Source organism: Passer montanus, unplaced genomic scaffold, assembly GCF_014805655.1.
Source record: "Passer montanus isolate IOZ18808 unplaced genomic scaffold, ASM1480565v1 scaffold35, whole genome shotgun sequence".
Lineage (NCBI taxonomy): Eukaryota > Metazoa > Chordata > Aves > Passeriformes > Passeridae > Passer > Passer montanus.
In genome coordinates this window covers 518,977-589,901 of record NW_024368263.1, presented here as the reverse complement: position 1 = coordinate 589,901, position 70,925 = coordinate 518,977, and the positions used below count along the sequence as shown (strand labels likewise).

The window sequence follows — 70,925 nt, the reverse complement described above, 5'->3', positions numbered from 1 at the left end:
CACTACTGACACACTTTAGAATATGTTGCTAAATGAACATCATTTTACTGGCTCGCAGTCAGAAATGCAAATGGAACAGATATGAAGAGACTTCACACTTTTTGTGGATTAAGCTGGGTGCTGTTGGAGCTGGAAGTGATGGAAACTACTACGTGACAACGGTGCTGTGATCTCAACACACATCCACAGGCACCCACACATTTCACATTTATTTCTCAAGAAACTCTCCAAGTCTTTCACAACTGCCCCAGCAGCACTGCCAGTGTGAGGACAAGGAACTACCCTCAGTTAAAGCCATGAGATCTGAGACGTAGCAACGGAGGAAATGTCCTCTGTAATCTGGCTGTGCCCTCTTCCACTGAAAATAAAAAGCCTTTGGTTTCTAGATCTAAAAATATGTCATATTTCATGGGCATAAAAACTAGTACTTGTGAAATGAGAAAATTCTAAGGAAAAGGAAAAAAGGGAAGTACCCACTCTCATAGAATGCATTAGCATTGACACTGGCTTTAAAACACACCACCTGGATTTAAATTTTGGGTTAGTACTTCTCCCACTTGCAGCATAAAGATCTGTTCTATTTACATACAAAAGGATGGGTTGTTTTGTGAAAAGTCAGTAACTTTGCTATTCTGCCTTGAACTGTTAGGAGAGATTCCTTTCAAAATTATATTATTTCCTGTTCAAAATTAAATCCTTTCTAGACAGTGATTTTACAGTTTATAGAAAATATAGCACAATTTTTATTCCCTAAATTTAGGCCCCTGAGGTTTCTCCCTATATTCTTTTCCATGTTGGTGCCATATTTCCCCCCTTTTAAAGAATCAGTCCTTTTGAGATTCTGGTTAAAGCTAACACAGCCTATTTCTTCTCTGAGTATTTCCAAATAAACTTAATCAGGCAAACATAACTCAAAGGAGCCCTGAATTCCTACAGACACCCTTTTGACAGTTCCTCAAACTGAAATAATTCTGATTTTCCTATTAAAGCACAAACCCTCAATATTGAATTTCCAACCACTTTCGCATTAAAACTTCCCTTCAAGTCAACAGAAACAAAAAATATATTAGTGTTTAAATATCTACAGCTTGAAGAGTTGATTGACCTTGCTATAAAGGTGCCCCTATAGTTTTATCAAAACAATGCATGATAAAAAAAGTTTCAGAAGTAGGTCCAACTATTTAATACAATTCAAGGTTAAAGATAAAACAAAATAATAATAAAACTGACTCCTATCACACATAAGTTTATAAAAGATGGGAGGACTATGTTGTCAAAAGCATTTTCCTGTATTTTGCATTTAGGATATGTTTAGTAATAAACATGACAGCTGTTCCTGATTTTCAAAGCCAATAGAGCAAAAACCTCTTCTGATTTCCCATGACTTCAAAACTACAATAATATTATTTACCACCTCATCCACTTTATCAACAGAGCACCAGAATTCCAGTATCAAGCCAGTCTTCCCATAAAACCTTTACCCTACTTCCCACAAGAAGAACCATAATCCTATTTCTTTACTCCAAATGCAGAGCTGATTTTTGTAAATTAAAACCTGCTTTTCATATAAGCAATAGCAGATATATTTTAACTGAACTGTGTTCACTCCTTTACAAGCTGCTAAAGAGCCTTAGATGTTTTCTTGCTAAATATCCAAAGGAAGGGGGGAAAAATAGGGAAAAAGGGGAAAAAGGGGGAAGAAAAGGAAAAAAAGGGGGGGGGGAAGGGGGGGAAAGGGGAAAAAGGGGGGAAAAAGGGGGGGAAAAGGGATAAAAAAGGGGAAAATCCACCAAAAATGCAGGAATTTCAATGCTCAGAACAATGTTGCCCTCATCTTTTACAAGAGACATTTGCTCTTGTGCTAAAAGATCTCTCTGCTCACGATCCCACACAACAGAGAGAACTCTCACATTCTCAAAGATGAAAAATAATATACTCGATTTAAAAAGGTTAAATCAGCATGGAAAGCATTCAAACCAAATCAAAATAACCTATGCACCAAAGAGGTCGATGTCATGTTTTCATAACCACCCAGTTTGGCAGGAATGGCCCCGTTCCCCTAAGAAAACACTGGGTCAGTTTGATGCTGTTGGCAAAACTCACAGATCTGGGGCTTAGGCTATCAGAGAGCATCAGCACTCTGTAAACTCCAGCTAAAGAGGGGGCACTAGAACCACAAAAAACTTCTAAATGCCTCTTTTTATTAATACAGCTTTGTTCTCTAATGCTGGAAAACTCTATGAACTCTTACCCTGGATGACCTTTATTTCTTTTAATAATTCTGTCTCATTTTTTTATTAGCAGCTTTACACACACTCTGCACTGCTGGATGGTTCTGAGTTCATGGAAAAAGAAAGAAATATGGGGGGAAAAAAGAATATAATAGTTTAGGACATAATCTCAAATAGTATAATAATGAGTAATATAATAATACTATATTTAGTATGTACTAATGCTACATACAATACTAATGAGTAATATAATAATGAGCATAAAATATAAATCACACCCCAGACAGAAATGAGATGCAACCATCAATCAGCTTCTTTGGATTCAGGTTGGTACCAGCAAAGTAACTGCAAAATCCAGCTTTGACAGATTCCTCACTATGTGTGCCTGGAAAGGTGACCTTGCATTCATAAATGCATTTATAGGGAAATAACCTTAGGATGGATTTAGGATTGATATTTAAAAACCAAAATAAATCCGAACGAGTAAAACCAAAGCGATTGCACCACAAATTAAGAGCACCTTAAAAAAATTATGGAATTTTAACAACTTTAGTATAAAATAAATAAGGTGGTAAAATACTTTACCCAACAGTACATGATGAACCACAAATTTTCTATCAAAGCTGTTGCATTATGATATTGAATCCAGCAAATGTGTTACCAGACTTCAGTTTCTACAGCAGAGTTTGATCTTTTTTTTTTCTGGTTTAACACTGAGAACAAAACCTCAGTAATCAGGCAAACACTTTCCAAATTATTTTTCACTCATTTCAGACAGGAAAAAGAGAGCCTATACAAAAAGGGAAGTATATTTAGTTTGTTTCTGTTTCCTAGGTGAGAGTAGGGAAGATAACAATAGTAGCAGTGACTTACATTGAAAAATAATTTTAAGAAAACAGAAGTTTACAATAAAATCCAGTTTTCTCTGTTCACATGGAAGTCTCTAATGATTGTCCTCTAGTAGATATACAGGATGAAGAGAAATTTCTTCCATGGAAAGAATAGACAAAAGAAAAGAAATTTAAAATAAATGCTAAATAAATGCATGCCTTTCTTAATCTTGGAATATAAAAGCTGGCCTCTTCAGCCAGGCTGTGTGGATCACATTGGGCTCCTGAGTGGTAACTTCATCATCTTCCCTTAAAAATTGGTGCTTCTACACTTGAGAAAGTAAGACAAATACATAATTCAGTGCACAATACACATCTACTTTTTGCAACCAAGGGCAAGTTCACAGAAAACAAAACATTACAGGTCAGTATTGAGGTGCTTCCTTAAGCTGACATTACAGACTCAGCATGTCATTTTGGACTTTTCCAAAGTTCTTCATATTGGGCTTCTCAAAATGAAAAAAAAGGATTGGGAGTTGATACACTCCACTCCCATAACAACAGCACCTTCTTCCCATTACAGCTGTTAAATTCAAAATACAACCAGCAGCAACAGCGGGAGGAATGCTTCACTCACTGAGCAACAATATGGCATCTCCAAAATCTTTCAATTCATCAAACGGTCCATTCATTTATCCTGCACCTGCTCAGACTGGAGGGAAAATCTTTCTTTGCTATTGTTCAGTTCAGCTCCTCGAAGCAGGAAAGTGAAATGCCTGGGACCTCCAGAAACGGGCCTGTCAACAGCTCTGCTGAAGGAAATAGCCTGATCCCAGCAATTCTCCAGGGGCTGGTGTTTGAACAGCCCCACACTATCAAACTCATTGGGGCCAGGCACACAAATGGCACCCACAAATCACCTGAGACTAATCATCCGTCAGTACGTGCAAGATCGTAAGAAAAAAATGCTACTTTTCTGTTTCTGCTCCCAAATTAAACTGAGAAAGAAGGGGACAACAAAGAAACCATTTCAAATTTAAGAAGCTGACTGCATTGAGCACCTCCTTTTTTTTGAGCATAGCAACAAACAGGTCTACATGGAAAGATCTATGTGGTGCTCTTATGAGCCTGACAATCTTTTTAATGGAATCTTTTAATTAAGCATCACTATTAGTTAGTCGGGAAACTTTTGCTGTAGAAGCAGCTCCCACCTCAGTGCATTTATTCAACACATGCAGACACATGCCTTTCCATATCTTGCTTTTCTGTGCTCACTGGAGATCACCTTTGATTATTTTGTCACAGTTAGATCACTGAAAAAAAGTATGTGTTTGCAGCCAAGTGAAGCAGGCAACTCACAGGGTGTTCAGCAGCAAAGCCAGTAAACCCAGACAAGAGTAAAAGCTTCACCAGTGATTCCAAATGCCCTCTAACTACTGAATAGATGAAGACACATGTAGGGAGAGGTTATGGCAACCAAATTGTGAAGGTTTGCTTATTTAACATTTCATACCAGAGAGAGGCATTTAATCTGGTTTAAATACAAGCACATCTTTACAAAACAATGATAGGGATGATGCCTTCAAGCATTCATATTTTGACTTTTTGGGGCTCATTAGTGCTTAGGAAACATGGACAACTTTTCTGGTAATGGAGTTCACCACTACATCCACACCTGCTCTTTGTGTAACAGCTTATTTCAGTTTTTAAATCAGGGGATAAGTTCCCAAGGAACAGTATGTTAAACAACAACAGAAAGGAAATACATGAACTCTGATCACATCTTCACTTCCTAAGAAATACAGACTAATCTGAAAGAAAGGAGGAATATTTTAGAAGTTTATTAGTGCCTGTAATGCATAATGGCAACGCAAGGAACAGTATGTTAAACAACAACAGAAAGGAAATACATGAACTCTGATCACATCTTCACTTCCTAAGAAATAGACTAATTTGAAAGAAAGGAGGAATATTTCAGAAGTTTATTAGTGCCTGTAATGTATAATGGCAACTAAGAGGAAATCCATGCTTCCAAACCGAGGAAGTTACAGAGGCTGGAAAAACAATCTGTTTATAACTGAGTGTGCCTGACACATCTGGCTAGAGAAGGTCCAACCACCTTCCTCCAAGGCCTTTAGCAACAACCCCTCAACGAGGTGGGTTTCAACTTGAACCTCAAGAAACACATGCAATTTGAAATAAGGCAATTATGCACACAGCAATTAAGAATTACAAACTTAAACCATGCAAACAAATCTCCCACACCAAAAGGCACAGGTCAATTCCATCACAAGAATGACAAATCTGCTGTGGTTCACCCTCGTTTTTGGTGAATAAAACTTACCTGTGTCCCCACGGCATTTTTGACTATTAGCAACTGACACTATGGCAAAATGGTTTAAAGTCATGTCTTTGAACTGCCTGAGAATCTCTGAAATTGTGATATGTTGCCAACAGAGCCTTTCAAAAGATTAAAACAGGCATGTTAAGTTCTCAAGTGATTATAACTTGAGACACTGCAGGTCAAAAAAGGACACATTTTATGTTTCTTCTTTAACAGAAAGGAACTCTCCAACAACACACTGAATAAACCTGAAATAATTGGAAACTACACAGATTATTAGGATGAAATGGAAGTATGATCCATTTTAAAGAAATACAGTTTCAGACAAGTAGAGGCACGTTTATGTGCATGTCAATGAAAACAGCAGTTCAAAGCAGAATTTTTAGTGTAAGAGTTCTGCTGTGCTGCAAGTGGGTAAATGCTTCTAACAAAGATGGCACCACCCCAGAGAAGTGACAAACTACAGCTACAGTACAATGAAACTTGCAGATAAAGTCAGAACTGCAGACAATTTGAAGAAGAAAAGTTAACAGTGAAATATATTTGCAAAATTAGCCCTCATTTTCCCATATTATAAATGTTATATATGAAAAAATCGTTAAGTAGCTTCAATTTTTCTACTTGTTTTCCCAGAGGGGAAAAAATGCCTCAGTAGCTTGGAGGTGAAATCTGTAACAACAACCACAGTAAAAAAACTCCACAATAGCTGTTAGTCCAACAGCTGCCACTTCATACTAGAAAAGGCTGATCAAATTCTGACAGTTCTGAGACCTGTAACCTTTTTTTTTCCACATTTCTTCCCAGTTTGTTGTCCTCAGAAATCTGTGTTGAGAGACATAACACGAGCAGCTTGGCTCCAGCTGGAATGGCAAGCAGAAACAGCCTTGCTGGAGCCAGCATTTCCAAAGATGCTCCCAAATATGCTCATCCACTCATTTCACTTCACAGAGAAAACAAAGAATGCATAAAAAGCCAGGAATGCATTTCCCCACCTATTTGTAATGTGCACAAACAGCCCCAGCTCCATTCCTCTCCACATCCACCTGTGGCAAACCTGAAATTGTGGCTGCACTTCTGAAGGTCAATTCCTTGGCATTACTGCAGCACATTCCAACTGGCTGATATCAACATTCCTTCCTAGAGAGCTGGATGCTGCACTGGTGACTGAAATGAAGAAGGTAGGTGCTGTGTGGAAGCAGAGTTGTTAAACAGCTGGCAACATCTGGGTCCCAGCTACTATCACACAAAGTTTACTAACTACAGCCAAAACACTGAGCAATTCTTGGACTTGCAGCAGTTTCCACATCCATTTTATTTGCTCTGATCTGTTTTCAGCAAAACATGGTAGGCACAAGGGGAGACAATAGAAAATACATTTAAGTAATGGCAGGTATTTAATATTTCTTTTGTAACAAGGCTTCTGGTAGTCCAGAATGCCTCTGATTTGAAGAAGCAATAGAAATGCATAGAACAGAAAATCTTGGTAACTTCTCCTAAGCTTATCCACACTATAAACCATAAAATCCTCAAATCACTTCAAGTAATTCTTGATAATATCAAATATAAACTTCTGCTAATGACAGTATTGCAGAAATACAGTATCATTACCAGTTATATCCCATAATAATTGCAATTTGCTTCCCTGATGTTTTGTTTTCCTGCAATAGTCAGCCAACAGAAACAACACAGCAGCAGGAAGATTTTAATATATGGTAAATAACAAACTGTGAATTCTATAGAATCACTATAAAAATATGAATTAACTTCATTTGGAGAATTTGATTTTCCAGTTTACTGCTAGTGATTGTCAAACAACTAGATCAGTCTGGATGGAAAAGAAAGACTAACCCATCATTTACTTCAGTACATCATGCTATACTTATTTGAGACAGAAGATATGAAGCTTCACAGGACAAGAGTAGATTAATTTCTTATTCATCTACTCAGATAACTTCAGCCAGGTCAGGTACACACATTGCTCATCCTACAGACTCCCTGGAATGCCCTGTGCAATGTAATGCAAGCCTAGGATACCCAAACTTTGCAAATCATAAGTTCCCTTGGGTTTTTTTTTTTTTCATTTTAGACATGTAAACAGCCTCACTGACAAAAATCACAAAAATCACAACATTTTAGCATATGAACAAAAAAAAAATTTCTTCCATCAAGTTGATAACGAAGGTGGAGTTTGCAGACTGAAGGATTTCCCTAATTAAAACCTGAGAATGGCTGTAGAGTTCACACACCTGCTCTCAGAACACTTTTTAACAAGCACAGACAATCACAATATTCAGTTGACTTGTAGCTGAAAACCAACCCCGTCAGCAGCCAGTTCATCCTGTACCACCCTAACCCATAGCTCAGTTCCAATTCAGAGGGAAAAAAAAAAATCAATCTTCAGGTGAAATTACAGGAGATCAGTGAGCCTTGAAGGTCCTGCTCTTCTTGCCTGCTCCCAGCACTCGGCCCCACTCCTGTGCTCAGCTGGGCACCTCTGTGAAACCATTCCTGCATATTCAGCTGCTCCAAGTGAGATCCTTATCTGGGGGTTACCGAGCTGAATGGCTTCACAGAAGATATCCAACAAAGGACAGGGGGAAAAAATTCAGCTTGGAAGGTGAGACTTCTCCTATTTTACATCAAAAAGCCAGTAGATTAGCTCTTAGTTTCTCATCAATACAATTTTCTGAAGAATGTGGGAAAGAAAAATCCTCAAAACACCTAAATAGCAACCTTGCCCAGCCCTGTTCACAGCAGCTTGTGAAATCTGATATAATCAAAGAATGATGTAAGGCTTTCTACAGGTTGGAATACAACTTTACAGCCATAAATAGCAACCAGCACATTAAACAAACTCCTTTAAGCAGGTTGTCCTCCAGCAAATCAGCAACTCCATTAAAAAGGAAAGGATTATACTGACAAAACCAAGTTAGACAAAAAGCATTAACTTACTGAATCCAGAAAGCAGAGATAGGTTCCTGAGCTCTGAATTATTGCTTGATTTTTAGCAAATCCAACTGTTGAGAAAGCAAAGATAAAAATACGGAGGAGTTTTTACTGTTGCATCTTTTAAAATCTTAATAAAGTGAGGAACAAATGCAAGAAAATACAAAAATCAATATCACATAAAGTACCAGATTTTTCCATATTTAAAGCAAGGTAATTTGTGAATATTGAAATAGGAGCCCTATGTCAGTCATGCTCTCTGAGTGACTACCAGAATTCTACAATCAAGTAGAATAAGAGTTCTTTTGCCAGCCATCCCCAAAGATATAATATGTAATGTGTATCTTAAAAAGGAAACAGATTTAACTGGGCTCAAAGGTTCCCTTAGTTGTAATGCACGTGCTCCTTGGCTATTTTGCTGAGCTGTCCAAGTACAGAAAAAGACTTATGACTGCATTTCTTACTGCCTCAAGGAACATTATGTCACCTACCACCAGAACAGGACTAATAAAGGCTCTTCCTTAGAACCGTGTTATTTTTTCTCATGTACTTTAATCCTCACCTCAACTTCTCTTCACCGTGGGTTTTCTGGATTTATTATTTTACAGGATGTTTACATTCTACCTTTTACAGACCTATGAATATGGAATCTCATCCACACAGTAACTCTCAGTCTCCTTCCCACTGGCAGTAAAAAAGCAGCTGGCAGGGACGGGAGCTGCCCCAGCAGCAGAGCTGGCTCCTGGCACCAGCAGTGGGAGTGGGAAACAAGTGATGCAAGTCAGCAGGCCTGGGCACGCCAAAGCAGCAGCCCCATCCTTTACTCACCCCTAGTAAAGCAGGAGATAAAAGAACAGCACAAAAATGATGGCAGAATTAAGTTTGCCCGACTTTAAACACTTCAGTACTAGCAGAAGGCACAGCAGCTGTAAAGCAGCCTGGACTTACATTTCAGTGCTGTCATTAACACACACAAATATTTCAACAACTTTCAGTGGATAATAATGAATTACAAGGAATCAAAAATGTAAGAAAAGAGTGAAGGAGGCTTCAAAGCAGCTAGAAGATCGAAATTATATTACTCTATGAACTTCCTGAAGTATTTCAGATTGCATTTTCAAATAAACCACTTTAAATAAAATCACGAAATATCTAGTATTTGTTATGAGAAGGAGTTGGAAAATATTTCTTGCTATGTTTAAGACAGAAACATCCTGAAGTTTTTCATAGCAGATACCTTTTGGAGGAAAGAGAGAGAAGAAAATACACATATTTTTTTAATTATTAAGAAGATAAATATAACTCCTCATAGAAGAAACTAGGTATTAAAAAATCTTTCACCACAACAAATTCTGTGTTTGGCATGAGTAAAAAAAAATTCTTTAATATTACTCTACTGAACAAAATGAAATGTTTGTGCCAGGTCTCTGAGTTTTGTAAGGCCTGCTTACTTGGTGAAAAGAGCCTGTTACCATGGTTACAGCCGTAAAAACTTAAGCCTCAGTGAGATATTAACATTCCTTACTCTTGGAAAGAAAAAGGTTTCCTTTTTTTAGGCAAGTGACCCTTTCTTTTTTTCCAAGGTTCCCCCCCTTTCTTTTACATGTTAGAAAAGAATCAGAAATAAATCCTAATCTTGTGTAAATAGTTGAAGATGTGAAGCCTGACTAGTACATTGTTTCTGTACCAAAGCATCTTCTTTTAAAGGCAAGACTCCTTCCAGTTGTACCTAGTCCTTAACAAAATGAAAGTAAATCACCAAAAGCAAACAAATCCTATGGATGTCAAGTAACCTGCTTCTAAAATTTAACAAGCATGAAGCAAAGATGTCCTTGTTTTAATGGTGACCTGAGAGTGTCCCTCACATGGATAAGCCTGGGTTTGTTTTTTAGCAGAACTATGCATTTCACACTATTATTTAAATTATGTATTTAAATAGTGCACAGCCCCTCCCACGCCCAATTTATTGAAAGATCTGTTCAGTCTCCAGCTACCCCAACACTGAGAAATGCATGCTAAACCAAAAAAGAATCTGACATATCCCTACTGGCACAATGGAATTCACAGCTGGAACTCAGTTTTAGGTTCAGTTTCCTGAAGTGCAAAGGTGAACAGACATCAGAATTCTAAAATTAAAAAAAAAAAACACACCAAAAAAACAAAACAAAAAAACCCCATCCTGCTTGTGTGTCCTGGCAAACTAAAACCTAGTTTATACACAATTAATACAACACTCTAGTAGCAACAAGACTTTAGACATAGCAAATGTTTATAAAAATGGCAAATATGTTACACAACACGATGGTACTAGCAGAAACATTACTATCTTAAGTATCAGAATTAACAACCTCTGGGATTATTCTTTGATTTAAGAAATTGTAACCTACGTAGTTTCTTGATCAGTAAAAGGAGTCAGTTTTGAAAAGAAACTGATCACCCAATAGCAGAGGGGGGAGAAAAAGAAGAAAAAGTTACAGGATTATGTGTAATTCTTGACATTGCTCAACTCCAGCTGTATCAGTTGCCCAAAAGAGAAAAATTCCCTCTAAAAACCTTGTCTGCCTTTTGTCATTACCAGCCCAATAGCTCTAATATTACAAGCTGCACTGTCAAAACAACACCAGTTCATGCTAAAGGTATTAAAATACTAAAAATATTTATAGTAAGGGTTATGCTGTGTAACTTCAGTATTGTTATGTCTGACAACTATTTAAAAACAGATGTAAAGCCTACAGTCAGGAGAAATGGCAGTAAATAAACCAGGGGCCTCGACCAGGTTGCAGATGAATTCAGTGCACAAACTCCCAATTTATTTGCATGTTTCAACAGGGGATGAAAAGCAAACTTTCTGAAACAGAAGTGGGCTTTTGCATAAGCAGATCATTTGAGGAGACTCTAATGAGCCTAAGTTTCTTTACACTTCAAACAGAACATGCCGTGAAAAAAACAGAAACTGTCCAAATTCTGTGTTACAGTGTTTCCAAAATGTGACTTTTAAGAGACGACTTCAAAGACACAAACTTGGAAGCAACAGTTCCTACCTGTCTATTCATTAAAACAAAGTCCAGAATGACAGAAACATTGGTTACACAGCCCCAGCACAAAATGTGAGCACACTGCTCTTCCTTTGTGATCTTCCAATTTTACTGTCACTCAACAACAGCTTCTCCAAAAACCAACTGACTTTTATTTCTGTTTTACATTTTAGGAAGATTTTGTGCTAAAACTCCCCCAAGCATAAACCAACCAAAGCAAGCAAAAGAAAATCTGTCTAAAGAGATTTGTAATCTTCTGCAGTGGGAGATAATTCATATTAGCATGCAAATGAATAGGGGATCACATCATACACCTGTCTGACAGCTCACTAAACATATTGGTTTAGCCCTTTGAGTGAACACTTGGGACTTCAGTGAGAGTTTTTAGCTCACATCAAAACTTCTGAAACCTCTGTTTTGATTTGATCATCGAAGCAATATCAAAAATATATTTGTTTTCTATTTCAGGGTCTATTTTACTGGACTGAAAGATATGCATTTACTTTTAAAGTCCTTATGCAAGGAATTTTTAATGTATTTTTTATTTTAGAACCCATCTCCTGAAGATAAATCAGATATCAGAAAGCCACAGTAAAATTGTAAGCATTAACAACATTGTGTATCCTACAATTAAACAAAATTCTTTTGCTTTTGCAGAGTAGAGCACACAAGTGCTAAGCCAAGTTCTTCTTTCCTTGAACACATAAACAAATTCTACAGAGCCCAAAGCAACAGGGCCAAATTCAAATTGGAATGAGTTTTCAAACAGAGCTCTAGAAAACAATGTGGGTTTTTTCCATTGCAGTGGAAATGGCTACAAAGACACTTTTCAAACTAAAAATCAGAAGGTGCCTGCAATAAGAACCAAACTTTCACAAAATGAAGCTACATACCGCCTCGAGGCTGAGAGGAATTGTTGGTTCCAACGATTACTGAAACACCAACTTCTTCCAACTTGATCTTCCATTTTTCAATTATTTCAGCTGAACCATCCTAGAAAAAATAATGACACAGATGCAGCTATTTTAATTTGTGTGTTGAAGTGAGCCAATAATTCTTGTCAGACAGTATTTACTTGGACAGTATTTTAAAGAAGGTCTGAAACACACCTTACTGGCATCATTAAAAATTGACAGCTCCATGGTTCCTTTAAAATCTTGTTCCCAAACTGACTTCAGGCATTCATCTAACCAGCATTCACTGTTGTGAACAGGCACAATGATAGACTACAAAAAAAAACAAACAGAAATCCACATGCATGTCAGGAAGCATATTTTTGTTTACTCACTGTATATTTAGTAAAAAGGAGAAGTAGCAGATCCTTCTGAAACTAACTTTCACCAAAGAATGCATCTTAATATAAAAGTGGGCAAAGAACCTTTATTTTCATTACAAATATATCATTTGCTTTCTTCTCTATCAAGCTTATTTTTAAATTAAATTAAACAAGATGGTTTTTGGTAGAAGTCCAAGGAAATAAGACAGATCCCTGAAGCAAACCCACAAATGAAACATCTACAACACCACCCTGACCTGTTTCTTGTATTCCTGCATTTCTTAAGACACTCCTCACTTTTGTCCTCCATTAATACATCTTACTCATCAATTTCTCTTCAAGCCTAATTGGAGATGCTCATATATGCAGCAAGATTTTAAAAATTGTTCCACCTCCAACTGCTCTAAAGCACATTGGAAGTTGATCTGTGATGTAGCTCCACACTCTGCCATCCCAGCTTTCCTCCTACAGCCCCTTGGTTCAGAGGTGCACACACAGCAGGAAAACATACCTGAAAGATTTGAAAATTGGTTAGAAAGCAGAGAGGAGGGCTTTATCTGTTCAAGTTTAGTTACTCATCACTGAGCTAATTATCCCTAAAAAGCCAACAAACCCCAAAATTCTTTCAGTGTCTCAAAGGAGAACACATTTCCTTCACAACGTGCAAAGGCCTGAGAAATCAGCTGGTGGTACACTGGCTGTGTTTGCAAAGGGAGAGCCAAGGCTGTACCTCCTAAAATTACTTTTAGATGGGGAACTTAAGGGCCTAAGTAACTCCTAAAAAGTCTCATGGGACATTTCAAGAAGTCCCTAGAAACACAACTTAAACTCCTCATTATGTGGGGTAACCACAAACGCATGGCTGGAAGAAAGAGAGGATTTGTTCCTATTGTGAGCAGGAGAGAATCCTGAGAAACAAAACGCTGGGATACTGAAATGGAATTATTCACAATTTAGTGCCATGTGAACACATGTACATTGTGCAAACACAGGTGCAGCCATCAGAAGGCAGATTTTTGGACACTGAGGGATGTGCACACAGGTACAACCCAGTCCTCTGTAGGGTACAGTGATTAACATTTCACAAACAAATAAAATAGCCAACACCTGAAATGAATGAACCTTCTGATTTTTGGCAGGATGATGGAACAGTTCTTAAAAGAAGTGGGACAAAAGCTCTCTAAACTTTTAAGTAAAGTAGGCCTTTGATTTGTGTTTTAGAGAGATAAATAAAATAGGGAGAAAAAAAAATTAAACTGATTACCCAATAATTACAACATATAGACAAAAAAGATTACTTCAAAACTGTCTCAGATAAGTACTTTGAGACTAAAATAAAAGAAAAATTCTGCAAATCTGAAGGACTATATTCAACTTACTCAAGATTTTAATATTTTTTATGTGGACATGGCAATTAAGTATGACCCTACACATTCATACCAATCAATCTAACATATTCATTAAAGAAAAAAGGGTTCCACAATTCTTCCAATGACAATATAAACTTGTGCACTTTTGCACATCAAGAAAAATCAGTTATTTTTCAATTTGTTTTCTGATTCACTTAGTAAAAATTTGACTAAGCCATCACCAACTAGCTCGCCATTGGTTTGAAAACTGGAACTTCTTTGCTTTTTTTCCATGGTGCACTCCTGTTTTAAGTCAGGGCAGCAGTGCAAAATAGCAAGATGATGTTTGACCTCCCTGTTTAGTTTGAACTGAAAGCAGAAAAAAGTACTTTGAGGGCAGCACATATAAAACAACCCATAAATACCTGATGGCACTGAGGTGCTCTGAACTGAACTGCTCGTAATATATTAAAATGCTCCTAAATACATTACTGTGAGCAAATTCTACTTCCACAGAACCACAACCACCATGCAGAACTGGACATCTGCCAAACTAAGGCCCAGAGCTGATGATACTTCTGTGTAAAACCTGAAAAATCAACAAATCCACACAAATAACTGTACTTAGCAATAGGATTAACACTTCAGAGTATTCCTGATGATGTTTACTAGAGTTTTCTTAGGTTCCACCATTGCTGTTCAGCTCACTGGTGTTCTGTGTTTAGTTTTAGATTGAGGAGAAATCAACAATCTAGACTTTCATTTCTCCCTCGTTCATTACCAGATTTTTACCCTGGGTTAAGAGCTGCAATTGGACAGTCATAAATTGGCTTTTAATGTTGTGTGACTGTACCAGAATAACTCAATCTCCTTGGACCATTTAAAGAGGGGGGAAACATGAACCAGGGCACTCTTTCACTTACAGGTACAGTCTCATAGCAAAAATACCAGCTGGTACTAACCTCCAGAGACTGTGTCTGCTTCTTCTGTCCCAAAACAAGATCAACCACGCTGCTGACAAACCCTCTCTCCAGGGTCAAACACCAACCTTGCTAAGGCATCCACTAAAAGCAGGCATAAGGAAACCCAGAATGGTTTTCCCAGTGTTCTTTTGCTACAGTTTATGCCAACTCCTACTTCCCAATCCCAGCACAGATGGTTAATTCTAGTTCTCCTTGCAGCAGCCCTTCCTGTGTTTGAAGACTGCTACCAAAACAGTGAACCATGGAGAGTGTAAATCTCTTAAAGTAATTTTGAGTATTGGAGGCATACAATATGCTTTTGGCATTACAAATCATCTGAGTGACAATCTGAGTGATCTGAGTCACAATTACCATTTCATTAGCTGAGGCTGATTTATTTACAGCAGCATCCAACAGAGGAGTTTCATGGCCTGTGAGCCAAATATGACTCTTGAAACAGAGCCGTGAATCAAACCTGGGCTTGAGCATTGCGACACGACCTGTTTTTCCCTGAACTCCACACATTCTAGACAAATATTACGTATATTTCTGTATTTTTATATTTCTATTTATATAGCTACATAGGAGCAGATAGAGATAGACGTCGTATATTTAACTTTATTTATGTGTTTAATTTATAGATAAGTGCGCACATAGAAAAAAAAATTATGTATATATATATAAATTTTATATATATATATGTGTATACAGTGTGTGTGTATATATATATATATATATACACACACACTGTATGCACATATATATGCATGTGTATATATATATGTATATATATGTATATATGTATATAGGTACGGGAAGTAAGAAAAACAGGAAGTGTTGCAGGAAGATTTTACGGCTTTGGTTGCCAGCCCCGTGTACCCGAACCTGCCGGCACCGAGCCCTCCGGGAGAGCTCTCCCGGGCCAGCCCCGGCCCCGCCCGAGCTGCCGTGTCCGCCCCGGGCACACCCGGCCCGGAGCACCCCGGCCCGGCCCGCCGGTCACGTACCACCTGCACGGGGGGCTCGGGGCTCCCGCCGGCTCTCCCCGGCTCCGCCATCGCCGCCGCCCCGCAGGGAGGAGCGGGAGGAACAACCATAGAGACGGAGGCTGGAGCGGCCGGAAGAGGCTCTGCGGGCGGCGGCTGCCGAGCCCCGGCCCCGGCCCGTGAGGGCACCCCGGCCCCGGCCCCGGCCCGTGAGGGTACCCCATCCCCGGCCCCGGAGACGGCCCGTGAGGGTGCCCCATCCCCGGCCCCGGAGAGAGTCATACGGAAAATCACGCTATGAAAAATCATTGTCCAGAAAAGAGACAGAGTGCTGCAACTTTATTCGAATAAAGGGAGAGGCCACACGCCCTTTTCTCTCTCGAGGATCTCCCTTTTATCCCACACTCCCGGCCGCTCGTTGCCCTCGTCCTTTCCCAGTGCTGAGGTGCTGGGATGGTGCAGCCTTCCCGAGCCGCTTGGCACGCGTTCCCTCCCATAAACATGTCATTTTCCCCCGGTGCTCAGAAGGTCAGGCTTGTGCCGACCCTCATCAATTTCAGCTCTGCAGCAAACCTGCTGCTTGTTAATAGAGACATTGAGATCCATTTCAAAGGCCTTAACACCCATGCCTTCACTCATCGAATTGTTTGTTAAGACATTAGCACACATCTCTCTCACACCGATTCCTCAACTGATGCTGACCGCAAGCACTTGCCCACCTGTTCTCTAAGCTAAATCCTGTACATTTTCAGCAGTGTTACTATGCTTTTTCAAAGTTGTTTCCCCCACCCGTATGGCCTGCTTGAACTGAAATTTGTGGAAATTGAAACAAATTTTTCGCTTTGGAGTTGTTCATCATGCATACTCCTGGAGAATGATAATGGTAGTGCCAATGTTCTCTAATCTCTCCAGTCTGTGCTTTTCTTGGTCTGAAGTACTGCAGTGTTCAGTGCTTTTTTAATTTAAAAAAGTTTCTAATAACTGGTGGTAGTGGTGCCATTGTCACAGAGTCATGGAATGTTAAGGTGTTGGAATGGAATGGACCTTAAAGATCATCCAGTGCCACCCCCTGCCACGGGCAGGGACACCTTCCACTGTCCCAGGTGGCTCCAAGCCCTGTCCAAGCTGGTCTTGAACACTTCTGTGGATGTGACAGCCACAGCTTCTCTGAGCAACCTGTGCCAGGGCCTCCCCACCCTCACAGTAAAATATTTGTTCCTGGTATCTAACCTGAATTTCCCCTCTTTCAACTTGTACCCATTACTCCTTGTCCTGTCACTGCAGTTCCTGACAAACAGTTCCTCTCCAGCTTCCTTGTAGGCCCTTTCAGATACTGGAAGGCATTTCAAAATATACTGAAAAGTATTATTGATCATTTATTAACTGAAATTATGGTTGTGCAACCACTTACTGCTTTGAAAGTATTCACAGCTAAAAGGGATTGCAGCACCAGGCCCTGTACAACAACCTATTCAGAATTTTTTAAAATTTGCACAAAGCAATCTTTGTTAAGCAAAATCCCGAGATTATCCCTTGTTTATTTGAAGAGCCTGTTAAACAGCCAGACAATTCAAGGAGCAAACAGAGCAGAGTTATCTTAAAATGTTGGTTGGCACACAAATCTGAGAACTGAGGTGAGGAGAACAGCCAAGCAGTAATTCACCCTCGGAATCTATTTCAAATTATCTGCACAGCTTCTCACCGTCCAGCCTGAGTTTAATCTCTCCATGAACAGCGCTGTTAAATATGATCATTCCTGTTTCTGGCGACAAAGGCTGCTGGCACTGTTATGTTGCCTGCGTGCCTTGCTTTATCTAGGAAAGTGTAGCAGAGTATTGCTTTACTCACCCTAAACCAAACAAAAGTCCTAGTCAGGGACAGCGCCTCATTAAGCGAGGCAAAATGCAGACAAAGCCCTTGCTGCCTTCCCTGAGGAAAATACAGAACCAGTCAAACCCACCAGAAATGTTTTCTAAGTTATATTATGTAGCTGACCACAGAAAGTAATTAAATACAAACTTCTGCTTAGAATGTGATTTTTGTTTGGGGTGGGTTTGGAAAGACATTTAAAGGCTCACGAGCATGTGGAACCTATTCAGCGGGATTGTCAGGGCAACCTAGGCAGCTAAACCCATTGTGAGGGTTCTTACCTACTGGCTTTTGAAATTCCAGCAGGCATTTCTGTGTCCTTGGGCAACTTGGGAAATGAAAGTTTCCAAAGTACAGTCAACTGTTTCACTGCCCATTCCACTTTGATGTGGGGCAGAATGGAAAGAGATCTCCCAACACTGTCACAACAAACTCATTAAGAAGCAAGCAAAGATGGTTTGGTCCCAGTTCTACTTCCAATTGCTCTGCATTAAAGATTTTTCACAGTGGTGGGGGGCAGCTCACAAAGCAGTCCTCACAGCTGAAAGTATTGCAACCTCAGACATTTCTTATCAAATTATTGTTTAGTTTTTATTTCTGACAAAATAATATTTTGAGGAGTATTACTGTGAACTAAGATTTGCAATTTCTGGAGGCTTTAGCTGTCAAATAGAAATTTTCCTCATCTTAATGGAAAAGCATAATATCTAGAAAGTTAGTTATGGTTTTTTTCACATGTAACTGTCATTTCTAAAATGACACAGACTCACATTATGAACAACATGGACATATTGACTTGTGAGGGCAGATCTGAGCTGATCTCACTGGAGTTTAAAAGGAGATACAGCAGGACTGCTTGTGTAGGCTATCAGTGGGGTTATTGAGGCTGAGTAGCCTTGGGTTTCGTTTCTTTTTGCAAAGCTCAGCTAGTAACTGGGGTGGTAAAAATGCATCTGTACAAACAAAACTGTTGTGTTGTGGAGCATGTGAGCCACTTAATTTGGTTGTACCTTTATTGGAAAGACAGAAAGAGTGAGTATAGAGTGTTCTTTTAACACATTTGTCACTGAAGTTAGAAGCTCTAGTACTGAAGTATTTCCAGAACTCACTATGTTGAAAGGATCATTCAACGGAGTAGGTAAAAAATTCAGCTCAGAGCAAGTTTTGAAACCACTTCTATTCAAAGAATGCTTTGAGCTTCCAAAAACGCTCTGTTATTTTCATAAAATGTCACAGTTGAGTGGCAAGAGAAGAGGGGGGCAATATTTCTCATTACAGTACAAAACAGCAGAAGGGGACATGAGAAGCTCCATCGAGACAGGCTCAACTCACAAACACCTACTGCTCTTCATAACAGCCTCAGCCACTTCACTGCAGTCCTTGCTCTCTTTGCCCATAGAAAGAATTTCTTAATATCCAGTTTAGATATTGCAGCACTTTCTAAGCCCCCTGAAATTTGGCTGGCTAAGATCTTTTCCCTCTGGCTAGAAGATGCAGACTTCTGTGATCTCCCCAGTTTTAGAGCTGTTGAGGCTGAGCCCACAGCATAACTTATCCCTTTTATACAGAAGCTTTCTGCTTTCTCTCTCTCCCCCTCCATAGTGTTCAGCTTCCAAGGTACAGCTCTTCACTTTGAATCCTCTTAGTAACAGTATCTTAATATTTAACCTTCGGCAAGAATTATCCTACTTTGCTCCTACCTTAGAAGCTTTGGCACTTTGTCTGCATTTTAGACCAGATGTGAAAAGCTTTGCTGGGCTATTAAAAAGAAAACAAGACCCTTACCACTCTACCCTGCTTTTTTGCAGGCCTAAAAAGGGTTTTTATAATCAAACACCCTGACTAAATACAAGGAGGCCAGTAACATGCCCAAAGATAAGACTAGAATCTCTCAGAATGGAGACAGGCCCCCATCCCTCCGGCCTGCATCCCCACCCCAAGAGGCTGCTCAGCCCCCTCCTCCAGGGTCCCCTGATAGCCCTCTCCAGTGGCTTTATCCCCTGCAGCTGTGTGCCTTCTCAGCTGCTTTCTTGCTAATGCCTATGTTAACCCTTTCTCTGCCTGAGGAGGCTTACAAATTCCATCACAAATCCTTTATCCTTCCCCAGCCTGCAAGCCCTTTATGAATTTATGATTTTATGAATTTGAAAATTGTTGTTGAGTTTCCCTCCCATCCCACGCTCCTGTTGAGGTTGTGGACATCTGATTTGTTCAGTGATGTTTCAGACCTTTGTTTATTCTCCTGGCTCTGTTCTGGATGCTCTCTGGGCACTTTGCATCTCCGCTGGAGAATAAGCCCCAGCACCAGTCCTGGTGCTCCTGCTGGGGCTGGACCAGAGCAGGATTACTTCTCATGTCTTGCAAGCCATGCTCCTGTTTGCACAGCTTAGTGCAGTGTTTGCCTTTTTCACAATGGCTTGACACTGTTAACTCCTAATCAGCTTGTGATCTATTATATCCCCTAGATCTTTTTCTGCATGAGGGAAACAGTATTTTAGCAGTTTTATTCCAGTCAGCCACATGAGAAGAAAATGACTGAAGTAGTGTGAGTGAGATTATCTGCTTTGGGCTTCAATGCCAGGATTGTTTACTGGTTTCCAATTAGTTACATGTGTACGCCCTGTTAGGGTGGTTGCACAAGGGCTGCTAATGCCTTCCTTTGGCCTTCAGAGCATTTATTACTAGCAGGGGCTAGTACCTAATAGTTATTTGGGCCAATTTCCCTGTGTACTCAAGACTTCAAATGCTCAGCTGAAATTACAGGCCTAATTGCTCTTACAATTTAGACATATTGAGTTTGGGTAACCTCACTGAAAAATGCTGCTGCCCCTTCGAGAAGAAACGTTGTGTGATACATTTCTTTCTCTGAAACTTTAGCTGTCCTTAGAAAGGATGTTGCTTGTTTCTTCTCTCTTCTTTTCAAATGAGTCAACCTGAAGAAGCTGGTGGTTGTTTTGATGAGGCAGTAAATACCACAAATATTCTGTTAGCTGGAGTAGCTACTCGGGTACCTTTGTGGGTGAACTAGAAAGATCCCATTCATTTCAGTACCAGCCCACACCTCCAAACATTACACTCTCGTTGACCACCAGTCATCCCACCCTGTGTGCTTCCACATCCTCCCCTCACACTGCTGGGCCACAGCAGTGTGATCTTGTGCAGGTTCTCTGTTCTGCAGGTTCCCTTTTCTGCTCAAGCCATTCTCCTCGCTGCCCCAGCTCAGGCTTTTGAGTGTACCTTTATATTTAGTACGATTTTGTGGCATTGAGACTGCAGGAAATGAGGCAGTGACAAGTGAGAGGCACAGTTCTTCCAAAGAACTGAAGAGATAAGTGCAGGTTTTTCTTTGCCAAGGGCTTTAATATTTGAGCAACATTATGCAAAGTTAGACTTTAATTTGGGAATCTTTTCCTAAAGGAATGGTTCTAAATAATGCATTTAAAAAATAGAGTAAAAGAAGCAAATTTACTTTTTAGCTTGTGAAATCTCCTGGAGGATCCAGTGATAGGCATGTGATTATGGTCTTACCACCTCAGTTAATATAGTTGGGGTTTGCTATTAACAAACCAATGTGAGACTCAGTAAAGTAATAAAGGCATTTTCCTTACATACTTCAAAAAAAAAAAGCTTTATAAGTAAGTTATTTGGAGGGAAAAGGTTCTTATTTACAGAAGATAGCAAGATTTAGATAATGTAAAGAGATAAAGGGTGGCCTTGAATTCCCATTTTCCTGTGTGCCACCACTGATAACCCTGGAGAATCAATGCTTCTACTTGAAGAAGAGCAAACCTTTCACCTTTCCGGCGTTCAGTTTAGGTCCTTTGTTTTTGAAAACATGTCTCTGATCTTCTTGATGACTGAGCTGTTTAACACTTGCAAAATCAAGTTTTTCTGAAGAGCTGAGGAAAGTAGGTGGAAGTGTGTATTTCCCAAAGTTTCCCTGGTAAGTTCATACTATCCACAGACAGAATTTTGTTGAACTTCTGTACCTTTGGGAGCTTAAGCTTCTTTGTATGTAAGTACAGGAAGCATCTGACATTTTAAGATGGGAAAGTGCTTAAAGAAATAAATCATATCCCTCCAAAGGAATGTATACATAACAGGAACTGGGATTTGTATAATATAAGAGATCCACAGACAATATATTGGATGCACATCTTTATATGACACACAGGAAGAGAAATGAGTAACATTTTGAATTATGAATTAGCCAAAGGCATCTAAAGAAAAGATAGAAGAATTGTATAGCTCTAGAGAGTACAGCAACATTTACTTAATATGTCTTCATTAAAAACAGAATTCAGTAGGTTCTTTAAATCTTTATACTGCTTCATAAAAGACATTTTATTATGTCTTATTATATCTTTTAATATCATCCTTCAAATGTTAACTTACTCTGAAAAATGGGTCTTAAATTACAGTTTATTGTGACTAATTCTGTTTCAGTTTTGTTTAATTTTCAAGCCAAGACTGTTCTGCATTTTCCTGTAAATGCCAGTTCATCACACTCACCCTGAGTTATGAAAGTAAAAGTTTTCAGGTTCATGCATCTTCAGTAATACAGATTTAACAGCTTCATTAAAGCTAACAATAGTGCTGATAATACAAAGGGCAGTAGAGAGAGCAGCTCGCTCCCTTACAGCTGTCCTGGCTGTGTGTTGTAAAAGAGTAGCAAACATGTAATTGTTGTCAGAAAATTGACCAGATGTGAGCAGAGCAGACAGGAAACTCTTCCGTTTCAGTGAAAAACTGTTACTCTGTCTTTACATTCTTTCTCTGCTGAATGTAACCCTTCTCAAGGCCAGGAGAGCCTTTAACAGAGAAATGTGGAGCTAACCTGAGGACGTGCAGCTCTCTGAGGAAAGGAGCTGTGCATGTCCCTGTGATGGTTTGTGATGATCTTATCCAGCAGCTCCGGGGCGCTGGGAAGGGCAGGGACACAGCCCGGGCTGGCATCATCTGTCACACGGGGTGCAGTGGGGACAGGCTGGTGTTGGAGCTCTGAGCCCAGCTGGGGAGGGCTGGGAGGCAGCGGCTCCCCCAGGCCCTTGGGACTGTGCTGTTGGCTGGATGGGACTGCTGGGGAACACATCTCGAGCTGTTTATTTACCAGCATCAGCCTCATTACATGCTTGTGACAGTGGGAAGATGCCAGCAGCTCACATCCCCAGCAGCAGATGAAGAACTCAGTGTTGTAACTCACTTAAAAGTTTTTTGACCAATCACACAAAGCAAAAACATATTGCCAGTCGTTCCATCCAACCACTACAAGCACATGTACCTTTTGTTAAAACAATGCTTGATTATTTCAGATATAATACCTGCTTGTAAGCCTTCAAACACAATGCACAGAGCTCCATTATTAAGCTTAGAACTTCCTAATATCTCACTAGATAGACTTTTCTGCAGCTTAGGGAGTTATTCTGGACAAGTGTTAATACACACACCATTGTTCTATTTGTCCTTACTTTTCTACTTATATAACCTTTCTGCTGACAAATCCTATGGCTACTGCTTAGCTCTAATTGCAGTTCTGCTATCTCTGAGGCCTGTCTTTTGCAGTTTTCCCAAAACCCCTCTAATTTTAAGGGTTCCAACAGGACTGCTCATCTCTTCTTCTTCTCCCTGGGTTGAGGGAAGCTGAGGAGGAGCCACAGCTTTGTGCAGCATTAGGGACTGATGGGGGCTGCCAGCAGTGGGACCTGGGAGTGAAAGTAAAGGACTTGAGCAAATCTGTCTGTACAGTGATCTTTTCAAAGGATCACAATAATTTTGTGTGAATAAACTGACAATTGTGTCAAGTTTAGAGTTTTTTGAGGTAAGGTTATGACATCTGTGACATTACAGATTGAATTTGGCTATCAAAAACATTTTAGGAGCAGGTCTGTGGACATTATATTGCTGTGCTAGCAGGATATAAGAGGTGACAGTAAATTATTTCATTGTGTAGAGGCTCCCTGGTAACGTCATCCTGATGCCATTAGAGCCTGCAATAAACCACCATGCACAAAGGACTCTGCATCTCCCTCCCTGGGACAAAATCCTTACTCATCTACTTCTTACTCTTTCCATAATGAACCCAGATACTAAACTTCCATCTAAACTTTCCCTTCCCAAATAAGGTACTATTTTCATTTTTTTTTTTTTTTAACCACAAGAGAAAGAAATTTAATTTCACCAGCTGGGAAATCAAGATCCTCATTTTGACTTCAAGTGAAAACAACTAAAAATACCTTTTTGCTAACATTGCTGCTTTTGCTTTGCCCAGGACTGTGCCTGTTAAGACAGAGCTCGAGGACAGCCAAGTGTCCAACTCCACTGAGAGCCCTGGCCTAGAAGCAAACCCTGCAGGTATTTAAATACTGGGATATCTCTACATGCAAATTGGAAGTTTCATTTTGTTTTAGAACCTCCAACTGTAGAAAGTTGTGTTGGTCAGTGTTGTCATCTTGGGTTCTCAGATTATTTATGCAGCTGACAGCCCATGTGACCGTTGTGGTTATTGTGCACGTAAACTTGAACTTTGACATTTCATCCTGCTGCAGAGCCTTGGTATGTGCATTCCTTTATCTTCCCACCATCCCTGCAGTTGCTGTTCATTATTGTCAGTGCTTATTAGTTAGAAAAGTCCATTCCATTTTGTTTGGGCCAATTAACTGGTGGAGAGAGCAGCTCTTCGAGGGTGCCCACTAACTGTGTATCACCAGCTATCATCCACTGATGGATTAAATAAACCTGAGCTCTGCTGCACTTTTCAAAGAAGGAAATTCTTGTTTCTCAGTTGACCAACTTATAAAAACTCTTCAGACTTTTGAATATTTCACTCTTTTATGACAAAGGGAAAAACAGACATTGTGTAGCAAATTAAATGGGAGCTGTTGTAGTGTTTATTCTCATAACTACTTTATATTCTTTTTCATGTGTTTAGGATAGTGTCTTCCTAAAAAAACAGAGAAGAATAATAGCAGGAGAGGAAACAGTCCTTGTGCTTCTTCAATATTGTGACCTGCAGCCTGTCTGAAAACATAACAAAGCCTTGATTGTGCAAGTGCCCAGCTGATCCAACAAGCAATGAATGAGTGAGCAATGGTCAACAAGGAGGAGTGGATATCACACAGGGCAATTCAAAAAGGTTGTAGTGCTGTGAAGTGAGAGAGGCATGAAATGAAAGAGAACCAGAGATAAATAGATCATCAACCATGTGGGTTAGTTCTACTTTTTTTTTCCTTTTTTTTAACTTGAAATGGTCCAGCGTAGAGAAAAATGTGACTATAAATTGAAAAGAGATATGTCCTCCAGTATGGAAGAAAATAATCTGATTCTTTCAGTGTAAATGACTGATAATTTCAAACCAGAATCTGATCTAAACATGAATGAGATCTCCAGGAATCTGCTTGGAATCTGTTGTGTTAGAGAAGTACAGACTGTCAGATTTTTATGTTCGTTCAAGCATTTGGGCCCACATAAGGCCCAACCAGACATGCCAGCATGAGAGAGGATGAGAAATCTGACATGTTACAAGAGACCTCCTCCAGTTCTTCTTGGGAGCACAAGATTCAGCAGCAGGGAGGATTCCCTTGCCTTCAAAGACTTACACTGGTCATTTTACTCTTGAGTGGATTCAATTCAAGTCAGAATTCTGCATGAGAAAGAAGAAGATACATAGACAAATATATGGCAAACATAACGGAATCCAGATTTGATACTTGGGTACTGCTTCAAGGACTTCTTTTAAAAGCATTAAAAAAAAAAAAAAAGAGTTTGGGCAACCATGGCATCTTCTAAAATATTTGACTCTATTCTGGCTTGGTGGTGTTTCTGAGTAAAATCACTTCCTGATTTACTAGTCCTTACTGTTAGTTTTGTTAGATCATTTTAGTTCTCTTGCCACACCTTCAGCCTTTCATGTTGTTTTGTTTTTGTCACTGATCTCACAACAATAAATTGGCAGAGTACCATGAATTTGTGTCAATGGATTTTCAAAGCTCCTCATCAACTAAATTCAGCATCATAATACAGAAAATTATTTTCAGCAGGCCGTGCAAGGAATAGAGAGAGGACTTTGACAGAGAACCTAATTTTCCTTTTCCTCAGTCCACTACTTTAATCAGGGGAGCATCTCTGGTCAGATTTGTTGGCACCTAAATGAGAGTGTAATCTGACCTAATAAAGCCATGATAGTCAACACATGCTTTGAACCAAAGAAAAAGGAAATAAATTAGAATCTCTTTCAGCAGAGTTTGCAAAATTGCCAGTCTCATTTGAGCTTTGGGTTTCTTTTGAGGAGTTTTCTTGCTTGTGGTGCTAAGAGGGAGGAGGTGAAGCAGGGTCCTTTATCCCCTGCAGATACATCTGCCCTGCAAATACTGCCTCAAAGCAGCTCAAAGGACCCTGCTTTGTGGAGCAGCACAGATCTCATTTCACTGTCGGATCCATTGTTTTTCCTTAAGCAAATATGTAATAATGTCAGAATTTATGGATTAGTTATACAATCCCTGATCTGCTTTAACCAGAGTTAGTGCTGCTCCTCCCAGACTGCTGCTGTCGGTGCAGACAGACAGACAGACAGACAGGGTACCTACACGGAGCTCTTTGCATTTTTTTCTCTGTTAATGCTGCAATATTTGATAAGATGTCACTCATTTGTGGGTGATTGAATTTAAGAAGGAATTAAAATGCTTTTGCTGTTCATCACAAGTGGACAAACCTCGCTGCCCTTTCCTACAAAAACTGTCATTGAATTTAGAGTGAAATTTGGCTTGCAAAAACTATTCCATGGACCAAATCTGTCCCATGGGAGCTTGTCAGCTCTAAAAAAATCCCTGACATCAAATCTGAGGTGGATCTGGTCTCTGAAAAGACCTGCTGTTGAAAATTAAGTGTGAAATTTGAAAATTATTAAGTTGAATTATTTACCTTGCTACTTCATCATGTCTGCAAAAATATTCTCTCTCCTTCTGGTAACCTAGCAATGAATGCCCAGTGCACAGTTATTTTTTCACAATTTGTAGGGGAGTTGCATTAAAATGCATGTCAGTGTCTATTTCCTGACAGGCATGTAGCAAGCAACACTGCAGAAATGTTTGTTTATCCTGGCAGGGGCTACATTTGTTTAGTGTAACTTGCACCAGTTTTGTCCAAGTTCTGAAGTAGAAAGGAAAATATATTCTTGTTTTCTGATCAGTGTTACAAATATTCTCTTTAGCTTTGTTTTTTTTAAGAGAAGTGACTGCTAATGGATTTGGACCTGTGTCCTCTGCTGTCATATTCTCCATCCATGTACTGGAAATTGTTGAATGCTTTTGAAAAACTGATTGCACAGGCTGAGCCTACAGGTTGCAGAGTGGAGACAGGCTGGAGGAGCTGAAGAAAATGAAAAATTAAGCCAGCCAAGAGATACGTATCATGATTAATATCAGCTTCAGCAGTGGCATAAATTATGTTTTCTGAAACAGGAAATTAATGTTTATTAAGTGGTAGAAATAAACAACTGGTCCTCTTGAAGAGTCCTCAGACTAAATGCTGTTTTCTGAGTACTTCTTGGCAGACATTTTAAATACCTAGGTTATTGTGAAATGAAAAGAAAACACTGATGCTTGTGGATGAAATGCACAGGACTATCCCCAAAACAACAATATGCTGAGGCCTCTTCGGAGGTTTTTGGTTTTGGTTTCAGCTTTATCCAGACTCAGGCATGCAAGCAGGAGTTACTGCCTGCACCCAGAGGGGTCTCGGGCTTAGGCACTAAATCCTCTGCCTGGGTCCCCAGTCCCGAGACAGCCTTGCAGTGTGGGATGGGAACGAGCTGTTTCTGAGCCATCTTTTGTTCTTTGTGTTACCTTTTTGATCCTCTCAATAGGCTGCTTGGGTCCAGACTTTGAGTTTGATGTGCAAAGAGTAAAATGCAAATTCCTGTCTGCACAGGCTGGGTTGCTTAACAGTTCAAGGTGTTGGGAGTGGGGAAATGCTGAGAGAAAAGCACCAAACCCATTGCTACCATGATGCTGTGGCCCGTGGCTTGATCCAAACCAAGCTGTGTGGTTTGGGAGACTGGTTCTTAATATCACAAAGCCTGGGTTTAGCACTATCCCAAAGCGTAGGTTTAATCTTTACTCCACCTTAGACCTCTTGGCCAAAATCTGCCTCACTCAGCCTCCCCAGTCGATGTATTTTACCTGGCTGAGGTGTGTAAACCAGGAGCAGTGTAGCCAGGAGTGCAGTGTTGCTCTGCAGCCAGCACGGAGAGGCAGGGATGGCCTGGGCTGGGCTCAGTTACCCCATCCTGCACAGGGCTCTGGCCTGGGGACGGGGCAGGACAGCACACCTGACCTCCCTGCTCAAAGCTGGTGCTAGTGCTGTGTCTTACCCTGCTTCATACCTGTGAGACCAAAATAAAGGCCTTGAAGAGAAAGGGAAATTTATTATTTTGTTTATAAACAGAAGTTACACGTTGGGCACTCTACTGATTTGCCTCAAATGTTGAAGTGTTCTTGGGAAGTGAACCCTCCCTGCAGTGTTCATCCCTGTTTGCACAGTGCTGTGCAGAGAGGGCCCATAGGTGTAACTCTAGGTACACCTACTGGTTTGGCCACATCACAAGTCTGGGCATCTCTTTTCCTGGGCCTTTTTTTTTTTTTTTTAATTTATTTTGCTGTTGCATCGTATAATGATTTTTTTTGTTTTTATTCCCAAAGTTGTTTTTTTTTTGTTTACCTGACAATTAAGTACCTGCCAATAATTAAGTAGGTATCTGACAATAAAGGATCTCTGTTTCATGCCTCCAGCAAACCCATTGATTTGGGTGGGAGCTGGTTGGGATCCCAATGCAAACACGCAGCGGCGGAAGCGGGCTGTGCGTGCAGCAGGAGCTGCCAGTTCAGTGGGAGCTGTTTGTGTCAGAGCTGCCTGTGTGTGTCCAAGGCAGAGGGGCAGCCCTGCTCCCCGCCCCCTCTCCCAGCTCTTCTTTAATGCTGCCTCACTCTTAAATATGCAATCTTTAAATTAACGCGGTTTCACCAGAAATACTGCTGTCCTGCATGCCCTAACACCAGCTTCTTTCAGGAAATATTTACTTATTTTTCTCTTTAAATGTCTGTTGTTTTCGGTTGCATTCCAAAGGCCAAAACTTTTCCCATCGAAACAAAACAAGAAAAGCAAGATGTGATGTAGTGGTTTAGGCTGAGTAGGAATTGTGCTCGGATATTAATGCTACAGAAGCAGGCAGGAATGAGCAGGAGGGTACAATTATGGATGAGTGTATTTTCTTCACTGATTTTAATTTCATGAGAGCAAGTAACACGGTCCCCCCTCACCACACACAAAGGTTTCCCACTGTCCATTCAGCTGCTGAACCTCTCCCTGTTTTGTTACTCTGCTCACTCCTGTCTGTCCACTGGATTTACCTTACAAATTCTATTTATTTCCTATTGCTCCTGTATTCATTGTCTATTGTCCTCTCTGTGGCTTGTTGGAATTCTTAGACCACTCTTTCCCTCCTGCTTTGCCATGCATGCTATTTAGCTATGGCTTTGCCTTTCCAGAAAATACCCTGCTTCTCCTCCTTCCCCCTCCTCCTTCAAAGTCTCAGATTTCCCTTGCTGGCAGGCAGCGAGGGGCTGCACACCAGGCACCAGCCCTTGGGTCTGCTCTGTAACCGCAGGACCCGATTCCCCTCCTGCAAACTGAGGAGCGTGACAATAAATCAGCTGAGAGGGGGCTGCCTGCAAGTTGCAAAACAGGGACACATAGTGAAACCAACACATGGCTGGGCAGTGACCAGCACAGCTCACAGGAGTTCCCAGCTCTCCCATATATATTCCCTTGGGGACAGCAAGGCTGAGTGAGACCTTTCAACAGATTAGCTCTGCCACACTGTTTAAAGCAGCTTTGAATGTTCAGCTGAGGTGTGCTTAACCCCAAATCCAGCATCTGAAAGCGCCCTTCCTGTGCCTTCCAGGGTCCCAACTTGGCAGGGGGGTTTGTCCCTAATAATGTAAACACAGCCATGCTTTGAAGAAAATTTGAATCCAGACCTGAGCTTGAGTCCATCTGTAATCACTACTTGATTTTGCTTTCCTCAAATCTGTACTTTTGAGTACTGAGGAAAATGAGTCATCTCTCCTTTAATAGGTTCTCCTCCTGCAGCCGCCTGCTCTTTAAAATCCTTAAAAGTCCTTTACAATTGCTGCTGTTTGTGCCTGGGTCGATAGCTGTGGCAAGCAAATATTTAAAGTGAATTTAGAAGGAAGTGTCTGAAGTGACCGTGTAGAGTCTCATCTTTGAGTTGCTCCTTGAAGAAGGCAGTGGAGCTTTATTGGGGTTCAAGTGTTTGAGTGTAGGGAGCTGCTTCCAGAACCTGTATCTCCAGTCCTGCCACATTAGGTCAGAGTAGTTACTCAGTGACTTCTGTTTTCAGAGGAGTGTGAAGCCTTTGCTGCAGAAGATTTATTTTTCCATTCGACATTGTACAATATTTTCCTCCCAAGATTTCAGCGAAGTTCTGCTCTTTCTGAATCGTAAATGCGAAAGAAAAAAAAAAATTACTGTTCAGAATGTTCTCTCTTGAAAAGATGTTTGCTTTTCACAGCTCAAACAGAAAACAGCTCAGTGCATCCAAAAGCTGCCTCACCCTTTGAGCGTGTTCCCAGATCTCAGCCAAGAGCACTACTATGGAATAGCTGTGAGTAGCCGGAAGAGCATTGTAGGGATTGAGATGCAAATGAGCAAACCAAGCAGCCCCCTTCGCTGCAGAGGTTCCCTATCTCCTGCTGCCCCTCACTTTTGAACTGGGGGAGGTTTAACCTGGGCTTTGCTCCCCAGCCACGATCCCTGGCTCTGCACCCACAGCCCTTGGCTCTGCAGCCACCGGCCCGGGCTGTGCTCACTTGTGAGGCTCAGCAGCCTGGGGAGGATGAAAACTGTGTCAGCATCGGGAAGGCGTGGAGGACAGGAGGGGCTTTCAAAGTCCCCATGTTGCCATTGCTTTTCTGGGTCCCAAGAACTAAATGCCACCGCTTTTTCCGAGTTAAAAGGAGGGGGGAATAAAAGCCAGAGGTAGTAGCCACTGCAAAATAGCACACTCTGTTCCCTATCTTAAAAGTTCACAGTTTTCAGGCAGTTTCAAAAGTTCCAGAGAGTAATGTGAGCTGCCTGGGCACTTGTTTGTTTTATCAAATGCAGGGAGTTCGAATATTGCAAAGGAAATCAGATACAGTAGGTTGGGGGGCGTGCAGAGGGTTGCACATATAAACACTCTGAGGAATAAAGCAATACGGTGTTTTCTCTGTATGCTTTTCTTTCCTGTGTGAGGGAAGGAAGCAAAACATTCTAACAAAACCTCCTTCTAAAGAAATAATCAAGGCACTGAGCTCTAAAGCCTCTTCTCCCACTGCACATGACTGGGAGAAAAAGGCATTTTGCATTATTGCATGTTGTCATCACTTTGCTGAGTGTTGTCCCTCCGTGCTAATTACATGTTTACATGCATTGCATCATTGGGCAGAATTACTGTAATTATGTTAATACTTCATAATCAACAGAACACAGTACCTGTAATTTACCAAACAAAAAGGACATGAAAAGCTAAACCCACAAATGGAAAGGGATAGGATTTAATCCTCGGCGCAGCAGCAGGCAGGAAGCTTTCAGAGCTGGAATATCCTGTTTCAGCCACTGGATGCTCTCAGACGGCACCAGGGCACTTTGTAAGGTGTTTTAACAGGTACTAAGGAGGCTAACACACCAAACTGTGAACAGCGTGTAAACGTTTAATGCTAATTCATGAACTCACCTAGCAAAATCAGAACCCTTCGTAAAGCTGCATGGCAGACTCTTGAAAGAGCAACAGGAGACTAAGAAAATCACTGATCTGGAAATATTTTAACCCTTCTCCTATCTGTGGATGTACAATACCAATCTCAACCCCCTTGTTGCTTCTTTAAAAGAAGTTATGTGGCACCTGGCACATCAGGGCACAGTATGTGTGCCGCTGGATCATTTTCCTCCTACCTCCATCCGTGTTTTTTTTTTTTTTCCCTATTTATCTTGGCCCGGGTAGTTTGGGTTTTAGGCTGATTCACCCCTGCACTTCCCTCACATCCTGGAAGGCTTCTAAGGGTCTCTGTCACTAAGGGTTAAGTATCTGAAGTCAACAGTGGAATAACTCGGGACATTAAACAACACAAGGAGCTATCCCGAGTGGTCATTAAGTGGTGAAGAGTAATACAAATAAGATCGAGTCCCAAGTGCTTCCCGGTAAGTGGAGACACAAGAAAGTTGCGGCAAAATCGTCAGCCTTCATCTAGCAGGAGCCGCGCCTTGGTGGAGATCCTGCTGCGAGCTGAGTCACCTGCTGCAGCGAGGGGCAGGGCGGGCACCAGGGGCTGCACCCGGGGACAGACTGAGGGCACCGGGGCTGCACCGCGGGGACAGACTGCGGGCACCCCTGGGGACAGAGTGAGGGCACCCTGGAGACAGACTGAGGGTCACTGCGGGCACCCAGGGATGCACCCCTGGGGACAGGCTGCAGGTACCCCTAGGGACAGGCTGCGGGTCACCGCGGGCCGCCCCAGCGCAGAGAGCGCTTCTCAGAAATTTTCCCGTCCAAACGAAACCTTTCGCTCCCGCCCATCATCACCCCTTCCGTGCACAGGGCAGCTTGGGGGAGCCCAGGCAGGGCGGGGCAGGAGCGGAGCTCTCCCCCCGGGCCGGGACATCCGCCAAGGGGGCTCGGGCCAGCCCGGGACGGGCCGTAGCCGCGGGCGGCCGCTGCTCCCGATCCGGCGCCGCGTTTTGCCGGCGCAGCCAGCGCCGGCCGTGGCGGAGGAGGAGCGGCGGGAGGGGGAAGGGGGAGGAGGAGGCGGCCCTCGGCCGAGCCGCTCCCGCCCCTCAGCTGGGAGCCCGCAGCCCGCGGGTGCGAGCGGCAGAGCCGAGCGGCGCCGCGCCGAGCCGGGATGCGGGAGCCGGGCGTGGGGTAGCCGCCCTGCCGCGCTCCCCGCCATGTAGGCGAGCCCCGGGCGCCGCGCACATCGCTCCCCGCCGCCTGCTCCGCGTTCGCACCGCGCCGGGGGACCATGCGGAGCGCCCCGCTCTCCGGGCTGCTGCCGCTGCTCCTGGGGCTGCGGCTGCTGCTGGGCGGCGGCGCCGCGGCTCAGTACTCCAGCGACCTGTGCAACTGGAAGGGGAGGTGAGGGGCATCCTGCCCGGGCACGGGGGAGCGGGGACTGCCACCTCCATGGCCGTCCCGCCGGGGGAAGATGCTGATGCAGAGCACAAAAGGGAGAATTTTCCCGCTGTGGTGCCCAGCCCGCGAACGGGGCGGCGGAGAGCCGGGGGCGGATCTGCCTCCCTCCCTCCCGGCGGGCTCACCGCGGGCAGCGGCCCCGGGCGGGGAGGGATGGAGGGGCCGGGGCGAGCGGGGCTCCCCTCGGCGGGGCTGGGCTCCCCTCGGCGCTGCTCGGGGGGCTGGGAGAGGGAGGGCGGTGCCGACTCCTCCGCCGCGGAGAAGTTTCTCCCCGCGACCATCTTCGCCGCGGCCCCGGCGCTCCGCGGAGGCGGCGTCCGGGGGAGCAGCGGGGCGGCCGCGGCTCGGAGCGGCGCTGGATGCGCTGCACCTGCGGAGCGCTCCAGCCGCAGCCAGCGCCTCCCTCCCCGGGGCTCTTGCTGGCTCTTGCTGGCTCCTGTCTGCTCCCTTCCCTTCCCTTCCCTTCCCTTCCCTCCGTGCGGTCCCGCACTTGGCGCTCAGCCCCGGGGTCGCTCCCTGCTCCTTCGTCCCGCGGAGGTGATGATGATGATGATGGTGATGAGCTCCCGGAGCGGGGGCTGGCACGGCGGCCGCGCTGCTGATTTATTCTAATTGCACCGGTTGAGAAACCTCTCCAGTTCTCAAGTGTTTATCTCCCAAATTATCTTTGCTTTAATTGCTTGTAATATGTTTAACGCGTGTGGTTGGGTCTGTGACCTTCTCCCCTCTTTATAGGTTTAAAAAAGCAGCTCTGCTCAACCAGAAGTGTTGCTGGGTCAGACTCACTTGGAGAGTAAAGCAATTTCAAACTCTGATGCACTCTTCAGATCCGACTTTCTCTAACATAAAAGTGTGGCCAGCCTATATCAGTAGGGTGTTTGGAGTAGAGAGAATTCAAAGTGGGGAAACAATTGGATTGACTTTCAGCATCATGATTTCTTATCTTTTACTATCTGAAACGATCTGGTGCTTTGTATTTACTTGTTTTGTTTTGTTTTTTTCTTTTTTTTTTTTTTCCTAATTGATGCATGGTTAATAGCAGTGAATTCGCTTGAGGATGAGTCTGCTTGATAGGGATCAAGCCTCTGGCAAACTCCTAATTTGTCATTTTTCTTTAAACACAGAAAAACCCCAAAACCAACTCAAAACCAGACAACTCCCCCCCTCCCCCCCCCAAACAAACAAACAAACAAGCAAGCTTGAAAATGCAGTACCAAAGCATTCCCAAGGCTCCCAGCTGCTCTGCTCACCTGGACCCTACCACCTGGTACTGCAGCAAGTATTTTAAAAGACAAACCCCTGCAATTCTGTCCTGTTTTGCTGTTATTTTTGTCCTGTTTTCTTAGAGCAAGCAGTGACCCCTCATGTCACCTGAGCAGGGTTGGAATAAGCAATGCCTCGAGTTTCAGCTAAGGGGGTGATGCTTGGGGTGGGGGAAGTGAAATCTTGTAACTGAGTTTGGGGTTGGCCTGGAGGTGCCAGCTTGGATTTACTCACCTGTTGTTGTTCTGGTGAGCTGACGTGGTGACAGCTTTGTGATGAAGCTGTTGGATGAGCAGGGAGGGAAGAGCAGAGTTTAGTCTGGGTGGTTTTACTTGTGGGAGAGCTTTGGAGTTCAGGTTGGGTTGGAGTTTTGGGAGGGGATAAAGTAACCCAGGCTGACTTAGGCCTTCCTGGTGGCAAACAGGTGTCATCAGAAATGCTAGCAGTCTTAAGGCCAATATCATCTGACTTGTCCTAAAAACACAGCACTTGAGAAGGAAAGAAAATAATTTGATGTACCAGTAAATATATTTCACTGTGGATACTAAGAGTTATATGAGTTATAAAGAACTTTTGTTTTTAATGCAAAATATAATATTTTGAAGTGATGTGATGATTTTTACCCTGACTGTTAGGAAAAGTTGTGAACTTCAATGTCAGACATAGTCTTTCTTCCCACAGTGAAGTCATAGGCTGGCTTGTGCTGATGGATTTGGGAGTCATGTCATCTTCTGTAGTAAACCTGAAGGTGTTTTCTCACCTTTATATACATGTCTATGTTAAAAGCAACAGCCTTAAAACCAAAACATTCTGGATATGGGTTTTTTTTTCCCCTATTAGCTTGTGGAGAAGTGATGAGCTTATACCCCTGAGCAGGATGAAGAGCTTCACTAGGATTCCTCTGGATATCCCTGATGCTTCCAGGGAAATCTGATGCAATGCACAGCTTGACACCTGCAATTTAAGTACAAGCCATAATAGCATCTTAATAAACAGCTTGTCAGAGAGCTTCCAGGAAACCTTTGTCCAGGAGAAAGCAGAAACTTCACTATGATGTGTCCAGTTATTACTTTTACTGTAACTTAAGGTTTTTGTGCTGCAATGACCTTATGATGCTTTGGGCAAAAGTGCTTCAGTGACAGGCTGAGAGAATATGCTGGCCTGGCATGTGTGATTGTAGGATAGAGAATTCAACTCTTATGTGGCTGCTTTTGTCCATCAGTCTTGCTTTTGGTATGGTGGATGCTCTGAGGAATTCTTAATGTTTTCTAGACTGTCATCTGTTATTAAATTTAGGAGCAAAAGTTCCCTGTGTTCATTGCAGGGTGCAGGGAGGACATGGATGCTTGTAGGGCTCTTCAGCACATCTATAATGGAATGAATAAATAAATAACTGAAGTAGATAATGTGAACATTCTTTAAATAACACCTGTTCCACATTGCAGCATGACAGCTCACTGCAGTGATATTGCAACAGGTTTTTCAGGGCAAACATAAGGGGATGGCTGAGGCCAGAAAGGGAGAAGAGCAAGGAGACAGATGCAGTGATTCAGGATTGGTATGAGGAAGTAGCTGTAGAAGTAGATTGTTACAGAAGTAAGTCCCAATAAACAGCTCGCATTTGAAATGGGTGGATGGCTCATCCCTCACTGCAACCATGAAACACCTGCCCCATGTCCTTGCCATATAATCAAAAAACCAAAACTCCAGTGAGTTTGGAGAATAAAAGGGCTCCTGGGTCTCGAGTGCTGTGTGGACCTGGTGTGTCTGATGGGTGAGAGCTGAACCTGGTGTTAAACAGTCTCGGTGTGAGGACAAGTCATTCTGACTGCGAGCAAAGCGACAGGTTTTACTGGATGGTGGTGGTTGCTGTTAAATAATGTGAACATGTATTTTGAAATCTGCTTAACTTTTGAGTCATCCTTTATTATAAGGCTTAATGTGTGCAGGTACTCGTGCTTGATGTATCTGTCTAATGGCATCACTCTTGCCTGTGGGATGTAATTGGCTTTCAGAAGATAATTTCAGAGTCCACCCTGTTTTCGTTTGAACACCATGAATGTTTGAACAAAATTAATGTAGCTTTTTTTTTTTTTTTTCCTCTGGCAGAAATTCACTGCCTCAGTGTTGTTGGGATCACTTGCAACAGAAGTTTCACTGCATGAGTTCAGAGTTTTGCCCCTGGTGTCTTCCTTCTGTTTAAGCACTCAGGCTGGAATGTGCCAGTATAAGTCCTTGTTTTGATGTCTTGAGTAGGGACAAGTGATGTGTGAGGACAACTTTCTGCCCCTTTGCTGAAGGATAACTTTTACACTGCTTAATTTTGTTTATTTGCAGCTTGCACATAAACAGACTTCTGTGTTTTCTGTTGAGTGGCATCATGTGTGTGTGGTGGTGAAAACTGATTTTGTGGACCAGATGTGGATTTACAGTCAACTTGAAATATCCCTTTGCGAGTAAAGTTTCCTGAATGTGTTAAGTACTACTGAATTTGAGGGCAAGAGTCTAAAGGTTAAAAGCTTGTCCCTCTTTCCTCCTCATCTGTGTTCTTGATGTGGCTTTCAAGATTCTTCAAAAGCACATGTTTGCAGGCTCTATTGTTATTAAATATGACTTTTTTCTTTCTGAGCTTCCTCGTGTAACCTCTATCAAGTAGGTCACACCGACACTCACAATAATGAGTCACGTCAACAGTAAATGCAAACCATATGGTTTGGGTTTTTTCCCTTTTACACATTGCTTGTAGTTACTTTCTAAGTGCTGACTTGAATTTAGACCCTGTTCAGTACCCAAATATGTCTTTGGGATGGGGAACTGTGTATTTGGAGGTTTCTGCTGAGGAACCAGGACTTGATGTCATCACTTGCACTGCACTAAAATATGTTTTTGCCACAGATTTCCTGTGTAACCTCACACTTAATCCTTTAAAATTATTTTTTTCCCCTGTTTTGATTCATCTGCCTACAAGTGGGAATGTTGTGAATCTTCCCTAAAATCCTGCAAAGTAGCCCCATGAGGTGACAAAAAATCTGGTTTTAGTAGTCCTCTACAAGCACAGGGTAACAGAAAGATGCTTGTGTTTGGGAACAAGCTGCTCAGAGCACAGGAGGAGCAGGAACAAGCTTGATGCTGAAGTGATTTGCTCATACTCGCTTGGGAGGTTTGTGACAGGACAGAGACTGGGACCAAAGGATTTTCCCCTAACAGCCCAAATCCTGCAGCCAATAAATCAGGCTTCCCACAGCTTGTTCTTCCAGCTGCAGTGTTGTTTTAGGGCTTTGAGTCACTCTGGTAGAGAGCATCAGTGATGGGCAGCAGGGGTTGTTCAGAGCTGCCCTCACCTTAGGCTGTGGGCAAACCAGCCATGGGGATTTACTACTCATCCTGCTTAGCAGCTGGCCCTGGGACCCTGTTGTGCCCTCCTATCCCATCCCTGTGGTCCCTGTGAAAAGGTTCTTGGGGTGTTCATTTCTGGCCATGGTGAATGGCCACGTGTTCTCTTTCTTGCTAAGCACAGCTCTGTGTCTGCTTGTAGCCCATCAGTGAAAATGATAAACTGAGCTTAAACCTCATCCTGGGTAGCAGAGGAGGAACAAGTTCCTACAAAAAAAAGCGCAGTTCAGTGCTTCCCCAGCCACGACAAGGGAGAGAGGTGTCTCTCCTCTTTCTCCCTCCCAGTGTGGAGCCTGGTGCTGCCCAGCTGGGCTGGAGGGTATCGCTAGCACACAGAGCATTGCTTTAGCTGCAGTTTGCAGGGTGAGCTTGGCACCCCTCCCAGTTTCAGATCCATTGGGAATATAGACTTGGAAGGGGAACAAAGTGCTTTGGAAAAAGGTGGAGTCTGATCTGTGGAGCTGGAGAACATGCTGGATTGAGCCACCAGGAAGGGAGTTTGAGCCTACGTGTTTTGCTCAGTGTGCACAGCTCAGCTGATGGGCACTAACTGAGCCTGTAGTAATTTAATTACTTTTGGTCATGTGCTTATATCCTATTTAATTTTGAAGCCTATTACTAGTGGTTTGATGTTTTCTTCTGGGGGATGATTTAAAATTGTCCTGTAATATTAAGGTTGAAGTGTTGCAAGAGACCTATGCTGCTGAGCTGGACGGGCCAACACCCACTGATGTCCTGGGCTTCCTGCATTTCTTGCTGTGTGTTTTGGAAGGTTTGACATTCTCATTGTTAGCCCTGTCATTTCTCTAACCTTCTCTTTCTTTCTTTCTTCCTCCAGTGGCTTAACCCACGAGTCTCACAGGAAGGATGTTGAACAGGTCTACCTCCGCTGTTCTGAAGGCTCCATAGAGTGGATGTACCCCACGGGAGCCCTCATCGTCAACCTGCGCCCCAATATTTCACCTGCCTCTTACAAACACTTGACTGTTTGCATAAAGCCCTTCAAAGACTCTGCAGGAGCAAATATTTATTTGGAAAAAACTGGAGAACTGAAACTCTTGGTGCGAGATGGAGAGCGCAGCCCCAGCAGAGTGTATTGCTTTGGCTACGACCAGGGGGGCCTGTTTGTGGAGGCCACTCCTCAGCAGGACATTAGCAGGAAGATTACAGGCTTCCAGTACGAATTGATGAGCAAGGGGATGGCAGCTGATTTGCACACAGCTTCTGGTGAGTTCTGGGGTACTGGCGGACTCCCACCTCTGTATTGGATGTGTAACAGATGGCAGAGAGAGTGAGTGAGTGGGAAAGTGGCTGGCTGTGAGTTTCGTGTGCTTTTAAGGACGTGTTTTATAAACAGAACTACTGCAGAAGAATTGGTTTGGTTTTTGGTTTGTTGTGTTTTGGAAGCTGGTGGCATGGGCTGAGCTCCAGTGATTTGCTGAGGGCCACAGTGCAGGAGTCTCCCCTTGCAGGGTGGGGTGTGTTTCAGGAGCTAGCTTTACCCCACACTCAACTCCTGGGCTTCCCAGCCTTGCTCTAACACTTTTCTAACTACTTTTTTGCTCCATTTTTAAGACCCCACTGCACGTTTTGAATAATAAACATTTGAACGAGGAGGCACTACTTTTCCTCAGTGGTTTTTTCCCCCTTTGCAAGTAGTGCTACTTGCTGACCTAATTATTGCTTTTTCTGTTGTGGCTTTTTTAAAATTTCAAACAAGGAAAATGATGTGTTCCTTCCTCAGCTCTCATTACACTCTCCTGAGCATTACTGTGTCATGGCAGAACTCTTCAATACTTTTACAGGACAGTGGTGTCTTCTTTCTCAACCATTATGAAAAACAAGTTTTGTAGGGAGGAGTTTTACTCCAATTAAAAATTTATAGGAGTGGACAAACTGAAAGATCTTACAAGCCTGTAAAATCTGGTACTGGCATTTGGAACAATGGCTGTAGGGGTGACCTAAGTGTGCTGAGCAATTAAGACAGTTTGAGAAGAAAAACTGGCATTTGTGGAGGATGACAGGGTGAAAGGGGAATTCCCTTTAGGTAGAGAATATCTGGTTCATGCATCTTACCCATTCAGGATTACCTCTAGCTTTTATCCCCAAAACCTAGGAGGGGAGATTTCCAGAATACCCCAAGGAATTGCAGATTTAGGGTAGTTTATCTCAAATGACTGCAAGGATTTCAAGGTTTAGGTATTTTAAGTGGGGAACTGGATTTGTTTCCACCAGATTTCTCTTGAAATGTGGGCTGCTGTTTCTCTTTTGGGTGAAGGCAGTGAGAAGAGCCCTCAGAGCACACTTGGGATGACTCAGCCCGGGGTAAACCCGATGTTTGGTGAGGCTGTGTGGCCCAAGAGCTGCATGGATGCTGGCCAGCCTCTGCCGTGCTGATGCCACATGCTCTGCCTGAGATGCTGCTTGATAAGCAGTGGTGTGACTAATTAAACTGCAGCTGGATCTTCCAGGGATATCTTCTCTGGGCTAAGTGATTGCAGAACTTGTTCCCTCCTCTCCCCTCCCCTGGCTCCTTTCCACATCAGGCTCTGGATTGTCTGTTTGTGTATTTGTGCAGCCCTCCCAGTGCTAAATGCTGTCACGCCAGCTCGGATGGGGTTTTATTTTTGTGCAGCTCTGAGCTGGACTCAGCTGAGCAGAGCTGGGCTCAGGGCTGGTGCAGTAACCTCGGGAACTGACAGGTGGCAGCTTTGCCATTACAACAAAAAAATATAAACACAAATATCTTAAATTTGAAGTCACTGCCTTTACTTTTGCCATGCTCACAAGGGGTAGATTATTACTGGGCATTCTGCATTTCAAGCAGACTGCTCTGCTGCATCCAAAATTGCTGCAAATGAAGCGGGGTATCTCTGCTGAGCTGCTTTCCCAGTAAGATCATTTGTGCAAAGATGAATACACTGTGCAGAATGTCAGCTATGTAGTAAAATTCCACTGCAGAAGACATTAAATACATTGTTTAATCAGTTATTTGGAGAATGTTCCCAGATTCAGTGCTGCTTTCTCTGTCAGGCTGGGAGGATGGAGACACAGACAGGCTAATGAGAAGTCACTTAGACTTACTAAGAAAAGTACTGTGCTCTTTTATTTTCCAAAAGAGTTGAAATTGCTTTTTCATGTAGTAAAATAATATGACAGAAACACTGCTTGTCACTGCTGGGTTCAGTCTGCTGGGTTTCTCCTGAGCTTTGCTCTTTGAGGACTTGCTGCTGACATCCTTGACCAGCACAAGCCAGCACAAACTGCTGTGTTTTCAGAACTAAATGCTCCTCTTTACACATTAAATCTTGGGGGTTTTTAAAGCTGATGGGAATATTTTTTCAGGGACGTTCAGAAGTCAAACTGAGGACTGCATCCAATTACAGCCTTCCTCTTTAATAGGCACATTAAATCACTTTTTCAGTGACTGCTGTATTTTCAGCTGTAACAGACACTGGTTAAATTTCAGTGCTGTCTTACGAAACAATGTGGTGGGGAATCTGCTCCATTCTCCAAGTGTCTTGTTTGGCTAGAAGAAACTTTTTAATAGTTCATCAGCAGAGCCTTCAGGGCAAACTGGGGATCTCTATTGTATTTTAAATGATTTCTTTTGCCTTTTTTTGGATCCCCGGACTCTGGGGAGGGGCTGTGCAGGGTGAAAACACGATGAAAATGCCATACATGACTCTTTCCACTACTCACTTAGATGAGCACTTTTATTTTCCTATAAATATCTGTACGTCTGAGGGAACTGCCAAATAGCTGCCTTGTGAGGCTTCCACAGAGCAATATATTTGAGGCTCTTTGCAGCTTGTGGAGCTCCTTTCTTCTGGAGCTGCTTCTAGTTTTTCTGTGAAACCTCAGACTAAATACTGAGCTGTTCATTTGGAGGGGGACTTTACAATCACTGAAATCACTGAAGATTTTTTCCCTGGAGGGGAGGCTCAAGGCAGAGGCAAGTGCTGACCTTAAAGGAGCTGAAAACTGGGTTCAAGGTTCTGCATTTCCCACCAGCCTTACTTCAGTCCCTTGCTCACAAGCGTGGCTGTTTTTTGGCTGCTGCACTCTGGAAAAACGAAGCTGCTGTGTCTCAGTTGCAGTTTGACAGAGCTGAGCAGAGCTGGCAGTAGGTGTGAAGAGGTGACAGAGATGCGAGATGCTGTTGTAGATGGGGTCAGAGATGTGCCGGGCAGAGGAAGCTGCAGTGCTTCTTCTGATGGCAAAGAGCTGAAAACTGCAAATATTGCATGATTTCCTTGCTGCTTCAGATGCCTATCATAAAAAACCCAGGTGCGGGGCTCAGCAATCCAGCCCTTTCCTTGTGCAATAACTACTTGCTAACAACTTCTCCCCGCTTTCCCTAAATGCTGCGTTTGTTTCCTGGTGATAATTGTTGTACTCTGCCCTTGAATTTACTCTCTCTTCCTAACCTGGCATCCCAGCGCTGATTAAAGGGTGTAAGTCATCTGTTTAATACTTTAATGACCTGTTGTGTCCTTAGAGTCCTGACATTGCAGGGTGCATCAACAAATCAACAATGCTTGGCATGGTGCCTGTGGTTTAATTAGAAATCCTCAAGTTTTATTAGTTTACAGCCATTCTTTCCCACTTAATCAGAGTCTAGCAAATAATTCGGTAGAAAACGTGCAGGTTCTGCATTGCCCTTTCCCTTTATTTGAAAAATTGAATGACACAGGGCAGTATGAACAATTTTCTAGATTTTGGGGATTTAACACTTTTCTTGGCTCTGACTCTGCCTTACCACAGTCTTTCAAAATTTTCCTAACTGTAGGAAGAATTTGTGCTATACTGGTAGATTTTATTAATTGAGGTTGCTGACATCTGGTATGGGAAGTTTTTTACTGTGATAGTAACAGTCAAAAATGTGCATTTCTGTGGGGTTGTAGTTTATTAAATGGGAAGTGAAGGCAGACATGCCTGACATCATCTGATGAGAGTAGTCCCTGAGAAGGGTCACCTTGACAATTCAGCCATCTGCATGGGTGTGTTCTCTCTTCATATCCAAAGTGATGGTTGACTGAAAGTGCTTTTGATTTCAGATTAGGCTTTGGGCTGCACCCCTCTATCACTGCCATCCACACTGCTGGTCCATTAACTCCAGCTCCTGCTCTGCAGCCTCAGTGTTTGCCCCAGTGAAGAACTGAGGCACTGTGACATTTTGGCCTGAGGCCATTGGAGAATCAGCAGAACTTGTTTGAGTTGTTGAATTCTGTTGATTCTAATCTTTTCTGCTTGTGCAGGAAGAAAATACTCTGAGTATCAGCCATGCTGCCTCCACTGGCAAGTAGATGGAGGTTTTGGCAAAAGTGGTCTGGCCATGCAGTCCCTACAAGTTTTCTGAAGGTCTGACCCACTGAGCTCCTCAGCTGTGCCTGGGTTAGGTCTGCCTTGCACCACAGCAGACTGCTTGCTTTAAATTTTTATGGAAACTAAAGGTCCCTTGAGAATAATTTACTTTTTGAATACCTCACCTTCTGCTCAACTAATCTGAAATGAGAATCTGTAGGTTTGACCAAAAGTTTTGGAGAGGAAGGTGAATCCTCCTCCCTGTCCCACCAAAGGAGCTTTATTTTGCTACTTCAAGTCTGTGTTTCAAGAGTGTCTCATCGAGCTCTGGGTCCAGCTTTGTTCAAGCTGTGTAGTTTGCTCTTCCCATTGCACACTCATGGGGCTTTGTGTAATTTAGTTGTCAGAGCTCAGGGGGGTGTATTGAAAGCCCTTTCATTACCCACCTGCTTCTGTGTAGTAAAGAAGTCAAACTTTAACAAAAATGCTCCTTTATCTTGATGGCATCTACAGATTTAGTGCAGATTCTATTAACTGGTTTATATGTTTTCTTTATTAATGCTGGGTACCTGGCTCAGAATATGAATACATAGGAGGTACAACACTTGTGTGGTTATCTGAAAAACAAGGCAAAACTGGATAAAGCCAGTTAAGTAATTAACAGTATTCAGCTATTTCCTGTATGCTGTTAATTCTCTGTCCTGAGAAAACAGATCACAAATTCAGAAAGCTCAGAAGACTTTGGGCTATACCAGTGTTTCTGCTAACAAATGGCTTTTTAAAGCACCCTTCTTGACTTCTGATCTTGATGCAGTGTGTGTTTGGCAGAGGTGGGGCCCCAGTCTGCCCTGTCTCTGCAGGTATCCTCCCAGGGCTCTGTGTCATTCCACCTTGTAGGCTTTCCTCTGGTTCCTCACAAATATCCAATCTTTAGAGTTTTTTTCATTCTTGGAGGCTGGATGTGCTGCTTAGCTTTGTAACCTGAGGCAGCAGATGGTGAATCACAGAATGGTTTATGTTGGAGGAGACCTTTACAGTCCAGCAGTGTGCAGGGACACCTTCCCTGGGCCATTGCTCAGAGCCCCCCCCAAGCTGGCTTTGAATGTCTCCAAGTTTAGTGCATCTACCAGTGCCCTGTGCGTGCTGTTCCAGCATTTCACCATCCTCACACTGCTGTATTTTTCACTTCTTGTCAGAGTGGAAACTTTCTGGTGTTTTGTGCCAAGGCTGGCGAGCAGGAGCCCGTGCCTGCTGTGCCCACTCTGTGCCAGGGTAACCATGACTGAGCTCCTTGCTGCTCTGGGCACAAGAGGCGATGGAAAGAAGCACTTGGAACACTTAAACTGAAAGTCCCCATGACCTTTATGCCTAGCACAGGTTCTGCCTGAGTAATTGTGACCATCTGAGATGTTGGCACTGCTCTGTGTGGCAGAGTGGGAGCACCACTGGGTGCTGCATGGGCTCTGCTCCAACCCACCCCATCAGATGAGGAAAATGCCTTGCTTTGTATTTCTCCCCTCCCTGTTTTCTGTGCAGGTTAAAACACTCCTGGCTCTTGGGGTTCAGGGGTTAGAGCTAGATGGTTTTTAAGGTGCCTTCCACCCCAAACCATCCTGTGACTCTATGAAGTGCACAGAGCAGGTTGATACTGCATTCCTCTCATTTGGGGTTTGCTGGAGAAATGAATAATAAACAGCAAAGTTGAGGGATCTGCCCTAAAAGCCTGAGCACACCTTGCTGGGTGGCTCACCTGTGCACCTAAAGCTTTGATGATTTGTTTGACTTTTCTCTAAAAGGTCATTAATAAATTTTAAGAGAAAAACATCAGAAAACAACTTTATTGCAGTTTCTCAAACACACTGCAATTAGTGGCTGTGTAGGGGATCCTTCTGACACTCCTGCTCTAGGATACAATATTGCAAATGGGATTTTTTTTGGTGTGTGCTCCTCCTCCCTGCAGGAGCCTCCTGTCCACACTAACTTTGTTTTTCCCATAGTATCCAAAACTTGGTACAAAGTAACCATGAAAATATAACCAGCATTCCCGAACCCTACTGTGCAAAGAACACATTTAAAGCTATTTTTTGAGGGCTTGTCACTGAACCACGTGGAGCAGCACCTAGCTGGATCAGGCTGGCTGCTCTATAACACTGCCTGGAGTGGGAATAATTTTGAGAAGTTGGAAACCTGCTCCAGTTATTCATGTGCCTGAATTGGTCAGGTTTGTGGTGAATGATTGACTGGGTGGGAGAGTTTGAGAACAAGGTTTTTGATTTTTTTTTTTCCCTGTGTGGAATGGTTTCAAAGTGCTGCTCAGATGCTCAGGGAATGCACACACCCATCCATCACCTTGAACTCAGCAAGGGTGATGTTTTGGGGTCTGAAAAATATTGGACTAAGAACACTTAAAAGAAAACCTCTACCAAAATTGGATGGATTCCCTAATTTAATTTCTCCTTCTTCCCAGAAAATGGCTTTGCCAGCATCTTCTCTGGCCCTGCTTGTCCTTTGATGTTGTCGGGCAGGAGTTGGTTTTGCAGTGGGCAGAGGAGGTGACAATGGGGCTGCAGTGATAAATACACAGCTGCAGGGGACAGGGGGATAGAAAATAGCTTATTTTTGCTAGACTGGCCACGAATGCCGTTAGCTTATTTCTCAACTCAGTGGGCAGTCAAAACCAATAAGCAGTCAGGTATATTGTCCTGGCAGCTGGGGCTCTGCTCTGCCCTGACCTTTGTGTACCACCAAAGATGGTCCCTCAAACAGAGCTGCAGTCCAGCCCAGTTGCTTGGCAGTCTTTAATAATGCTCTGTGCTTGCTCTGCAGAACTGTTTAGTTTGCTAATTCCTGAGGCTGTAGTTAAAGAAGGGATGAGAGGGCGGGGAAGCTGCATTCCTCTTCCCACTGACTGAAACGTGGGCCAGATCTTTCCTGTGTTGGAGTCTTGATTTGCAGGACAGAAATTCTCTTTCACCTTCATCTGTGCTAGAAGCCAGCAATTATTCACTGAAATATTGCACAGATACTTGGAAGGTATCCTGGACCTAAAGCTGTGATATGTTAGGTCTGACCTTGGGAGGTTTAATACTGGCTCAGAAAAGCTGCTGCCCTAGGACAGCCTTGGTCCAGTTAACCTTTTTCTGGTTCAGATTTGTAGAAGGAATATTTGGTGTGGGTTGTATGGGCACCTCCTGACTCCTTCATGGGATTTGAGCATTAACTCCTGCAATGGGCATCGCCACATTTGCCCATATCCTTCCTGTATTGAAGCCCTGGGAGAGCTGCAGTGATCAGAGGTGCTGGGAAATGCACACAGAGCTTGTCTGGCATTCCATTGCCCTGCCTGCCTCCCAGGGTCATTCCTGTCTCTACAGGATGCCCCTCTGCCCCACCAGAACTGCTGCCAGCTTTACATCAATTACTTCTATCTGCAAGTGGGTGTCAGAAATTTGAGAGGGAAAAAAAAAATGTTCCTGTGTAGAACTGGTGAATGGGCTTGATACGACCAAGCAGGGTGTGATTTTAAGGAAGAAAAGATGATGCATCTCAAGGCTTTTACTGTTACAAATGAAAAGTTTTGGGTAGGTTTTTAAGGTTAACTGGACAATGTCACACCATCAAAGATCTCTCGCTGTGTAGATGCAGCCCCTTCACAACCATTCTCAAGAATAGGCTGACCAAATAAACACAGTTTTATCATGAAAACTGGCCTTGTTCCTTCAGAGCTCTCCCACATAACAAAAAGAATTTGATTTCTAGAAACAGGAAAGAGAAGAACCTGTGTGGAGCCCAGTGCACATATGCTTTTTTTTTTTCTTTTTTTTCTTTAAAGACTCCCTTAATCTTTGATCTGTCATTATTCCACTCTCAGGGTTTATCTTTAACCAGCCACTTGTTTCTTAATTCTATTCCTCTGCTCCATCAGAGGCATTAATGGACCGGACCGAAGGGGAGGAGGAGGGAGGGAAGGCTTTTGTGTTCCTGGCAGGGCTCCAGCCTGGTAGTAGGTGCTGGCTCCAGCCCTCCTGAGCCCTGGCAGGGGCAGGGAGAAGTGCTTGGCTGCACAATTTCCCCAGGGCATGGGAGTGAAAAACACCTTACTTGTTCATTTTCTGCCGTGCAAGCACTGCATGACAGCTGAGCTCTGTGTTAGCTATCAGAGACAAAGCCCAACAGGACATCAAAAACCGAATTTCACATTTTCCTGGATCTGACCTGTGAGCTTTTACAAGGTTTTGGCATGATGTTTGCTTTAGAAGAAAGCAGAAATCTTTCCAGAGCGAATTTCGGGAGGGGATGAGCCAAGCCATAAGTCTTGGTGGGTTTTGAGTCAGGGGAAGCATTTCCTTTGGTCCTGTGTGGCAGGGCTGCAGTGCTGGCACGTTCTCCTGGGTGACAGCAAGGGACACTGCTCCAGCCCTTCTGCTGAGGTCAGAGGGGATCACAGGAGCTCCTCAGCCATCCAGAGGTACCTCTGGCTCCCAGCAGCTCATTTCTCCTCATGCTTCCCACTCCTCATCCCCCTGGGGCGGTAGAGGTAGGTTTGAGGAAGGAGAGAGGGATTTTCTGTGAGATAGTCAAATAGAGCTGCTTTTTTATGGCTTTATAGTGGTGTCTTGTGCACGTAGAGCAGGAGGAATTCCCAGCAGTTATCTTGCTGCCATCTTTTCCCTTTAATTGCAGTTAGGGAGGGAGAAGAGGAAAACAAAACAAACAAAAAAAAGCAGATGTGTACAGGTGCTGCTTGCACAGGAACCTGGCTGCGGTGGTTGCACAGACACTTCTCTGCTGGGCTCTGCTGCTGCAGTGCAGAGAGGGGAATTTAACTGGACATCTGATCTGCTGAGTGGGGCTTTTTGGACACAATATCTTGCAGACTTGACTGTAACTGAGGGTTTTTCTAGAGCTGTGATGCAATGGGTAAGTGTAGGAGCTGGGCTGGGATTTGGCACTGACCCAGTCACTGTTCTGTCTCTGCCCACCCCAGTGCTGGGGTTTGCCACAGAGGGGAAAGAGGAGGGACAGCAAGAAGTGTCTTGAAGCTGTGACACTTCTCATCCTTTCTCCTGGCTTGATGCAAGTCTTGCATGGAGGTAGAGTTTAATAATGTTTAATGCTGCTTAAATAAAAACTGCTCCGTGGGTTTTTCATTCCGTTTGGTTTGGTTTAAATTTTAAACAAATGGCTTTTTCTAGCTGACCTTTCAGCTCATTTGTTAGAATGGCTGCTGCATCTTGGAACAGCAAAAAGGCATCAATCCCAAAGGATCCTAACGTGCTCTGTGTCTGCTGAGCCAATTTCAGTTTGAAAGCTGTTGCAAACAGAGCTTGCCTAGAACCAAATCTCTTCCTCACATTGTTTACATAAATAGTTAATCTTTGGTACTTAGGGACTTTAATACCCTCTTGGAAGACAGTTCTGTGAAAAGATAAATTTCTGCTTTATGATCTCTTGTCCCAACGTTTCTCAGAACACAAAGGTCATCACATCTCTAATAGTGAGGTTTTACAATATGCTTTTTTTATTCTTTCTTTGCAGGAAGGAAGTGGTGTTGACTTGATTCTATTGTCACAGTCCATGCCACAGCCTGCAAAAATCTGCATTTCATTAAATTTATATGCAGGTTTAAACTGTTCTTGGCCAGTGTCTAGATTTTCCAAGTTATTTCTGGATACTCTTACATATGTGCAAGTTGAACTGAGTGTTAGAAGGCAAGGAATGGGGTTTGACACTTCCTTTTCTGGAGGGTTAAAATCACTGGTGTCCCTTCACACAGAGAGGTCAGGGAAGGATGTCCATTGCAGCATCATGATGTTGTCTCAGCTGCTCCATCACCACCTCGTCCTGCACCAAATCTTGGCTGTAAGAAGAAGGGAATATTTGAGTTTTGTGTCTGTGCCCATGATCCTTATCCCAAGTTGCCTCTTCTGCTCAGCACAGGGGCTCAGATTGACTTTCTGGCAAACAGGGAGATGAACATTTCTGCCTTCAGAAGAGCACTAAGCTCTCATTATGTTACTCACAGCGTTAACCTTGTATTTAACAAAGCACAGCCTCATTGTGGCCTTCAGTGCTTAAAGGGGGCTAACAAAACAAGGGGAGAGTGTCTTTTTTCATGGGTAGATAATGATAAGATAAGGGGTAACAGTTGTAAACTAAAGAAGGAGAGATTTAGATTAGATGTTAGGGAGAAGTTCTTTGCTCTGAGGATACTGAGGTTACTGACACAGAGAAGCTGTGGCTCCTCCATCCCTGGAAGTGTCCCAGGCCAGGCTGGACAGGGCTTGGAGCAGCCTGGGATAGTGGAAGGTGTCCCTGCCCATGGCAGGGGGTGGGAATGAGGTGATCTTTAATGTCCCTGCTGTCCCAAGCTGTTCTGTGATTCTGTGGTCCCGTGTCTGAGGCTTACTGATCCAGAGGGCTGGGAGCAGGACAAGCCCCACTCTCCTGTTTGTTCCCTGACTCGCTGTTTTCCTACTGACATGCTGGAAAAAGTGCAGTGCTTGCAGAAAGCCCCGTAATCCTACCCCATCCAAAGACAGGAAAACCTTGTAAAACAAAGGAGTGATGAGAGAGCTCCTCTGTGTGTTGTGACAGGGTGTCAGTAATTTCCAGCCCAGCTGTGGACAGGCTCTGTGTCTTCTGGCCCTGTTTTCCCTCGCTGTGTGGCTGCAGGTATTGTGTTCAATGCAGGTGTGCTGGATGCAGCTCTGCTGGCCTCCAGTTCCTTCTAAATACGAGGTGCACTGACAGTGCAGCTGCATTGATGTAGTTCTGGGTGGTGTTTCAGTGTGGGGGTTGGTTGTGAGGCTTTTGAGGTTGAGTGTTGTTTTGGCTTGCTCAGGAAGAGCTTTCTGAGGTGGTGAGGAAAGTTGAGGTGTATCAAGGAAGGAAAGGACTAGTCACAGCCTGGTAAACCAGAGTGGTTACCAAATTCTTGTCCACCTCCACTGCAAAGCAGGTTTTTTGTTGTCTGGGATATGAGCTGTGAGAGGTTTGCTTCATGGAAGAAATGCTTCTTCAGTAAGCAGAAATAATTAGCAGGATTTATTTCACTTTGTAATTAGTTAAAGCAGAATCAGGGCAAGATTTATTATTTTTTTTCTTGCTCATATGATGTTTGTCCCTAAGCTCTTTTCTCTCATCTAAATCACTGATCCAGTAATCAGTTGAGACATCATAATTTTTGCTTAGGACTCAGAAAAATAACAGAGAAATGCACCATTATTGGAGAAACCACATCTCTATTTTTATCATGTGCTCTGGGAAGTCTGCACTCTGTGTTTCCAGGAAGGAGACTCATCCTATGATGCCCTTTCCAGTCTGGGTGCTGCCAGTTACAGAGCTGGCAGCAAGAATTGGAAAGGTGTGGGTGGGTTTTTTTCTTCCATATGAACTCATGCTGATGTCAGGCTGAGGGAAATGGGTCGTGGCCCCACACAGGTGTGCCTGGAGGTGCTGCTGTACAGGACCTGCAACATGACCCATCTGAATGTGTTGAAGAGAAAAGACTACTCGTTTTAATCCGAAAAACGAACAGAAAACAACACTTCAGCCCTGCCTGGACCTCCTTGGTAGCTCTTGATGCTTAAAAAGGTCTGATTGCTCATCAAAGGGTTGTTCAGAAGTACTGAGGTGTGGGTGATGTAGCAGATAAAGAGCTCTGAGCTTTCCTCCCCCAGCATCCACACCTTCACCACACGGCACGCGTGCGCCCGCTGCTTCACGAAACCAAAGGGTATTCCTCGGTGAAGTGGTTTTCTGCAATTACTTTGTGTTTAACATTTTCACTTCTGCTTAAAATGTGTCTCTTCCTGTGCGTGCTGCTGGCTCAGGGGTGGGTGTTCAGCACAGCCTCTCTGGGGACAGGATGGAGAAAGTCTTTTGGGCTCTCTGAGTGGAGTGTTGGGATGGTGGGTAGGGACCTGCAGCAGGGTGTTCTGATGGCTGTGACGTCGTGGAGTGTGTTGAGGAAAATCTGGACAGGCAGAAGAAGCTTCTTTCTTGTGGGTTGGAAGCTGGTTCTGGGGTAAGGTCAGGTCAGTCAGACCCACGGGTGGCTGTTGAAACACAAATGTTTCAAAAGAGGACCAGGCCCCTTCATGTGGTTTGTGTGACGCCTGCAGCCAGAGCCAGCACATCTCGGTTCCATGTGTCCTGCAGGGAGCTGCCATCCTCCACCACGGCCCCTCCATAACCCCACCTCCTCTTTTCCGAGGAAAGAAGGGTTGTATGCTCACAAACCAAAGGAGGAAGGACTGGAGCTGTGTGTGTGAGCTGAGACAGGCCAGCCACACCTCCCACCACTCTTTGGGCAGAGTGTAATCTGCAGCACTAAAGGGGTGCTCAAATCATCCCCAGTATGGGGAAAAATCCTTTCTAGACAGCCCATCTCCCTGGTGCTGGCAGAGCTGGGAGCCACCTGAGGCTGGCATCTCTCACATCCCTCTCTTACCAAGCATTTCTGCCTCCCTGTGGAGAGGTCCAGGAGAGGACCAGCAACGTGTTTGACGAAACTGTTGGCCAACAAGTGCGGTCTATTGTTAGCATCGCCTCGTCCTCCTCGCTAACACCAGGTTCAGAGGGCAAATCGCTCAAAGCAGCTGGGACATGACTGCTGGCTTGTGAGGAATGATGTAATTACATCTCCCTCAGCGGGGAGGTGAATAGAGAGGCCTTTGGAGGCACTGGGTGTTGGAGGGAGAGGGCTGCCTCAGGTTACTCCAGGTCAGGATACTGTCAAAATCCATCAAAGGCACTCCCAGGAGGGTTGGCGGCCGACGTGCACAATGCAGGCTTTATGCCACTGCTGGTGGAGCTGAGTTAGAGGCATCTGGGCTTTGGAGGACTTCAGTAAAACCTTGCTTTTCTATGGCTTTTTTTCCCCCCACCTCTCTCCTGCTGCTGTATGAATTAAGGCTCTTTGGCTCATCGAGTTTAAAGGAATTAGAGCAGCTGACGTTGATGTTGTTGTTGTTGCAAGTTCGTAGGCTTGCTTTTGGATGTGAGGACCCGGGCAGCCCTCGAGACATCCCCAGGGAGTCAGGATCTGGCAAACACAGCTGCCTTGTTTAGCAACCAGGTCCAGTTCCCCAGAAAATGAACATCTTCACCTGCTGTGCATGAGTGAAGTGATTTTTTTGGGCTTTTTTTTTTTTAATTTATTTTTTGATAGTTATAAGGTTGCTTCCTGTTCTAGCCTGAGGTGTGTGTGTTATTTTGACCTATGGGTGGAGCAGAGCACCTGCTGCCCAATCCAAAGGGAATGAGTGCTGAACTGCAGCTAAAGCCATGAACTTTTGTCTTAAACACACAGATTCCTTCATGGCTGTGATTCAAAAGAAAGTGTAGGCATTGCCACCTCCTAAGGATTTATTTTCTTTTATGAGCCTTTATAGAAATCAGGCTTTGGTTGTAGTCAGTGGATGTTATTTGCTTTTTAATGGTCCATTTACTTCAGCAGTAATCCTTCACAACTTGCTTTCCATCTGTGCTTCCATACCTTGCTTTTGCCACTTGCAAGATTTATTTGATACTCTGTGAGTGCAGATGTGGGAGTTGTCCCACAGAAGAGGATTTTTGGTCTTCATCTGTCTGGAGTTGCAGAGATGGGTGGTGGAGAAGAAAGCAGCTCACATGCCACCACACTGCTGTGAGTCAGCTGGACCTGAAGCAGGTTTTAAGTAATGATCTAGTGTGAGCAATGCTGAACATTTTTAATTTCCCTTTGTATTTAAAAAGGCTGCAGGATTTTGCCTAGGGTCCACAATTAAAATGATTTGATTCTGTGTACACACGGAGGTTTGTTCATTTGATTTATTACTGTGTCAGTCTATTTAAATGGAAGGAACCACTTTCAAAGCATTTTGTTTTTCATCTTTAATACTGTTGCTTGTGTTGCTCTCCTTTGGAGAACAGAAATGCCTTAGTCATTTTGGTGTTTTCAATTTTCTGATGGGGCTGGATGAACTACAGAGGTGTCTGGTCTCAACCAAGACTTAAAAAGGCTGAGATGCCTTTTTATGACAAGGTCTTTCCAGAATGAAATATCTGAAATCCCGCTGTGGGTTTAGAGGATGCCCATCAGCTGTACTTTTGGAGCTTGTGTCCATGTGAAACTGCTGTGGGATTTGTGGAAGTTCCCTCTGTGTGGCTGATCTAAGTCAGGTCCTCATTTGGACAGAGGGAGCCTGGGGAAGAGGGACTTCTGCCCTGGGTGGATTTGGGAGGTGCCATGAATGAAACAAATCCATAGTAGGATGTTTAGTGACTAACACACTGAGACTTGCCCAGGGAAGTGCTCGAAACCTGTGTGGATGTGGCACTTGGGGACAGGGGTTAGTGGTGGGCATGGCAGTGCTGGGGTAATGGTTGGACTCGATGATCTTAGAGGTCTTCTCCAACCTGAGTGATTCCGTGATTCTGTTACAATTTTCTTTGTCAGATGAAACTTCTTTATTTGTTCTAGCCACTGATCAAAATCTCTTGAGTCTAAAACTTGAAGTATCTTTAGCCTGAATTTATTCTAGTTCTCCAGTTATGTCCAGGCTTCATCTGGTTCTGCATGTCTCATTATATTAAACATTTTCCAAACTTTTCTGAAAAAGAGAGCTGAAATAGAATGTGGGGAACGAAGGGCAGGGAAGGCTGGCTTGTTTCTGAAAGCTTTGGAGGTATACAAACTTAACAGAAATGTGATTGATCCAGATGCTATTTTGCCTATTCCTTGTCTCTTCTTTTGGGGCTTTTTAAGCTCCTTGAATTATTCCTTCAAATATCCCTGCCCAGAAATGTGCATTTTACGTTTTCCTTTAATCCTATTAAACAGCGTGTTACACTGGGTATGAATCATCTGACTGGAGCAAATCTGGTGGATTTGGTTCAATAATCCTTCTTTCTGGATCACTGCCTTTCTGGGTCCCTGGAAAAAAGAAGAGATTTGCCGTGTTTTGAGTCAAAGGGTGGCTTGTGCTGTGTGACAGGAAGGTGGCAGAGCATCGGAGGCACCAGCTGTGTCATGTGGACAAATTTAAATCTACTTTTAAGTGCAATCATCAACTTTGGGAAGCAGGTTGGGGGAGAGGAAGGCTGTGACTGTTTGGGAATCTAAACTAAGTGTTTTCAGATGCTGAGGTTCAAACACCAAATTTTTTGGGGGTGGGTGTGGCTTCAGTTTGCAGTTTGGTAGTGGATGGTGTGATGGAATTTCGTTGTCCAGTCACCTCCAGTGGAGCCCTGCTCTGCTGGAGTCTGTGCCTGTGCTGATCCAGGGTTTCCATTGTCCTGGGTGATGTGTTGAGTTGACACCAGGTGACAGACAAGGCTCTGATCCTCGTGCCACCATGGGCAGACTCACTGAGCATGGCCAGGCAGGGCAGATGCTGATAATAAGCAAATTCCTGAACTCAACAGGGTGTTATAGAAACATCTGTACTACAACTACAGCACCTTCCCCTCAGAAATATCTGGCTGAGTACAAAGAGGAGCCACATTCTTGCATTGATTAGATTAGTGCAGATATCCAAATGTTTCCAGCAGGACAGGAAATGGTCTTTGTGCTGCTTGAGCTCAAGCAGATATGGGCTCGAGTTTCCGCTTTGCCTCAACGCCCTCCAGCATGTGCATTGGGGTTTTTCCCTCCCCTCTTTGCCCCCCCACTCTTTAACCTCCTGGATCTTTGATGTGGTGATGACTAAATGGCCCAACAACACTTGATAGAAATTGCAAGAGAGAAGTTTTGCCATCAGAGTATAAAAGACACAAAATCTGAAGGTTTTTGAGTGAATTTACAGCAGAGCGCCCTGCCAATGCTCCCAGAACCAAAATAGATTTTGCATAAGTGCAGTGAGTGTGTGCAATGTTCGCTAGACAATATATCCCAGCAGGATTGGTAAAGAGATCCCTATTCCTGCTTGGGTACAAAAATCTCATGGAGGCTCCAGGGTTAACTATGGTTAGCCCTCACTTCTTGTGCTGGTAGAGATGCCAGACAGATCTTTGGAGTGATTGTGCCCGTGTTGTGTTTGTCAGCCACGTTTTTGTTTAGTTTAAATGGTTTATTTATTTCAATGTATTTATTTGCTGCTGTCTAGTCCTTTGCTAACTGTGACCCTTCCTGCAGCTCCCTGCCGACCCTGCAGTGACACTGAGGTCCTCCTGGCTGTCTGCACTAGTGATTTCGGTGAGTTGATGTCTTCCCAATCCCTCTCCTCCCATAAACACCAACAGACCCCTCCTCACACCTGGCAGTGAATGTGGTCTGAGGGTGCTGGGCACGTGGAGAGCTCTGAGGAGCTCAGAAGTGCCTGCCCAGCTGGCACCTCCCCAGGGTGGACAGAGTGACACAGCAACCACGGTAGAAGGTCAAGGATTTGGGTGCATTGAGGAGAGGCCATTACTTCTTGTTGGTCGACTTGACAAAACACCAAAAGTTTCACTAATTGTCCATGCTTCCCTTTTAAAAAGGGAAATTAGCATTAGCTGGATCTGTAATGGTTGAAGAACAGAAAGTACATTGTCAGGGAGCATTTAGCACATATCTTCTTGCTAGAATTCTTCATGATTAATGCTATTTTTCTGATGTAATTCTTCTTCTGTTTAAATTAAATATGTGGGTGCCCTTTTCTGGACAGATTACAAATATAAACTATAAGAAATGCAAATATATGCTGGAGGTTACTGGATAATCTTAATTCTCAGAATAACAAAGGACGAAAATTTGGGCTGCTGTAGTGAAGTCAGTTCCCCTGGTTGCACAGGCCTGAGTTTGGAGCAGCATCTTCCAAAGCATTTTTGTGTAATTAATCCTTAAAACCCTTTTCTTTTTCCAGTGATCAGAGGCTCCATTCAAAACGTAACGAACGAGGCAGAAGAGCAAGAATCCATAATTCACGTTGGTGTCAACAAACTGTACAGGCAGAAGAGCAAAGTCTTTCAGCTGACAGGGGAGAGTGGGAACTGGAGAGGACAAATAAAGACCTTGCTGGAGTGTGGGGTGAAGCCAGGAGATGGAGACTTCCTTTTCACGGGACGTATGCACTTTGGGGAGGCCAGGTTAGGCTGTGCCCCTCGTTTCAAAGACTTCCAAAGGATGTACAAAGAGGCAAAAGACAAAGGGCTAAACCCGTGTGAGATTGGCCCAGATTGAAACCCCCTGTTTGGCCGAAGATCACTTTTAGCATTTAGCCAGGAATGTTTCCTGGCTGCAGTGGAAACTCTGAACAAACCTGGTCACTGAGGCTGGACAGAGCTGGAGGCTGAGACCCCACAGCCTGCAGTGCTCACAGGCTTATGGAAGCAACAGAGGTACGAGCTCAGAGGGCTGCCAAGCAAGAAAGGCTGGATTTTTAACCAATCTTGTCCTTACGAATTAAGTTATTATATTTTTTTAGTGACTTCCTTAGGAAAACAAACAAAGAAAACTCCCATGTCTTAATAAAAGAAAAACCCAAATGAAAGCCAAGATGCCTTTGTATCTTTTTAATACTAATTTTTAAAAATGTCTTAAGCTGATGTAGCATTTGGTATGGCGTATTCTGTATAAATGGCCAAGAATGTGATAGAGCACGGTAAAACATCTTAACATTGATGCTTTGTAAAAAGCTTGGTGTACAATTCAAAGTTGTTTCTTATGACAGAAATTTATGGAGCCAAACTCTTATGTGTGTGTGTTGTTTTTTTTTTTTTGGTTTTTTTTTTTAATTTGAAAGAATGTACAATTGCCACCTGCAATTTTTTGTCCAGGCTGGCAAATTCTTTCCATTCCAGAGAAATAAAGGTCCCTGGATTTGACACATGCTGTTTAAAATCTTTATTTTTTTTCCTTCTTCTTAAGGCCGATCTCAGCTAGTCCAGATGTGCTCATAGATCAGTTCTGGGCTGCTCACTTATTTTGTGGCTTCACTGAGCAGAACCAGAGTTCCTGTGAGGCATTGGGAACCACAGTTTTTTTCAAAGGGGAAGGAAGAGCTATTTTTGGAGATTTTTAGACGTGTGCAGGCGAGGCTTTAAGTGTTCTTCTCTCTGATGCCAGTGGAGTTATTTTGGGACTGGCTCCAAAGGCAGGCTGCCCCTTCATGTTTAGCTTGAAGCTTTTAAGTGTGGTAGCTTGGCAAGAGGTGACTGTTGATGCCTGAGAGTCCTGGGGGACATGGCCAGGCCACCTTGTGAGAAATAAACACTTGAATCAGGCTGTGCCACCTCTGCAGGCTCTGTCCCTGCAGGGAGGTACAGGAGTTCTCCCCTCTGTTCAGTCCTGCTGTTCCCCATCACATGGTGCCTTCACAAGGATTTTCATCTCTTGCCCATATTCATTTTTCAGCATTCTCCACTGCTCCAACTTTTATTTTAGGCTGTCAGGTACTTTAAATAAAAAGTTTCTACTCAGTGTTGCTTTGTACCTGATCCCTCACCTCTCTTTTGTGTAACTTGGGAGGGCAGCTCAGGGGATGGTCCTGGGTGGGTGCACGAGGTTCTGAGATGGATGGTAAAGAGATGTCCCATGACCCTTATGGGGTAAAAGCCCCAAGCTTGTACCAAAATACTGGCCTGAAGTGAAACCAAAATCCCTCTGCAAGTGTTTCTGTGAACTCCTCCCAGCAGGATTTATTCTGTGGACCAGTGGCAGAAGAAGAGTTTCTTTTAGCTATGTGAAGGTGATCCTGAGAGGCTCCAGAGCACCGTAACTACTCCTGCAAGGACCTCTAATCCCATCTAGCACCCACCTATTTGCCACTTTGACCTCTTATGCTTTTCAGCCTCCTGTAAGCCAAAGCCCCAACCCCAGCACGTTCTGTGCAGCCCAAGGTTCCCTCCAGCCTGCTTGGAATTTGAAGAGAAAAGAGCCAGCACCAGTAGAGGGGTAAAATGGTTCACTCCAATCTCTCTCTGTGGCCTTGCTTCCTCTGGGGATCTCAACCCAATCTTTTTCAGGCTTTTAAAAAAGTGATTTAGCACTGGGATAACTCCTGAGCACAGCTGAGTGGGCGGTTCAGAAGCCCTGCACCTCTCCTCTCCTGTTGTGCTTCGTGAGCTTTTTCCAGCACAGAGTGACTGCTGGCAGGATGAGAAGAGAAGAACAATATGTTCCTGGAATTGTCTCCAACCTGCCCACTCTCATCTTCCCCTGCAAGGCTGCAGGAGCAAGGGGAAGAGGCTGAATTAAGTGTTCAGCCAGTATTTTATGGGGACAGTGCAAGCAAAATACAAACAGTTGGGGAGGCTTTGGCCCTGGAGCTCCACCTTTGGCTGCAGTTCAATTTTTATGGCAGTTTAAGTTGTTTGTAGACTTTTTTTATTTAAAAATACCCTTTGCACCCTGTGCTTTGTACAGAGGGAGGTTGTTAGGGACTGACTGCCCTAAAATCCAGCGCCCAAATGCTCACCCTTAAGTCTTTGAAACATGATTATAGCTTGACTCGTCTGGCAGAGGAGTCAGGGATGGAAAGGATGGATTAAAAATGACTCTCTTTGCTCACATGTGCTGACTGCACCCTGTAATGAGAGGCAAATGACATATTGATGCAGTGTCATGTGGGGACAGGCTTGTTGCCACCTAATGAAAGACCCTGGCTGGAGGTGACTCAGGACAGAGGTGGAGCAGGTGCTTGCAAAGCATTGCTCACTTACCACTGCAGCTCTCTGAAGATGAAGGGCTTCCTCTTGATACCTAATTAGCATAATTGAGTTCCTCTTAAAAGCAGCAGGCTGACTTATCTGTTCCTTAGGAAGCAGAACTAATGAACTTGAATTGCCTCTGTAAGAGCCCCCTCCAGTTGGGCAACACTGCCCATAAATAGGCACAAGGCATGTGCTGTGTTCTTGTGTCTGATTTCTGGCAAGTGTGTGGTTTGTGTTGTTGGTGAAAACAATTTCCATGGTAACCCCCAATTTCTCCTGATTTTCCATGAGCCCACTGGTGAGCTAAATCACCTCCCAGGTATGAGCCACGCAGAGCTTGCTGTGGTGACACATAGGTGGGTTGGGAAACTCTGTGGGTGTCTGCAGGGTCTGTTTGAGGTTTATCAGACGCTGCTTGACTGGGGGGAAGCTTGTCCTTCGCCATCCTGTGGGGACACAGGGTCATCTCTTCAAACACCATGACTACAGTGCCTGCATGGAGGGTCACTGTGCTTGGTTCGCAGACAGCCAGGCCAGAAGAAAATTATTAAATCACCTTTTGCTTCCCATTCAGGAAGACCAGGCCATTTTCCCCCCTGCTGATACACACGTGAGGCACAGGCAGGCTGCAGGGAGGTGTGATGGTCACAGTTTGTCCCCAGTGACATCCCAGCCCACCTTCAGGCCAGCTGCCTGTAAGATCAGAGCTGCTTGTAGACATCTTTTCATCAACACAACTTTTTTTTTTTTTTTTAATTCTGCTGTCTCACCCCCATGGGCGATCCCAGTTTTCCTTCTGGGAAGCATCAGGTGTTGCTTTAGCTCCAGCCTGCTGCTGGTCTCTTCTCCTGGTGAAAGTACTTGCCATCAGCATGGCTCAGCCTTTTCTGGAAGAGGGAATTGCCCTGATTTACCCCTGTGCTGGGCCATGCTGTGGCCTGGTCCTGTGTGGAACTGAGGACCTCCTCCAAGGACACAGATGGGGGAGGACACTTTGTCCACATTCAAGCTAAATAACAACCAAGCTGTTTGCACCTTGAACACCAGCATGGGTGATTTCTTCAGCACAGACCTTGGAGGGAAAGGCTGTGATTTGCAGTGAGTCACCCTGGCAGGAGGCAGGAGACGTGATCTGGCTCTTGCAGCAAGCTCTGCTGAGCGTCCAGGGGTGTTCACGCCCGGGAGGAGCTGGGACGTGCCGTGGTGCAATGCAGCAGGTGTTTCCTGCAAACCTGCCCTTTGAAGTGTGATAGGGCTTGTCTGAGCTCCAAGCCTGACCAGCTGATGTGGTGCAACACCTCTGAGGCAGATAGGAGCTCTCCTGCTCGTTGTAAACTTAATTAGACAATACTTATTTCTGGAACTGGAAAAGTCTCTTGGTGGTGCGTGTCAGAGATGCTGGTTCAGTGGTAAATAAGATTAGCAATATTGGGACCAGCTGTTCTAGGAGACAGCAAATTGAAAACCAAATTGGTTGAGAATTAAACCAGAAAAACATCAGGAGGGAGCTGTGCGTAAGTCTCTGAGAGTGGTTAGAAGTAATGCAGAGCCAAAGCAAAGAAATGTCTTGACAGCAGCAAGATTCAGGTCTGGAGGAATGGGGCTGCTGGGGCGGGAGAAGAATCAAATTTCTCCTTTCCATCTTGACAGAAGTGATTCCCCTTCCTGCTGCAGGGGTAGCTCCCTTCAGCTGACTTTGAACCTCCTTTTAGTGAGGACCAGCTGGCCTTACTCTGGGATGGTCGATAAAGAAGGAGCCTTTTCCAGATAATCCTTTCTCCTTCACCATCAGTCTTGACCTCAGAGCCTCACTGAGAGACATTGAGGGGACCCAATGAATAACTGTGAGCACTCATTTCCTCCTCCTCTCCCTTTTTTCCTCCCTTACCAAAAATGAGGTGCCTGATGACAGTGAAAAAACCCCAGCCCTGTGACATTCATTTTGGAGTGTCACACCCACCTATCTCAAAATCACCCAAATGCCTTGATTTCGCCCCAGTCAGCATTTGGAAATCTCTAGATAAGGCTGAACAGAAAAAAACGGATTTCTGCCTTGTGTCCTTCCTCAGTGGCTCTCCTGGGCTTTGTACTGGAGCTGAGCAAAGGTGGGGGCTGGAAACACAGCAGCCATCAGGACCCACTGGCACCAGGACGCGGTGGTTGCTGTGGCCAGCACCTGGCTGCTCACTCGTGTTGGGGTAGAAGAACCTCAGCTAGAGCTCACCATCCCCTAATATGAAGCTCAGACCCACGCACTAAAGCAGCACAGAATCTGAAAGCTATAAAAGCTGAAACCTGAGGCATCTCTATAACCCATCCCACAGCTCTCCTCATAGCCTTGCTCTGTGCTGTGAGGTTTTCCAGAAGGTTTTGGGTGACCCCATGCTCTTTGCAGGGAGTTAACTGGCCCTGAGCAGGAGCTGCTCCTGTGTTTGAGGTCTCCAGCCTGCAAATCCTCACTCGAGTGCTTTGTGTGCGCAGCTGGCTTGGGGCTGCCAGGGCATGGATGGGGCTGCCAGCAGTGCTGAGGGGACAGGAGAGGACAGGAGGAGTGTCCACTTGTGCTGGAAGCGGAGCTGACTCAGGGCTTTCTCCCCAGGGCTGGGTGCTGACTCAGCTGCTGTGCCTTTTCCTGGCTTCTCTGCAAACCAGAGGCATCTCCTGGGGCTCCGAGGCCGTAGCAGTGCAGCAGGAGTCAGCATTACTTGGTTTTGGGAGAGTCACGCCTTGCCTGTTTTGGGGCAAGAGCCAAGAAGTTCAGTAAGAGCTTCAGGATTGCTTCTGGGTGTGTTTTGTGCTCCTGCTGGGGAGCACGTGCTGCTCAGCCTGGGCTCATTCCTGGGCTGGATGTGTGCTGCAGCAATGCTGCTGCTGCTGTGTCCCCACACTGCAGGGTTGGATTGGGGCAGGGAGGATCTTCCTTGGCCTTACTGGAGTGTAATTTCATGGTATTAACACTCTTGTGGGGTGGAAAAACACCCCATGGAGGCCTTGGCTCTGCCCTCTGCAGCCAGTGGTCAGTTTTAGTTGCTGAGCTGGGATGTGAGGAACATCTTGTGCAAGTAACAATGAGGATTGACCTCTTAGCCTGGAGCCTGTGGTGGTGGGACCCTGCTGCAGCCAAAGGGATGCTGAGCCCAGCAGCTTTGATGCCAGTTTCAGGTTGTCCTGATTGGGGGGTGGCTCTTTCCTGATGCTTCCAGCAGCCTGGTGGGCTCCTCTTTGTATGGGAAAGTGGAGCCATGAGGCTGCATCCTGCCTGGTCCTGGCTGTTCCTGTGATAAACATGTTTATCCCACTTGAAATGAGCTGTGGGAGAAGGGCTTTGGGCCAAGCTGGAAGGAGAGCCCACATGCAGAGGTGAGGACATTGCTGACTGCATGGAAACCTGATGAAATTCCCTATAAGAATGGCAGAGATGATGAAGGTGGATGAGGCAGTGTGGATGTCACTGCCATCTCTGTGGGTGTGGGGGCTGGGACAGGTGCCCACCCAGGCACCGTGGTGGCTGTGGAGGGGTTGCTCCATCACCAACCAGTTCCTCCAGTTCCTTTGGGAAGCACCAGATTGAGCTGGAGTCAGACTGGTTTGTGCAGAGCCTATATTTGCCTGGAGAGGAAAAAATAATAATAATAATTAAAAAAAAAAAAATCAGTTCAGCCACCTCAACCCAGAGTTGTTCTTAAAGGGAGTGGCATGGGGAAGGTCTTGGGCACCCCCCACTCTGCTCTGGGGCTGTCGCCAGGCTGGAGCCTGCCCTGGGGCTGGATTACTCTGTGGGTTTTGGAGAGGATAAATTGGGACACAAACGAACACATCTCTCATTGTGATGTGGATGCTGGCTGCTCTTGGAGAGGTGTCAGCTCCTTGGAGGGGCTGCACAGAGTGCTGGTAACACAACTTGCCTCGTTGGCTGAAGGGAGGAGGAAATTCAGGCATGGACCCATCTCGGGCAGACTTCAGCACGGACACAAAACAATTACACTGCAGTGGCTGCAGCTCAAACCCTGTGTTAGTTGTCTGGGGCAGCTGAGCCAAGCTTGCCTTGCCCTTGGGCTTTTTCCTTCTGACTCTGCAGTGTTACTACCCTTCCTTGGCTTTTTCTTAATCTGCTTATTCCAGAGAAATTCTATCTGCCTATTACTGTGCCTCAAATGCAGAAAGACTTTCTGTCTTTCTCAGGATGGAAAAAAAATGTTTTCAAAATCCCCCACAAATGTTGTTGCCCTGCAACAGTTTTCTTCAATCCCACAGAGGATGTTTTAATCTGAATTTTGGTCAGTGCTGCAGGGTGTTACAGGAACATCCCAGCCTGAATGCTGCTGGATACTGGTGGCTTGGGGATGAATGGTGGGTTTTGGGCAAGGAATACTGGAGCTGATTTCAGCCAGTGGGTGCCAGGGTCTGTGGAGATATCCTTTGCCTGGGCTTGTCCATTCAGTGCCTGTTACTGACCCATGGCTGCAAACGCCTCCTTATGCCATAGGACTAAACACTGGACTGGCTCCTGGGGCTCAGAGGATCTAGTAAATCTATTGATCATGCTTAAAAACAAATAAATCTTTAGAAGTAGCCAAACCTTAGCTAAACCTTTGCCTTTATTTCACTAATCTTTTCCCCTGTTTCTGAAGCCCTTCAGAAGGCATGGGCTGTGTCTGCCCACCTTTGCAGGGCTCTTTTGGCTTGTTGCCTTATCTCCCTTGTGACACTCATGCCCTTTCCTTCCCCTTCCTGCTGCAGGGCCCTCTCAGAGCAGGAATGGGTGATGATGTCAAGCCCTGTGCAGGCAGCCTGGCTATGGGGAACTGCTGCAGAGGCAGCAGAAGTGAAGCTGGGTGGAAAAACCCCTCTGTGTTGTTCAGCTTCCAAACCCCACGTAGCCTTGACTTAGCATCCAAAATGAAATGATCATTTCCTTCATAGCCAAAGGTCACAATGTCTGACACTTGGAAGTATCAGGGGGCAAATTTTATCTGCTGTGACCCTGTTCAGTGAATTTGGAGGGGAGAGCAAACTGGGGGAACAGGGCTTCATTACCTGAAGCTGTAATTGGAGGATTAACCCCTGATATGTAAATGGACCAAACTTAAAATTATCTGAAAAACTCATTGTCCATCCTGGGTGTAGCCCCTCTGGAGGCTTTTGAGTGCCAAAGGTGTATCTGTTGAAGGCCTTTAATAAACTATTAATAAATTTATTACAAATAAATTTATATAACATATACATTATAATATATAATTTAGATAATATATTATAAAATAAAATTATATCATATTCGATAAAATATATATAATATATATAGTTTATATAATTTAATACATTTATAATTAATTGAAGGCCTTTAATAAATACTCTCAAACTATAACACCACTTTATTCTCTTAACTTTGTCTAGCATCATGAGGAGCTACAGAGGACTGGGCTGGTGGGGAGCAAAACCTGCAGCTCCTTAATGTGGGATGACTGAAAATCACTTCCTGGGGGTGTTTGATGGCAATAACTTGCTGAAATGAGCACGTTCCAAAGTGCTGCTTATCCACCAAACAGAGCCTGGGCTGGGGGGATTTGTGCTGCTCGCATCCAGTGGAAAATCTTCTGGAGAAAATCCTGCAGGTTGCAAACTCGCTGTTGTTTAGATGGATGTGAGATAGTTCAGCCTGGAGCCAAGTTCAGCCCAGGGCTCTGCAAGTTTAAGGCACACAAATGCTGCTGAAGAGTTAATGGGAAACAGAGTGTGGAGCAAAACAAAGAAAGACCTTTTGAGGTCTCAGCTGCTCAGGGTAATATTTAGGTTTGGTGACTCTCTGTATCTTAGAGATGGGAATGCAGCAAAGCTCTTTCAGTCCAGAGTATACATGGAGCCCAACAAGGCTGTGGGCTAATATCAACAAACCTTTGGAAAAGCAGATCCTGTCTGCTTCAGCAAAGCCAACCAGTGTTATTTTTCTTTCAACAAATGTATTGAGACAATAATAATGCTGTGCAGATTGGTTGTCCCTGGCCTACATGATTTATTAGGAAGCCGAAACAATTGGAGTTGCTGAGAAAAAAAACAAGCTTTGGACATGGATATTTTTCTCCTCTTTTTTATTTTCATTATTTTCCCCTTGATTTCCTCATGAACTAAAAAAGGGCCACCTAGTCTGGTCCCAGGAGAGAGGTTGCCTCCTTCCTTGCATTTCTTACTGGACCACCAACCCTGGGCTTGCTGCTTAGACACTTCAGTGCTGGGGGGAGGCTGGAGAAGGTGATACAGCCACAGGAGAACATTCCCAGGCAGGAAAGCAGAGCAGGTCTGAAGGAGACCTCCAATCCATTTCTAGCTGTCAGTGACTCAGGGACAAGTTGTTTCCTCTCTGTGAGCCTCCCTTTCCCCCTGTTTATCCTGTTTATTTACTGCTAAAACCATTGAGGGTGGTGATGCTGGTGGTGCCCCGGGAGCTCAGCCCAGCTCGGGCCTCCAGGTGCAATGGGAGCACAAAATGGAGCTGGCTGTGGTGGCAGGTCCCTCAATAGTAGCAGGCCCCACACTGGTGACAGGTCCCTCACTGATGGCCTTGATCTGTCTGTGGTGGCAGGTCCCTCATTGGTGACAGATCCCTCACGGTGGCCTCAAGCTGGCTTTGGTGGCAGGTCCCTCACTGGTGACAGGCCCCACACTGGTGGCAGGTCCCTCACTGGTGACAGGTCCCTCAATAGTGGCAGGTCCCCCACTGCTGGCCTCAGCCCCTGCTCTATGGCTCGAGCAGAGAACATCTTCACTTCAGAGTGGTTTATCTGCTGCCTCCTCAGTCAGTAACACCCTGGGGGAGGTGGGCAGGCCAGGCAGGGCCCTCTGCCAGCTCTTGTCCCCTTGCTGGTTCCAGAGTGGACAATCACACTGTCTCTGGCAGGTGCCGGCTCTGGCTTTGTCTCCTTGTCCCCTCTGTGCTGTTCCACACCTTCCCCTGCCTTTGCAGGTGTGGGGTAGGAGAGGGTTCTACTGAAGGCTGGTTCTCCCCAGGACCCTGGGGGTGGATGCTTCTCCACCCAAGGACAATGGGGTGCAACCTCTGTGTAGTGTGAGGTTTCCTGACCTCCCTGACCTGCTGGCTGCCACCCAAAGCTCCTGGGGGCTCCTGGGGGCCCTGTCCTCCCTCCCCACCCCACTGCTGTGCGTGGTCATCGCTCCAGCTGCCCAGAGAGAGTGGCCAGCCATGGTCAGGGAGCTGGGGGCAGCTCCCAGCCTTGATGAGAGGCGTCTGGAGGACAAGGCTGTTCCTCCACCACAAGAACCCTGATGAGTGGGAGATTCTGCTTGGGGTGGGTGAACATCTGCCTGAACACCCCATGAGGAGGAAGGAGGCTGAGCCTCACCACGCTGGGGCTGAGCTGTGCCAGGTGGTCCCACTTGCACCCACGGCCCTGCACACCACCTTCACTGCGTTTTCTAGAAAAAACCCTGTGAGTTTGGTTAATAAAGGGGCTCCCTCCCAGTGTTTTGAGGCAGCAGGACCAGGTGCTGTGGCAGCAAACTGCCGACTGAGTGTCTGCACCAGTAAGTGATATCATCAGGGGGTGCTTTGCCTTCAGAAATGACTAAACAGATTTTCTCTGGTTTCCAGTTGACCCCGTGGCTCCCTGTTGATGATGGGAGCAGGCTGTTTAGGTCTGAGTTAATGGTGCCACAGCCAGCCCCAAATCAGCCTCAAAAACTGGAGATGGATTCAGCAGGTAGAGGGAGGGGGAAAAGCTGCATCCACTGTACCCAGCCCTTGCTGTTATTAAATCAGGGATTGCTGGGAATCATCTCTGATTCATGCCCCAGCTGAAACACAAGTATTTCACATTTGTCTGAAGGGATTAAGTTTTTGAAGCTTCTGCCCTTCTGGCTGTGTGTTTTCCTCCTACGGGTTAGTTAGCCTCAGCTCCCAATTTTTGAGAAAGGCTGGAGGATTGGGGGTGATTTTACTTTGTGATCTTTTTCTTCCATGCCTGGAGTCAGCACAAAAAGGAGTCAGTGAAAATGAGCTATATTTGATTATTGCAGGGGGCTAGGGGAGCCTGGGTAATTGCTACATTTGGTTCCTTTTCTCTTGGGTTTCACTGACATTTCAGACAGCAAACAAGCAGCTCCTTCCCCCTACAGATGTTTTCCGTTGGTTATAGTTGGGAAGAAACCATAGATGATAAATCCATGCCCTTCTTTTGTGTTTTTTTTTCTGGGCTTGCTGAAATCAGAGTGGGGCACAGGGCTCAGATCTGGATGCTCCTGCCATCGGGGTGAGCAACAGCAGGACTTCCCTCCCTTTCTCCCAACCCTGTTTGCATAAGAGAGGAGGAAGAGAAAAAGCAAATTATGGTAGCCTGACCCTCCCAGTATTTTTTTGCTTCACCCCTGGATCAATGTTAAACACCAGCCAAACCCGTGTTCCAGACATTTTTTATTGCTCCTGGGCAACTTCTCTCTCAATTCAGGCGCATGCACATGTTTTGGGTACACCAGAGGGTATTTCTGAGCTCCTGTTTTTTTCCTGACCTTCTGCCAGCTGCCTCCATCCATGCTTAAGGACATGGGCAAATTTGGAGGATCACTTGCATTTTGGGGAAAGGTTATGTCAAAATTGCCTACAGGTTAGTCTTGGCTCTGTGGAGAAGGGAGCCAAGACACATTGCCACCTTTACTGATGCTCTCTGGACACAGAACCAACCAAGAGCACTGAAGCATAAATGCTCTCTAAGTAAGGTCTGGCTTCCTCTGCATCAGAATACAAAGGAAGAGGAGAATCCACAAGATCTTAAAATCTTTTAACACTGAAGTTTTATAGTAAATAAAGCCTAGATTTTACTGAACAATCTCAAAGTGATAAAGCCTTACTTTGACAATATGATTGGAAGGGAGAGCAGCTGTCAGGCTATTGCTAATTTGATGGTTTGCCCAAAGCCAGGAGCCTCCCCAGGCTACAGCCAGGCTCTCACACACATTTTTCATGAGAAGGCAGCAGCCTGCAGAGGCTTCCTGACCTAGGGCTGGGGGTGCTGTACAGCTTTGAGACCCTCAGCCAGACTGGAGGGGCCTTAAACCCCAACCCAGTGGGGAGACAAGGAGTCTTTGAAGCTCCTCCAATCTGCCCAAGCTACAGAGTGGGGTTGTGAACCTTGTCTGTCCTTCCCTAGGAGAATGTTGCTTTTACAATTAAAACCCACGCAAACCCCCAGCCCTTGCTACTGCTTGTTACCCCAGTGAAATATCTGACATTTGAGACATAATGGGAAGTCAAAGAATGCGAGGAATTTGGTGACTCAACATAGAGTTTATTATACCAGCCCCACCGTTTAAGCCCATGTAATGTAAAATTGTTTTACGGCATGTGGCACAGTTCTGTGGGCTAATTTATAAGCAAACAATTACTATTCAAATTGGGATTTTTTTTTCTGTGCCTACATAAACTTGTTATCTGTTTGGCAGTGGGGGATGCTGCGAAGAAATGCACATTTACATTTTTTGCTTTGATGAGATTTGCTTTTCCTGGAGCAGCTCAATGGCGCATTGAGGACCAGAGCTCACTGCTGAACTTGACCTGGGAGTGGCGTGGAGATAAGCCAAATGTTAAGAGAAAAGGAGCCCTTTGTGCAAAGATGCCAGGATATTAGGTCTCACTTTTAGGTCACACACTTGTTAGGGGTTCCTTCAAAGTGATGGATTCTTCTGCTAAAATTTAATGATGTCCGTTAAATCACAGGGTCATGAACTAATGCATGTGCTGAAAATGGTTTGCCAAGGGACCATGAAGACAAGGCCTTGTGTCAGGAGACTCCCAAAGCAAATTGGATTTTCCACACAGCAATGGCTGCGTTTGAAGGTCTGTCAGTGGCCTGTAAAATTCTCCACCAGTGATAACAAGACAGAATTGCCAAGCACTGAAGCAGTGCCATGAGCATTATAGAACAAATCACTGCCCTCTCAGGACATAATAGCTTCTTGATCATCAGTCAAAGAAAGAATTATCCCAACCAGCAAATGGGGCTGGAGGAAGCTGCTCCTGCTCTTCCAGGAGATTATCCCAGAGCTCCTGGGTCAAATCTGCAGCAGAGACCCTGGGGGTTCATGAGAGCATCGGTGTGGAGCTGAGCAGTTGGGTGGGTGGATTTTAGGTTGGGTACACAGAAAAGGATGGAACAACTCGATGCTGACTCCTGTGGGGCCACCAGCTCGCCCTGCTGGTGTCCAGCCCCAGGACCAGCCCTGCCCAGATGTATCTGCTGAAGGAAAGGTGAACCACTTGGAAGTTCCTGTGTTTCTCTCTCTGCCTGCACAATGTAGGGAAGTTCATTTTCATCCCATTTCACATTCCACTGATTTGAATTGATTTTACAGGTAATCAAGCTGTTGGGAAAGCAGCCTGAATCATTCTTACTGAATCCACAGAATTCAGCAGGTGTGCTATTGCTGCTGGTCTCAAGGCTGGTTTCTATCCATTCTTACACTGGCTTGGCTGAACTGGTTTAAAAATCAGTTTGGGGCTAAACTGCCCATGCTGACAGTGTGCTGCACATGCTCCCCCTGAGCTACAGCTTGTCTTGGCATCTCTGAAAGCAGAGGGAAGTTAAAGCCCAGGGCTCATCAGGCCCTGGCCTTTCAGCTGAGATCACCATGAAGAGGGGCAGCTCTGATTTCTCACTAGGGGAAGCTGCAGGCAGACAAATATCAGAGAATTTAGACAAATGAATGGCAGCTCTCTCATTCCAATGTTAGGTTCAGGAAAGCCAAGAGCTCCCTGCTGGGCTGTCCACGTGGGCAGTGCTGCTCTTGGAGCAGGGAATGCGTTGGTCAGGACATGCTGACCACTGCCTTCTCCAGCCTGAGCCTGGAGTGAGGGATGGAGGAGGCAGCTCTGGTTCCACCCAGTCTCTGAAGGATTTGATATATTGTACTGCCAAAAGAAAACAGCATAGATCATCCTGGAGTGCAGAGCTATGCAGAGCCCTTGGAAGGAAAGTGCAGTGAGGGTGGAGCAAGAGGACATGAGGGTGAATGCTGCCTGAGACTGGAGTGGTACAAAAATCCCCCCAAGCTGCTCTCAGAGCCTGAAAGGTGGGTGGCTCTGTCACGGCCACACCAAGTGATTTTTGGAAGAGAGGGTGCCTAGGGAGTGCTGCTGGGGTGATGCTGCACAGAGCCCAGGATGGCCCAGGGGTTCATCCTGTTTCCAGTGAGATGTGTGTGTGTGTTTGTGAAATCTAACTCCCTGGGTGATGTCATGACGTGATGAGAAGCTGGGTTATAAATTAAAGGAAGAAAAAAAAGTAGACCCCACTCTGGGTCAGATGATGGCAATAAATTCAGATAACAGCTCATCAGTGCCTCTTCCCTTGTTCTTGTACGTGTTTGCAATTTTTTTTCCCCAGTTGGGAGAAGATCTGGTGAGAAGCAGCTGTTTTTTATTTGTTCTCCATCCACATCTGATTAGATTGTCCTCCTTCTGCCCATGGAGACGTGCTCGGGAACTCTCCCAGCCCCTCTGCTCACTCAGTTCCTGGGGCACCAAGGAGTTTGGGACTGCTGGAACTTTGTTTCACAAGCTCACAGCATTTCAGAGGTACGAAGGGTTCCCTGATGATCACAGGGCTCAGGTCCCACTGGGCCAAAGGGCATGGCCAGATGCTGCAGTGGGGCTGTTTATGAGGTGCTGTGGGTTTGGGCTGGGAAGGCAGTGCTGGGGACGTGTTTCTCTCCCTGACATTAGGCTGTTAATTTGGTTTTAGGCAGTTCTGGGGCTCTGCAGCCAGGTCTGGTTTTCTGCAGGCTCTGTGAATGTTCACCACGGGCTGATGGGGAGGGAGCTGTGCTGGAAGGAAGAAAGAGGGCTGTGGTTTTGGAGCAGTGGGAGAGGACAAGCTAACGCCGAGGTGGGCAGTGTGGGCAGGGAGAGACCTGGGTGAAGGCAAGGGTGCATCCCCCTGAGTGTATGGCTTCCTAAAGGCTGAACAAGAACATGGTGATCTTCTGGCTCATTGAAGCTAGTATGGAAACTCCCATCAGCTCCACTGAACTCCAAAGCAAAACTCTCCAGGCCAAGCCTGTAACATTTCTTGCACCCTGCTACAGGAGGGCTCCCCTCAAAGCATTTTTCAGGCAGTTCTTTCAGGAGTCAGGTGTGAGTGTTTCACTCAGGGTAAGGAGATTGTTCTGGTCCTGTCCTGCCTTTGCCTGTCCTTCCCCTCACTACACACCTGGCAAGGTTTACTTCTCTCTTCCTTCTCTTGGTGTCCAGACCCTTAGTGCAGACACAAACC

At 44.5% G+C, this 70,925-nt stretch overlaps 2 protein-coding genes across 4 annotated transcripts in view; one reads left to right on the top strand and one right to left on the bottom strand.

The window, feature by feature from the left end:
* Positions 1 to 16,065, bottom strand: part of B3GNTL1 (UDP-GlcNAc:betaGal beta-1,3-N-acetylglucosaminyltransferase like 1) — a 97,686-nt gene extending 81,621 nt beyond the window's left edge. The window contains exons 1-4 of one of the 3 annotated variants that reach the window (XM_039716038.1): positions 15,981 to 16,065; positions 12,496 to 12,612; positions 12,280 to 12,379; positions 8,358 to 8,422 (exon numbers count right to left, since the gene is read on the bottom strand). In XM_039716038.1, the coding sequence (XP_039571972.1) occupies positions 8,358 to 8,422; positions 12,280 to 12,379; positions 12,496 to 12,612; positions 15,981 to 16,031 (333 nt within the window). In that variant the 5' untranslated portion in view covers positions 16,032 to 16,065. Of the gene's footprint in view, positions 1 to 8,357; positions 8,423 to 12,279; positions 12,380 to 12,495; positions 12,613 to 15,980 lie in introns of those variants that run through there. The other 2 variants (XM_039716039.1, XM_039716040.1) reach the window with 2 other exon arrangements.
* Positions 16,066 to 32,742: 16,677 nt separating this feature from the next.
* On the top strand, positions 32,743 to 56,823 carry METRNL (meteorin like, glial cell differentiation regulator). Its single transcript, XM_039716411.1, has 4 exons — positions 32,743 to 33,012; positions 38,564 to 38,952; positions 55,154 to 55,213; positions 55,863 to 56,823. The coding sequence occupies exons 1-4, from the start codon at positions 32,900 to 32,902 to the stop codon at positions 56,177 to 56,179; spliced, it is 879 nt and encodes a 292-aa protein (XP_039572345.1). The 5' UTR covers positions 32,743 to 32,899; the 3' UTR covers positions 56,180 to 56,823.
* Positions 56,824 to 70,925: the final 14,102 nt, after the last annotated feature.

Excerpts from the sequence above, each read along its gene's own strand:
- METRNL (XM_039716411.1), top strand. The coding sequence starts at position 32,900 with ATGCGGAGCGCCCCGCTCTCCGGGCTGCTGCCGCTGCTCCTGGGGCTG. Across the intron at positions 33,013-38,563 it reads CTGTGCAACTGGAAGGGGAG|TGGCTTAACCCACGAGTCTC; the intron begins GTGAGGGGCATC and ends TTCTTCCTCCAG. Across the intron at positions 55,214-55,862 it reads TGTCTGCACTAGTGATTTCG|TGATCAGAGGCTCCATTCAA; the intron begins GTGAGTTGATGT and ends TTCTTTTTCCAG.